We start from the raw sequence: 63,994 nt of genomic DNA, 5'->3' as shown, positions 1-63,994 counted from the left end.
GGACAGGTGGTGAGGACCCTTGTGTCCTCCTTAGGGCCAGACTGTGTACTTACTACAGTCCTGGTCTTCTTTCTTCTGTCCTTTTCTCTTCTTGATCTTCTTCCCCTGAGGGGAAAAAATTGTTAGCTCAGGGTATTCCTGTGCCTCCCTCAGCTCCTCCGCTTCACCTACCTGCGGCTCTGCAGTTTGCCGGCGCTTGCCAGAGCCGGTATGGCAAGTTTGCTGGAAACTGGGTGAAAAAAGGAACTCTTCTGAAAAATCCACGTGGATTGTTTTTACAAATTCATTCAACTTCATAAGCTTCAAGCTTGGTAAGATCTTTCCTATTTTTATGCTACATGTTTGGTTCTCCTTGATTGCTCCATCTCTGGTTTTACTACAGTGTGTCGGTATAATGTCGTCCTCCACTACGCCTCCTGGCGATCACAAGAGGAGAAAAGGTTTGTCAAAAAGAAAGCATTTGTCGTGTTTTGATTGTGACATCCTGCTCCCTGATGGTAGATTGTGGTCCCTTGGTGGGAGTCTATTGTTCCCTAAATGGTGGAAAGTTTAATAAAGATACTGTTTTTAGGCTACGAATGGTCTTGTTTCCGCAGTTGCAGTGGACCTCCTCCAGAGGAACCCTCTGTTAGAGAGATGGTAGCATGGGTCAAAGAGTATATGGTGAGTACGGATTTTTAGCAGTACTAAAGAGACATTTCCTCTGTGCTATGTATCCTTATCTTTATTTCAGGATGATTCCTTAAAAGACATCCGGACTACCTTGTCTCAGCTCGCTAAGAAGCCATGCCCTGAAAGGCGTTTCCTGTCGCTCCCCTCTATGGAGAGGCTCCAGGTGGGCGACGACTCAGAATCGTCTGATGATGAATCTATTCATTCCAGCAGACCTATCTTTCATTATGACCAGACAACCATGATGCTGAAGTCCATCCTGGCTACAGTTGACCAGGATGTTGATGGGGAAGCCTCCATGTTCATCACTGGGGGGCACATTACCTTCCATGCAGACACATCTCTGGCCAGCATCATGCTCCAGCAATGGAAACAACCTAAGAAGGGGCATTCTTCTACTAGAGTCTTCAGGTCCCTGTTCCCCATGGACCCATCACAATGGGACAAGTGGGGGTTTCCCCTGAAGGTGGACCTTGCAGTGGCTAAGCTGTCTCGGCGCACTGTAGTCCCCTTAGTAGATGGCTCAAATCTTCAGGACCTCCTGGATCGCAGAGCAGACTCCAACCTAAGGAAGGTGTATTCCGCCAGTTCAGCTCAGGCCTCAGTAGCGATAGCCTCAAGTGCTGTTGCAGATTATCTTCGGACCCGCCTTTCTCAGCTGGAACGCGACATCAACTCTGGTGTCGGTCGTGATGAGGTAATGATCACTCTAGAGCTGAAAGACGCGTATCTCCATGTCCCTATTTTGCGTCCTCACAGGAAAGGACCTCAGAATCGCCATTTATATGGCCGGCCGCAGAGAGCATTATTAAGTCGACACACTGCCATTCGGCATTGCCGTTTGGCCCATTCGTATTTACCAAGGTGGTCGCTCTGGTCGCCACCGCCCTCAGACTACAAGGCCTATTTATTGTTCCCTACCTGGACGACTGGCTCATAAAAGTCCAGTCTACTGCAATCCTCCAACAACATCTTCGGATAGCCATCAACGTTCTACAGAAGTTAGGTTGGATAATCAATTGGGAGAAATCAGAAATTATGCCATCCACCCAGAAGAAATTCCTGGGGTTTATTGTGGATTCAGAATCGATGCAGATCTTCCTCTCCAGCCCAAGGAGGTTGAGAATACAGGCCGCTGCCCACTTTCTCTTCTGGACTTGGCGAGTTACCATCTGCACCGCCATGAGAGTCCTCGGTCTGATGACATCCTCGGCCAGGGCAGTCCCTTGGGCTTTATGGCATTTGCGTCCCCTCCAGATGGAAGTGTTGAGAACCTGGAATGGCTCTCTACGGGGACTGCACAAGAAGGTCTGCCTTACTTCCAGTACCCGTCTTTCCCTCAGATGGTGGATACACCTAAAAGACGGAAGGTCCACGGTCCCGACAGTGTGGGGAGCCCATCTGGAAGACAAGACTGTGCAAGGTCATTGGAGGAGACCAGAGTTAGGAACTTCCAAACTCAAAGAGCTCAGAGCAGTCTATCTGGCACTTCATCACTTTGCTCCAGACCGCCAGGGCAAAGCAGTCAAGGTTCGTTCGGACAACATGACCACGGAGGCAAATCTAATTTTTTCCTGGGCAGAGAAGAATCTGACCCAGTTATCCACTTTTCACATCAAGGGCTCCCTGAACATAGTAGTGGATCGGTTAAGTCGGGGCATCACTGTATCAGGAGAATGATCATTCAGTCCAGACGTATTTCAACAGATCGTCCAGAGATGGGGTCCCTTGGAGGTTGATCTTATGGCAACCCGACTCAACGCCAAGGTGGGGACCTTCTGCTCTCGGTACCAGGAGGACAATCCCTTGGCAGTGGATGCCCTGTCCATTGCTTGGAGGTTCAGGCTGTTTTACATCTTCCCTTCAGTTCCCATCATACCAAACACTCAGACTATGCATGGAAAACAACAGGGGGGAGGGGGGGAACAAGACAAGCAGAGGACACATAAAGGACAGAAATGAAATCACTGGGGGGGGGAGGGGGGACAAGACAAGCAGAGGACACATAAAGGACAGAAATGAAATAACTGGGGGAGAAGAGCAGGTCAACCAAACAGTGAGAAGAATTCCGAAGTATCCTGGAACACCACCCACGGCCGCCAGAGAGTTTCAAACCTGGAAGAATCAGGCGAGTCCCTTGCAACCAGAGCTTCCCTGTCGTCCCTACCAGCGGCACAATGTGGGGTATTTCGTGCCCCTGTGTGCTGGTAGGACAGGCGGAATTTTAATTAGCCATGTATTAATTTCACATGGCTTGTTCCCTTTAAGAGGGCACAGATACCTCCCCCCTGTGCGTTTTTTTCTGTCCTGTGTAAAGGATCGGACAGGTGGGGAGGACTCTGTGTCCTCCTAAAGAGAAAGAGTAAGAAGAAGTTTCAGGTACTTACCTGCTCAGACCTGTTCAGGTGTCTTCAATGATGCACTCTGCCCCTTTGGACTTCTGTCGGTCCTGCAAAGAGAATAGGTAAGATTAAAGTTACCTATTTTGCCCACCTCCCTCACGCAATCCTACCTCCTGTTCCCCGGCATCCAGTCCTGCTGGGCTTCGGAGCCGCGCGCAGCCAGCCGGCGTGTTCGCGCGGCTCCATGAGGGGAACTTCCGGTTTTCGCGGAACCTTTCCTCTGTGTAGGAGGGTTCCGGCCGGTCGTTTAGAAGTGTAACACCGGCAACTTCCGGTTTTCGGCATTCGCCGCTCCGGGACCACGCGAACAGCAGCGTTGGACACTGGAGGTCCTCAGGAGATTAAGGTACGTGCCAATGTAGTTGGCTCAAAGGGGGAGCGTGACTTGAAGGGCTAGGAGTGTTATGAAGGGCAAAGGAACGGAGCTTTTGACTAAGGCCACGCCCCTTCCGGATATGGGGCTGTAAAAAAGGGGGCAGGTTGCATCCCTCATTGCCTGCTAGTCTAATCCCTAGCTGGTTTCTCCGCTGTGGCTTGTGGTTACCGCTTCAATCTGCATTTATTCTACTGCAAACTCTGCTGAAGGTTGGTAAGTGGCCTGCAGAAGCTGGGTGAGTCTCCTCATATGGTTCCTTGAATGTACTCCTCTGATGTTTCATATTCCATGCTTAGGTATCGCTGAAAGCTAGCTTCTATTTGTCATGTCTTCCTCTTCTACCCCTCCCGGGGATCAAGTAAGACGGAAGAAGTCTTCTAAAAGGAGACACCTGGCTTGCATTGATTGTGACGTTCCACTACCTGATGGTAGGTGCGGTTTTTTCGTCTGCTAATTCTCCCAATGGTGGGAGTATCCTGAATGTCATTGTTTTGCCTTTAGGCTATGACTGGTCACGCTGCCAGCAATGCAGGGGACCTCTGCGGGAGGAACCCGTTACCAGTGATATGGTAGCATGGGTCAAGGAGTACATGGTGAGTACGGTTGCCGCAAAGAGGGGAAGGGTCCCCTCCGGCTTCTAAGTATCCTTGTGTTTTTTGCAGGATGATTCTTTAAAGGATATCCGTACTTCACTGGCTCAGCTCACCAAGAAGCAGCGCGTGGAAAGGCGTTCTGCTTCACTGCCCTCCCTGGAGCGCCTCCAGGTGGAGGAGGTGTCCATATCATCGGACGATCAGTCCTCCTGTACCAGCAGACCAATTTTCCATCGGGAAAAGACTAATAAACTGCTGAAGGCCATCCGGTCGTGGGACCAGGTTGGCGAGGGGGAAGCCTCTGCGTCCACCTCTGGGAAGCGGAGGGTTTTCCAAGTGGACGCCTCCATGGCCAGCCTAATGGAACAAGAATGGAAGCAGCCGGAGAAGGCTTACGTCACCACCAGAGCTTTCAAAGCAGTGTATCCGATTGATCCCTCCCAGCTGGATCGCTGGGGTCCGCCACCCAAGGTGGATTTAGCCATCTCTAAGCTTTCCCGTCGCACTGTCGTGCCCATCGATGACGGGTCAAATCTTCAGGATTTGCTTGATAGAAGAGTGGATTCAACGCTCAAGAAGGCGTATTCGTCTGCTTCAGCCCAGGTGACGGTGGGCATCGCCTCAACGGAAGTAGCTGATAAGCTTCAAGCCCGGCTGGACCGCCTGGAACGGGATATCGACTCCGGGGTTAACAGGGACGACATCCTGGCATCCATGGGGGAGATCCGTCTCGCTACGGATTTCCTGAGAGAATCGGCAAGACAGCAGGTGAAGCTGGCTTCCAAGGCCATGGCCCTCAATACCGCCGCCAGGAGGCCCTTGTGGCTCAAACCTTGGCGGGCTGATGTCGCCTCCAAGTTTTCTTTGTGTTCCCTCCCCTTTCAACCTGGGAAGGTTTTCGGCCAAGGGCTGGACGATCTGATGGAGGGATTGGCTGATGGTAGAGGGAGATCACTACCACAAGCAACCAGAGAAAGAAGGCCTCCCCCTTCTAGGGGTCGAGGCTCCAGGTCTCAATACAGGCCTCAACAAGGAAGCCAGAGACGCCCCAGATACCGTCCGAAAGGGGCGGGTCGCGGGATCCCCAAGGAGGACCCTAAGAAGAAGGGGTTTTGAGGAGACGCCGCTCTCTGTGACCAGCTCTCCCGTAGGAGGGCGCCTTTCGAATTTCCTTGTGGCATGGCATCTTCACATTCTGGACCCATGGGTCTTTCAAGTTGTTCAGCGAGGATACGCAATAGAGTTCTCCCATCCTCCGGTGGATCGTTTCATCACTACGCGGGTCTTACCAGCCCTACAACAAGACTGCCTGGAGGCTTCCGTCGCAGAATATCTCTTAAAGGGGGCCCTGGAAAGGGTCCCTCCTCCCGAAGTGGGTCAAGGAGTTTATTCACCCGTGTTCTTGGTTCCAAAGTCCACAGGAGGGTGGCGGATGATTATAGATCTTCGGTTCCTCAACCTCTTCATAAAGAAAAAACCTTTCAGGATGGAGTCCATAGACTCAGTAACCAATTTCCTATTGCGCAACGAGGTCATGGTCACCCTGGACCTGAAGGATGCCTACTTACATATCCCCATCTTCCCGCCACACAGGAAATATCTACGTATAGCCGTTCTTATGGCTGGTCACAGAGAGCACCTACAGTTCACTGCTCTGCCATTCGGCATATCGTCAGCTCCGTATGTATTCACCAAGATGGTCGCACCAGTTGCCGCCGCTCTCAGACTTCAAGGCCTCTTCGTGGTTCCCTACCTCGACGACTGGCTTATAAAAGCTCAGTCTACTTCAATTCTCCATCACCACCTCCAGATAGCCATCGCCTTCCTCCAGGAGTTAGGTTGGCTGATCAATTGGGAGACGTCAGAAATAGTGCCATCCACCCGGAAGAAATTCCTAGGGTTTGTTCTGGATTCCCAGAGCATGCAGATTTTCCTATCTCGTCCAAGGCGAGCAAAAATAGAAGCTTCGGTTCGGGGCCTCCTCAGGTCCCGATGGATCACCATTCGCACCGCCATGCGGGTCCTAGGCCTGATGTCTTCTTCAGCCAAGGCGGTCCCTTGGGCTTTATGGCACTTGCGTCCCCTTCAGATGGAAGTGTTGAGAGCCTGGAACGGATCTCCACGGGGACTGCACAGGAAGATCTGCCTTTCTCCCGGTACCCGTCTTTCCCTCAGATGGTGGAGACACCTGAAAGACGGAAGGTCCTCGGTTCAACCTCGTTGGACCCTGTTGACAACAGATGCGTCCCATTCGGGATGGGGAGCCCACCTGGACGGCAGGACTGTCCAGGGTCTGTGGAGGAATCCAGAGGTAGGAACCTCCAACCTGAAGGAGCTAAAAGCAGTGTATCTGGCGCTGAAGTACTTCGCCCCCTTTCTCGAAGGGAAGGCAGTCAAGGTCCGGTCAGACAATATGACGACGGTAATATACTTGAGCAAACAGGGCGGCACCAGGGTTCCAGCCCTACTGAGAGAGGCGAACTTGATCTTCACGTGGGCAGAGAAGAATCTGACCCACCTATCCGCTGTTCACATCAAGGGCTCCCTGAACATAGTAGCGGATCAGTTGAGTCGGGGTATCCCTGTATCAGGAGAATGGTCTCTCAATCAAGACATATTCCATCAGATTGTCCAAACATGGGGCCTTCCGGATGTCGACCTCATGGCAACCCGACTCAACGCCAAGGTGGAAACCTTCTGCTCTCTGTACCAGGAGGACAATGCCTTGGCAGTGGATGCCCTGTCCATCCCATGGAGGTTCAGGCTGATATACATTTTCCCTCCAGTTTCCATCATACCCAAGGTATTGATGAAAATCAGACAGGACCAAGTCTCGGGAATTGCCATAATCCCGTTCTGGCCGAAAAGGACTTGGTTTGCCCAGCTCATGTGGATGAGTCAAGGCAGGTATTGGAGGCTTCCCCCCCTCCCAGATCTGGTGACACAAGGAGAGCTGAGACACCACGATCTGAGGAGATTCAATCTGACAGCCTGGAGGTTGACCAGTCCCTATTAAGGAATAGAGGACTGTCTCAAGGCGTCCTAAGGACTTTAGCCAGCGCCAGAGCCACCTCGACCAATAAGAATTACCGTAGGATCGGTAATATTTTCCAGGCCTGGTGCACGGAACACGAAGTGGACTCCTCCGATCCCCCTGTGAGGGCGATCCTGGATTTCCTGCAGGACGGCCTAGACAGAGGGCTTGCAGCTTCTACCCTGAAGGTACATGTAGCCGCTTTGTCCGCCTATCTGGGGAGGCGGTTGTCTCAGGATCCTTTAGTGAGCACCTTTATCAAAGGGGCAACTAGGCTGAGACCAGCAGTTTCTGCTCCTGTCCACCAATGGGACCTCAGCAAGGTCCTAACGGCACTTTGTGTTGCTCCATTCGAACCTCTGGAGGAGGTGGATCTAAAGTGGCTGACCTATAAGGTATCTTTTCTCCTCGCTATCACCTCGGCAAAAAGAGTAGGGGAGCTTCAAGCACTCTCATCGGAAGCTCCTTACATTGCCTTCTTTGAAGACCGTGTTCAGTTGAGATTTCTGCCAGGATTCAGGCCGAAAGTTTCTTCTAGGGCGAATGTGAGTCAGCTCATTTGCTTGCCAACCTTTTTTCCCGTGCCCACTTCCCCTGAGGAGGAGAAGTGGCATACCCTAGATTTAGTCCGGAACCTGCAGATTTACCTTCAGCGCACACGCGCTTTCAGGAGATCTGAGAACTTGTTAATAAATTATGTAGGGGGCCATAAAGGCCGCAAGGCTTCTAAGGTCACCATCTCTCGCTGGGTGAAGGAAGCAATCAAGTTGGCGTTTGTGAGTCAGAACTTACCTCCGCCGACCGTCCTAAGGGCCCATTCGACGCGGGCAGTATCGACCTCTTGGGCAGAGGTCAAGGCTCTCACCTTGGACCAGATTTGTGCAGCAGCATCCTGGTCTTCAGAATTGACCTTTGTGAAGCACTACCGACTTGATCGGTATGGCTCAGAAGCTACTGCCTTCGGGCGTACTGTATTACATTCTGCTTGTGTTTAATCTCCCACCCTTATGGGGATTACTTGCTATTTCCCCACATTGTGCCGCTGGTAGGGACGACAGGGAACAAAGGATTATGTAGATAATCTTGTTTCCCTTAGTCCTAACAGCGGCACAAGGATTCCCCCCCTATTGTTGTTTATTTTGGAATGTATGTATTATTACTTGTTATTTACGCACAGGGGGGAGGTATCTGTGCCCTCTTAAAGGGAACAAGCCATGTGAAATTAATACATGGCTAATTAAAATTCCGCCTGTCCTACCAGCACACAGGGGCACGAAATACCCCACATTGTGCCGCTGTTAGGACTAAGGGAAACAAGATTATCTACATAATCCTTTGTTCCATTCTACGAATAAAGAGGAACTCTTGGAGCCATTCTACAAGAGAGGGAGGTGTGGGGCTGCGCCTGTGACGTGGGATAACTGATCTGGCGACCGTGAGAAAGTGACGCAGGAGACCTCCTTTCACCTTCGACAATTTACCCGAGATGATGGAGAGGAGTACCAACCGGGGGGATGGGGTCAGGGAACGGCCGGAGACCTTCCCATACAGAATGAATACCGAGGTCCAGAAGGGTTGGATCACACCACAATCTCACCAAACATGGAAGAAGGTGTCTTCCGTGGCCCCACAGCGGCAACAGAGGTCTGAAACTGTAGGATAGAATTTGTGGAGAGGGTCGGGCATCGATACTATCGGGAAAGGATCTTAAAATTCTTCTCTTGTGCACTACAAGGCAAGGACAATTTGTGCGACAGGAGGACGCATCTGTCCCAATCAGCAGCAGGAAGGCGGGCGCCCAAATTAGCCTCCCACAATCTAATGTAGGGAGGGGGTCCAGGGGTTGCGGATTCCAAGAGGATGTCATATAGGAAAGAGAGGGCATGGGGGGGGGGGCGCCCATCCTGTGCCTATAACTTTTTATATTTGAGGTGCACCCTCTGCCGGCTCAGGGACTATGAAGGCTAACATTATTAATGCAAATCTTTATAAATCTGCCTCAATATTTAAAGTGTCCACTTTAAAAAAACAAACACACAAAAAAACTGTAATTTATCCTGGCATACTCAATTACTCAATATCAGCTTCTGGTCCAAATTCTGATGGCTACCAATTTTTGTCTGAGTGCTTGGAGTTTATCACAAATTATGTGTTATTTATTTACTCGCTTTCTGAGGATTGGCCACAAGTCACTTAGTTATCCTTCTTTATTCCTGGCAGCATGCTTAGGCAAAATTGTCAGTCTCATGGTAGTGCTTTCCTTCATGTCCAACCAGTAGCACAAAGCGGGGTATTTCTGCCCCTGTGTGCTGGTGGGGCAGGCAGAATTTTTAATTAACATAACTTATGCATAACACAACTCTATAAAAGGGCACCAAGGCCTCCCCTCCTGTTTTTTCTGTCCTGTATGGTGGGACAGGTGGAGGGACTCAGTAAGGTGAGGAAACCCTGCCTAAGGGGATTACTTGCTACATCCCCGCATTGTGCTGCTGGTAAGACGTAAGGGAATCGTTGATTATGATGTTAATCTATTTTCCCTTAGTTCTAACAGCAGCACTGCTTCCCTCCCCAAGTCATGATTTTTATTAACTTTTGTACTAACATATGGGGGAGGTCTCGGTGCCCTCTTATAGGGTTGTGTCATGCATAATTTATGTTAATTTAAAAATTCCACCTGTCCTCCCAGCACACAAGGGAAGAAATACCCAACATTGTGCTGCTGTTAGGACTAAGGGAAAACAGATTAACAGCATAATCAACAATTCTACTCCAGACAATCCCAGTCCAAAGGGAGCTTCATCACAGAAAATAACTTTAACCCAGCCCTCTGCTGTCCAATCCCTATACGCCCTGCAGAATTTCATTTTGTCCTTGATGATGTTCTTGGAGAGAGTTTGGAGGCTTGCCTTCTGTCAAGAGGGACAACAAAGAGTGCTACGGTGAGTCCTCTGTCACCCCAACAGTAAAGCATCCTGAGAACATTCATGTGTGGGGTTCATTTTCACCCATGGAAGTGGGCTCGCAGACAATTTTGCCAAAGAACACTGCAATGAATAAACAATGGTATCGAAACATCCTCCATGAACAACTTTCCCCAATGATCTGGAAGCAATATCGTGATGAATACTCCTACTTTCCAGCATGATGGAGCATCATGTCAGAAGGTAAAAATAACTAAGTGGCTTGCTAAACAAAACATTGAAATTTGGGTTCATGGCCAGGAAACTTCTCAGATCTTGATCCTATTCTGTGGTTTTATCTGAGAATCTGTGGTCAAGCCTTGAAAAGGAATAAAAAAAAAAAATAGTGATAAACATCAAGCACTTATTAGACAAGAATAGGTTGCCATTAGTCAGTATGTAGCCCAGAAGCTGATATTCAGAATGTAAGGGTGAATTGCTGAAGCCTTGAAAAATCAACTCTGTAAATATTGAGTCTTTGCATAAGCTTGATATATTTGTGTATAAAAGTTTTTTTTTAACTTACAAAATGCTTTGTAGAATCTACCAAGTTTTGAGTGCCAGCTAATATTACATCAACAAAAGTCATTAGATCTTTAATAAATAAAAGAGGATTTATTAATAGTACATGGATATATAAATAAAAGGTTACCAAACTATCTAAGGGGAAACATACAGTTATGGAGTGGGGAAGGAAGTGCCGAACTAACTCTATGTGCAGTCTTATATACCAGCCACACTCAGTCCACACATTGTCTATCACTGCAACACCTCCAAAATGCTAAGCAGCCATTTACTGTGCAGACAATGACGCAGAGGTTAACACCTTCCAATAGGAGGCAGCTTTTAGTCTAGGGCTATTCATCTTGTATAGTTCAGACTTGCACAAGTCCTTGAAGGGGTTGTCCCATAGCAAGGATCCTATCTATACTGCTAGTTTATGTGGATTTAAGACTTTTTCTAAATACATTGCTTTATCAAAACTGCTTTGTTTGGCCGCTATCTATTAATAGAGGATACTTTCTTCATATAAAGTAGCTTGGGACAGTGAGAGGAAAGTGGCTCTGTAAAAGAGAAAAGGAAAGACAGCAGCACTTTGTGAGCGGATCAGCAATGACACCAACTAAGGCTAAGTTCACAATACGTTTGGGGTTTCCATCTGCGAACCCACTTAACAATACAAACCCAGTGAACCTCATTATAGTCTATGGGGTCCGTTGGTAACTGCTTTTTAAGCGGATTAGCTTTGTTTCTTGGGTCCCCAAGCGGACCCGAAAAACAGACAGCCGAACGCTAGTGTGATCCTAGCATTAAGTTAACTGCTTTACAGTCTCTCTGTGTCTTTATATTTTAGACTAGCTGGTACCCGCGACTTCGTCTGCGGTGATTGTAGAAGTGGGTAAATACAGGCGCGGGTAAGGTTTTCGTACTGTGTATAAGGTATGGGATATGAAATGTAACTTTGTATCTTGTTTTTGCTGTAATTCTGAGAATACATGCGACTTTTGTGTTGAATGTAATTTGTATTTCAGCTGCTATACAGTGTTCTAAGAAACTGTACATAGTGTCTTTGGGACAGAGGTATTACAAGTTAATATACTTCGATATATGACATTGTATGATGTAATTTTCCGCTAGTACATGTAACGCTAGGTTCACACCTGCGTTCGGGTCTCCGTTCTGTGGTTTCCGTCTTCTGCATGCAAGGAGACGGAAACCACAGACCGGGTCCAGCCGTGAGCGTTTTATGCTCTCCGCCGTGAAACCGTTATTTTTAATCCGGACACAGGGTACTGCATGTCCGACTGTGTCCGGATTAAAAAACCCGATTTCGCGGCGGAGAGCATAAAACGCTCACCACCGCTCACGGCCGGACAGCTTTCTCACCCATTCAAATGAATGGATGAGAGACTCCTGCAGGTTTCCGTATCCTGCTGTTTTATGCAGGAAACGGAAACCTGCAGAACGGAGACCTGGGTGCAGATGTGAACGAGCCCTAAGTTTTGGGCACAGGATACTCTTGAGCAAGCAACATAAAATCTGGCCCTGTGCATGACAGTTTAGTAACTCCATGTGCTTCTTATTAATAGCAATTAACCCCATCATGTCCCTCACATTAACCCTTGTGTAAGAGTTACTGATATGTGAGAGACTAATAAGGTAAGAATTAAGTATCTTCATTATTGAGGTCTTTTAGTAGTACCTCCATATGTCTCCCATACTAGTAACCTTTATATGAGGCAAACAGGGGTTAATATGAGGGACATGATGGGGTTTATTCCTATTAATGTGAGGCACATAGAGTTACTAACACTAAACTAATAACCCCAAATGCCTGACATTAATGAGAATAGGAACTAAAGGAAGGGACCTGTGTGATTTTCACTTTCACTTTGCTAGCAGCTTCCTCTCCTCCTCCTCGGGGAACCTTTGCAGGATGCAGACGGCAGGAGCTATCACTATAGCAGGCAGAGACCTGAGCGATTAAGCTCCACCCGCTGGGTTTTCTGCACCCCTCTCATTGGAGGGCAGTGAGAGAAGGGGAGTGTCCTTATGCCTCAGCTCTAGCAGAGCACTGAAGGGATGCTCCGACTTCATTTAACTCTTGCAGGTCCTGTGCTGCTGGTGTGGCAGTGAAATATGGCAGGAGTGCCACTTATGGCACGTGTGCCAGGGGTTTCCGACCTCTGCTGTAGAGGGTAATATGAATTTTGTGGCTTGCTATGGTCCAAAGTGTGTGAGATTGCAGAGATAGTGATGTGAGTTTTGTGGGGTCCTGGGAAAAACGTATGTGCGCTATTGTGACGAAAAGTAGCCTATTGCGCGAACCTGTGTAGTAACTATGTTTGTGGAAAATTTCAGCCAAATCGGTGGAGCGGGTTTTGCGTGATTGAGGAACAAACCTCCAAACTCACAAACTTTCACCTTTATAATATTAATAGGATATATTCCTTTGTGTGTACCGCTCTCAATAATAAGGGCCCTATTGTCTTCTAAAGAATCAAATGAATAGTATGTCCATATATCAGAAGTCACTTGAAAGCTTTGACATGATTGAAACCCAATGTGGTAGCTTTAGGAAAAAAAAAACACCACAAAACAGACTGCCAAAAATTTTAATATTAAATAATTTTCATTTACAAATATATTATAGATGTTACAGTTATTTTCAGTGCATTTTAGTTAAATATTCTACTCATAGTGAGACTGTACACATCAACTCTTAGGACTCATTCTTCACAGTGTAAAAACTTATGAACAAGGTGCTAAGAGGAGAAAGTATTGAAAAACAGCCATTACATTTGTGGCTCTATTCTCTGTCTGGATTGTTGGGGAGCAAGAGATGAAAACTAAAATGAAAATAGAAGATATCTTTCTTCTAAACTGCCATCTATAAGTGAATTCAGAATTGGGCCTAATACCACACTATATAGTCAAGGGGAGGATTATATATCAGATAATAAAGAAGCATAAATTAGCACTATATTCCAATCAATGATATTGACAGTGTAAATGCGTTCTAGAAATGCAATCTAAGCAATGGGCTAGTGGGGGTTAAATGATCATTTTGTAATACATAACCACACAAGGATGGAAATTTTGTATCAAGAAGTTATCAGTTTTTAGCATAAATTATATATATTATAGGAGATCTGGTTTTCTGTGTAATATATATGTGTGTATTTTTTTTTTTTTTTTAATCAAAATTAGTAATGATCCTTGTACAAGGTAGGAGAGAACCATTATTTAGAGGGAACTTGACACTTTGAAAACGTGGTCCAAACTACAGAGCAGGAGGGAATAGCCACATACATTGATACATAGCTTTGCAGAGAAAGGCATGGTACCATTTGTCCTAAACCTCTTCTCATTCCAGCCTTCCGAGTCCAGTGGGTGCTGAGACAGTGTTTTGTATGAGCATGCAGATAGATAGCTGTAAATCACTGAGTAGGAGCGCCCACGCTGAAGGCCACAATAAGCAGAGACTTTCATAATCTTTTACTGAATTGTTCCCACCATGTTTCCATTTGCTCAAACTGCATTTTCAATGCCACTGGTTCCCTTTCAATAAATGTTTTTTCCCTTCTTATGTGAAGATGTATTCTGGCATGTGCTAATTTTACAAACCTAGTGAGACTGCTGTGTCTGTAGGTACCCACCAGTAACTACATTAGGCTTAGTATGAGATTATGTTCACGTGGTAAGTGAATATGGTTTTACACTGTAATAATTTTTTATTTTTTTTTATAAGTCAGTATCAATAGACAAACATCAAACACCAGATTTTTCATCAATGTGCACAAGAACACACAAATTAGAAAATACTACTAAATAAAAACAGGCTAAATAAAGTAACAATACTTCAGATCACCAATGAGAAAATTATATTTTTCATTTGCCAAGGAGCTTTTATGACGTTAAATTATTATATTTCATGGAAAAGCATTTCATTAGAAAGGGAGATCAATGAATACTAAGCATAACAGGATAATGGGACTTTATTGGACAACCCTTCCAGAGAGAGAAGAGACCAGGGATCTGAGAAGGTTTCATTATAAATCAGTGTAATATTCTCCTGTTCTAACTAATTATTTTGGCTGAGAGGTATAAAAGGAAAAGAATTTGTAATACAATCTAAACATGTATAGTGATAGGCAATAGTAAAAAAAAAAATGTAATAGGATAGTAACCAGCTACAGCCATTTGCATTGTATAACTTGTGCAATATTGTGATATTATGTAGATCGGACAATTTCCTAAAACTGCTTTGTAAGTTTACCTCACGTTACTAGAAAACCTAATATCTGAGAAAAATCATGTTCTCTATATAAAATATTATTATAGGATTGTTATAGGAGCCTTCACATTGGGATTGAAATTGTGCAAGAATGCTAGAATGACCCATTAAAGATAAGGACATATCCATGTGGTGCGTATCTTGTGACACGGTATTGTGGCTTTTAGTGAACTGTATATTCTCTGAAAGAATATCACATACTGCTACAGATGTGTGAATGAGGCCTAAAGGCTCTAGTTATTAGACACTTGCTTCTTTATAGAGGACCTTCCATCAGATTGGGCACATGCAGTGTTATATACTGCTGGAAAGCTGACAGTGCGCTGAATTCAGCGCACTGTTGGCTTTCCCGATCCGTGCCCGGTGTAAAGCGCTATTGGTACCGGGACCGTAGTGCTTTAGTGTCAGAAGGGCGTTTCTGACAGTTAGCCAGAAACGTCCTTCTGCCTCACGGCGCCTATTGCGCTGTACAGTGTGAGCGGGGAGGAACGTCCCCTCCCTCTGCTCACAGTGCTCGTCCATAGACGAGTATTATCAGGAGCGGGAGGGGGAAGTTCCTCCCCGCTCCACAGCACAGCGTGATAGGCGCCGCGAGGCAGAAGAACGTTCCTGGCTAACAGTCAGAAACGCCCTTCTGACACTAAAGCGCTACGGTCCCGGGACCGATAGCGTTTTACACCGGGCACTGATCGGGAAAGCCGACAGTGCGCTGAATTCAGCGCACTGTCAGCTTTCCAGCAGTATATAAAACTGCATGGGCCCGATTTGATGAAAGGTCCTCTTTAAGTTGTAGTAACAGTTCATTTGTCATGCTCAAGGAATAGTCTATAATGGAGCAGGTCACAACACCAAGATGGTGGACATAAGCTTTCGCCACATACTGAGCATAGGCATTACTAGGTATCTGCGCACTGCTCTGTAGTCAGCTTTACCTCACATAAACTAGGCAAAATTGTGTACAAGGCACCAAGGTTTTAATATTCATCACATCAGACATACTCATTTATACTATGAGGCAGGCACACACATTCATACATACATATATTCTTTCCATGAAACCTCAGCATTATACAAATCATAACACTACATGTAGAAAAATATATTAAGTCAATGTTCCTCTGTATGAATCCCTCTTCCAGTTGCAAGGCCCGATCTCCTGGCAGTACATAAAGTCCACTATTTCTCCCGTATATTCCATTCCCAGGTTACATGAATGATGTATATTAAAGGTCTCTTCTGCAGGCAAAACGTAGACAGATGTATGTTCATTAAAGTAATGGTCAATGCCTTGAAGGTAAACTGGGAGGGCAATGCTTCATGGTTTTTGAAAGGTCTCATGACAGAAAAGGCATTGACATTGGATAATCTCAGAGAACTAAAAATCACAACGAACAAAACTGTGAAAACTAGCCAGAACAAATCCTAGAAGCCAGGTAGCCAATCAAACTAGAATTTAGTTACTGGCAAACATTTTAGGTTAGCGCTTATTGATTTTTAGGGCAGTCAGTTGTCCCTGCTTTTTCCAGCTAAAGCAACCTTTAACAATGTCAAGTATAACCTACTTAAAGCGGTGTCAAAAACATTTGAAGGCATGAATTGGACACCTTTGCCGATGGTTTAAATGATATTGTGAAGCCAAGTTAAGAGATCTGCTTTGTGATGGTTGTATGCAGTGTTTTGATGTATCCCCCTAATAGGACAGAAATTTAACCCCAATGCTCATCCAGGAACAGCAGTATGTTCACACACATGAAGTTGGTGTTCCAGCGGTCACACATTTTAAGGATAGACATCAAATGAGTTTGAGGAAAAATTATTTAAAGCTGCAGCCCCACGTTGCAGAAACGCAGCTTTTTTTTGTTGCAGATTTTGCTGGGGTTTTTTGAGACAAAGCCAAGAGTGGATTAAGCAGAAGGTAGAAGTATAACATATTCCTATATATTTCCCATTCCTTTTGTAGCCATTCTTGGCTTTGGCTCAAAAAAACGCAACGCATCTCCACGATGTGGGGCCATAGCCTAAAAGAGAACTTTGGTTCTAAGTGAAATCTTAAGCCAACAGAACCAACAGCCAAGAGATTTACTTAGAAACAAAGATACTCTCTGTAAATGCTAGCTTTCTATACCATTAGGGGGAATCCTTTGGAATAATAAGTACAGTTTGCAATAATCATATCTGCACATGTTTACACTAGGTTCACACCAGCGTTCGTCTTTCTGTTTTTTGGATCTGCTTGGCAATCTGAAAAATGGAAAGCTAATCTGCTTAAACAGTGGTCAAGCAGGTATCCACCTGAAAAACACGGAGAGAAAAATCCTGCTTGCAGGACCTTTTTCTCCGCATCTTTTAAGCTGACTCAGGGATGGAGCGCAGTGTTTGAACCTAGCCTTAATTTGTGACAGGTAACCCATATTTACACTGCGTTGGCCTGCTAGGGTGCTTCAAGTACCAATAGTAATAGACTGAAGGCTGTTGCTTAAAGAATTTTCTAAACAATTAGCGTTTTCCCAACTCCTGAGTGTCCTCCCTTTCAAGATCTGCCCCCCATATCTCTGCTAAAATTCTTGTCTGTTAGAACGGCCAATGCATGCTTCAGTAGCGCAGGGACCCAGGGGAGAAACAAGGAGATCGGTGAATAGGCATGACCATAAATTTTACAGCCGCTATTGGTCAATTCTATGAAGACCAGACAGGCATAAGACATGAAACTATGGGGAAATGATTGAGCAGCTCTCTTTACTCTGCAGTATTTTTAATAACATCAGCTGCATACTTAGAACTTTTTATCTTCCATAATTCTCAGCATATTTCTTTTCATGGGAAAAAAACCCTTTAGGCTAAGGCAGGACATAGCAAAATGTAGCCAAAAAACACCATGGAATAAATGCAGCAAAAACAATCCCAAAAAAGCTTGCGCCTTTCACTACTTTTCTGCTGTGTTTTGCATTTGTGCCTACCCTCATAGGTCTAGGGGAAAACGCAACGTTTTATTTCAGTAAAGTGGGGATGAGATTAAATAAAATCTCGCTCACTTTGTTGGGACTGTAAAATACAGCATTTTTTCCCCATTATGTGTCCACAATGAAAAAGAAAACTGCATTTCCACAATGTCTGGCCTGAGCCTTTATGTACCTAGAACTTTCTACTTAAGTCTATGACAGCCTAGACTGGTGTAGGTGACTCCTCCACACTGAAGTCATTTGTCTACTCGAGTTCAGATATTAATGTCTGCCCTATAAAGATGTTAACTATTTACATTTGTGCAAATGCTTAAATAAGCTAGTGTAGTAGAAATACTTGCTAAGACATTTCTGCTTCCTTCAAGTCAAGTGATAACTTAGATTCGGATACTCCTTTCCCCACCATTCACATATATACTAAGCAGTTCAATTTTTTTTTCTTGTTTTTTCATTAAGGGTCCTTGGATTTGAATTGACCTGACTTTTAGCTGAAATAGGTTAATACGATCATCTGAATTGGCTGCCTGCAAACAGGGCAAGGTTTGTTTCTCTTCTTAAGTTTTTTTGCACACGGAAAACATGCCATGAGATGCCCAGTTGTGCCATGTACAATACATCCATTCTTCGGCCTCGTCTGGCAGATTACACAAGGTTCAATGCTAGAAAGTGGTGGACTCTGTTGTGAACTTTCGTCGTGAGCTGGTTCAACTTCTTTGTATTCCTCCTGACTACAAGATGCGATGCTTCCAGATGTGGAAGGCTGAGAGAAGTCCTCAGTTTCCTGGGATTCAGAGCTTTGTATTCCCTCATCCTGTTTTTTAGTGACAACAGAATCTTGCAGCTCTTGTGTTAGTTTTATTTTTTTGCCATCTGGGACATCAATGCCTTCATCTTGTGAATCCTCCATCTCTTTTCTTTTTAAAGCGTTAGTTCTCTCCGTTTCGTCTGGAAGCCAATCTTTACGAAGAGACCAACATCTTTTACAATATCTTGGGATAGGAGGATTCATCTCATCACATTGTGAACATTTCCAGTAATCCTGCAATGACATTTAGAACAACATATTGAAGTTACGATGTTCCTGCAGAACAGGAATTGATTTTAAATTGGACATTGGTGTAATTCTACTAACCCACAGAATAAATATTGTGTTGTAAAACAAAACACAAAAAACAATGACAGAATTGCGTATTTTCCCCCCATCCTCTCCTTAACAAACAAATTTAAAGGGGGTATCCATGAGTTTCTATTGATGGCCTAACCTTAGGATGGCTCATCGGTATCAGATAGATAGGGTTCCCAACATCCAGCACGCACACTGATAGTGTTTGGAGCTAGAAGCAGATGGTGCTATACACTGTGCAGTGGTTATGCATTTTCAGCTCAACTCCCAGTATGGAAAAGAGAGCTTTTTAATCTACTGTATGTATCCCAAAATGATAGCAATTAAATACAACTTTTCCAAACAAGCTGCCTACACAGACACAAAAAATTAAAAGTTATGGTTGTTAGAACAAAATAGCTGCATCATAAAAAAGAGTTAAGATTCAATTTCATTCTTTTTCTGAGTGAGCTCAGCATAGTCATACTTACAGCGTCAGAAATTTCAGTATCCTCATCAAAAGAGTCTCCTGATTCTTCAGCTTGGTATATAGTCACCTGATAAACCTAAAACCGGAGAAGAAAATATCTGTTTTACCAATGGTAACAGTATTTCTAGAATGTCAGTTGTAAAACATGACTTAGCTGTACTGCCCTATGTAAATATTGTGGCATAAAATACAGCAAAAATAATAAATATCTACCCAATAGTAAATCCATATCAATATATGGGCTAATAAAACTCGCTTTTCCTTTATGCAGATAACCAGATTGTCACCTTCATGTTTTTCCCTCCTCTGCATGAAATACTCAATACACATACATAGCTATTCCACAATTGTGGCCATGAAAAGTTAAGTCTGCCATACGAGTATCAGCAAGAACGACCAACTATCTAATGTGTATAGAGGTGTCCCAGCTCTCCCCCCACAGCAAATATTGGGGTGAAAAAAAAAATTGGCAGGCAAGTGGCCCAATCTGTTTTTCTAAAGGGAGATGAGCCAGGAATGTCTACTTGTCTCTTGCAGTTTACCACTATTTACTTTGGTAATTAATGCAAATAAACAAATAGTGGCACAATATCTAGTTATTATGTTAACTGTGCACAAATTCGGTAATGTAGAGGTGTAATGTGTGACCATAATAAAGTCCATGGAGGGTTATTTTGCCCGAGATCATCATAAAGAATTATTTCGTCATAATACCACCAACTTTATCTTCTTTAAGAGATTCCAGAACCTTTTTTTTTTTTTTTTTTTTTTTTAATACATGCCCTTTAAATAAAAGTCTATGAAAGCATTACCAAGTGTTCTTGGTGTGCAATAGTCATACTCATAGGTAAGCAATATAATGGGAGTGATGTACCCCACGTGGGCTCTTGTAACCACATCTCTGCTTGCTCATCTGGTGTGGGCCTAAGGAAAATGTGATCATTTCAGATTGAATTAATCTGTCTCCAAAGCCACATTACTTGAATATAGTGTCGCTTTTTTTTTTTTTTTTTACAAAAGGCACCTTGGGTAAAATCTTTCAATTTTAAATTGATAAAAATGCATAATTTAATACACTTAGGTTCCAGTATTTCTACAGGGGATGAGAAACAAACAGCACCATATCCATTCATGCTTTGTGTCCGGTATTCTAACTCACTGAAGTTAATGTAGTGGGCTGTAACCACACAAAACGTCAGGACACGCATGACATTATTTTTGGAAAACATCAGCAATGATTTCAAGTCTTGAAAAAAAAGACATTTATAGTGACAGACCAGCTCTCTTTTAAGCTAAGCAAGTAGTCATTAAAGTAGATTCATAATATGCTATTGCTGATGCGGTCACTCATGTAGAATTCCAGCTTTTCTGTTTGTGCAAAACAGTTAAACACCAAAATGGACTTTACAGTTTGAGGATTGTATCAGCAAAAGTCCTAGAAGGTTCTTATAACACTATACCAACTGCTGCTTATAACAGTGGGGAAGGTAATAGGAGCATGGAAAGAGAAAGGTGAACTGTGAACAAGATGTTGGAAAGGGAAAGGATTATTGGAGAGTCTGAGCAACAGGGAGATAGTTGGACAGAAAAAGTGAAACAGAAAAGCAGGGGGCTGGACTCTAATGACTGAGGTCACATGGTAGCTATCAATATTATCTGCAGACCAAAGAGAGACCACTTGTTTGTACAGCAACCCATGCTAGGAAAAAAAAATAAATCCAGAACACAGGTCACACCGATCATGTAACTTGTTGAAGAAAACAGGTAACATGATATGAAACTGAATAGCTAATTATTGAGGGTATTTTCCTATCCTATAGATAATATAAAATTTACAAAAAAAAAAAAAAAAAAACACAACACACACATACACTAGAGTATCCCTCCAAGCCTAGTGTTGTGCTTCCATTACTGATGATTGAGAAATGTCCCAGTTTCATACCTTGCAGGCAATGTTTAGTCTTCTACAATGGAAGCTATTGCTGGCAGTCTGTGCGCTCAGTGTGTGTGTGGGAAGAGACAGGCCTCACTGCTTTCCCACTCACATCTGATCAGTGGGCAATGATAATAAACACTGAAGAGTGACGGCTGCTCACTGAAATGCACTGCTCAACTGCATTTTAGTGAGGTCAGAAGTTTCTGATCATCTTCAAAACCCAAAAACCAACTACAGACCAGGCTTACAGCAGCCTAAAGAAGCAAAAGAGGGAAATACTGTAATGAAGGCATGTAGATTTAGAGAAGTCATGTACAAAAAGTAACCATATAAAAACAGTGAAAAAAAAACCCAAAAAAACAAAACAACCCCATGATACTCCAAATCACAATGCCTTCACACACATTACATTGAAATATCTCAGACACTCCTTTGACAAATGTTTTCAATAGAAACTCTTGAAGAACTCATGTCTGTGGCTCAGCGGGACGTTTTAGCCTAAAATGCTTGGTATAGTGAAAGTATATGTACTGTGCAAGATCAAATACTTCAACAGTCTGCCTAACTATAGTATACCCTATGTCATTAAACACAAGCACAGCATTATCTTCTACAAATAGGAATTACAGTTAGTTTTTTTGAATGCTGGTGAACAAAGTTAGACTGCTTTCACGGTGCACTTTACTGTGTCTGTCATGTGGACCTTTGCCAGTGCACATGTGAAATATACCCTTAGGGCTCGTTCACACGGGGCCAGTGGGGCGGAATTTGGGCACAGAATCTGCCTCCAAACAATAGTGGTCTATGTAGAACGCTAGGCGTTCGTTTTTCCGCTAGCGGAAAAAAAGAAGCAGCATGACCTTTCATGAGACGGATTCCACCTCAGGAAATCCATACAAGTGAATGGGAGGTGGAAACTGCATAGTTTGTTTTTTTATTTCAAAAACCGCCTCAAAAAACCACCAGGCGTTTTATCAAGGTCCAGCTCCAGTGCTGGAGAGAAAAATCGCCTAGCGTTTTTTGAGGCGGTTTTTACACACACACACAAAAAAAAACTCTCCAAAAAAACGCCTCAGTGTCCAAAAACCATTTCCTAATTGTTGAAGCGTTTTTTTTTTTTGTTTTTTTTTTCCAGGGCCAAAGCCCGCCACCCACTTGTCACGTGTGAACTAAGCCTTACAGCCTCTTGCATACGACTGTGGCTGAGATAAGTGTATTTTCCGTGTTTTTCCCGGATAGCACACTGACTCATTCATTTCTATGGGCCTGTATATATGACCGTGAATTACCCTGCAACTACTGCAAATACAAGACTAGTGACATCCATGAAAGAAACAGCTACATGGTACAACTATAAACATCCTCAACATAAGCAAAATGTCAGTCTTACCTCGTCATCAATCTCACCATCTGAGAGAATTTCTTCACCTCCACTAGAGCTATAATCCTCTGAATATACAGACTCAACCTCAAACTCAACACTAAACTGGTCAGAGTCGGAGTCTGGATCCAGCCAGTCTGAGTTGTCACTTACTGAGTGAGACTCATGGTCCTAAAGGAAAAAGAAAAAAAATACAGCATGAGTATGACTTACAACGTCTTCACAAAAAATTATGCTTTACATTGCAAGTTTTAAGAGCTGGGTACAGGAAGAAGTGTCATCTGGGTGCCTTTCTGATAGATATCTCCCTATAAGCAAATAAACATTTTCCAGAGCCTCAGGCACAGATGTGAACAAAGCCTTACAAATAATGTTACAGTCTATTGACATCAACTTTAGACACCCAACACAGCCTTCCCTGCAGATTCTGGTGCTGCATGTATTGTCATTTTCCCAGTCAAAGTGATGCATTACTATAGGTCCCCGGCTAGTGTCCACTTTGCGATAGTTGCTGCACATTGATGATGCTATCAGAGCCTGCCACAGATCATACAGGTTAACTGACTGGATTAATGCTCATGACTTACATACCCACTGTATTATAACTTAGGGGAATGCTCCAAGATGGAACTTCATACTAACAAACTTTGCATTTATTTCCACTCCCTACCAGTCATCCGGCTTAGGAATATATAGCTTAGAAATTGTATAATGCAAAGTTATCCAAACAGCATATGTGAATGTATTACTATTCCAAGCTACTATAGCTTTCAGAGAATGAAAATATTCTAGTGTACCCCAATAGGATAAAAGGCACTAAACTAGTCCTGCATTCAGCTGAGAAGTGGCTGCAAACAGGAGGTCATAAAAACCCATCAGCAGTGCTGCGATATTCTGGAGGGTAAATTGATGCATAGCAGTATTCAACATTCTCGGTTTTCTTACGACACAGATAAGTTAAATACAGTGGTGATCAGGAAGCCTTTAGCTTCTTGCTCCACTATTCAGACATCTGTCATTTATATCTGCAGCTCAGTGCAGACCTGCTGCATTCAGCCAGAGGTTTGAGGAGACAAAAAAAAAGCAGGGAGAACTCAGGGGGGACGAGAATGGGTAACGGTTGCAGTTTCTTATTTTTATGGCAAAACTAGCCACTGGAGAGCATGGTTATTATGTGCCTGGGGGCCACTGGAAAGCATTATTATTAAGTGTCTGGGGACCCCTGGGGAGCCATATACTGTGTTTTGGACCAATAGGGAGCATAATATAAGGGGTCAATTAGGGGTCATGGCGATGTACGTGCAGGTGGTGTGGTGGAGAGTTTGGGAGAGTGTAGCTTTGAGGGTGCGTGGAAATCACAAGGTACAATTAAAACTGCATCTGAAAAATGCACACGTTTGATGTAGGTTTGATAAGATCTTCTATTTTTACAATTGAAAAAGATTTATTTAATAAGGTTTATCTGTCAATTCAAAAACTGCCATTTTTAATTTTAAAAAAAATATATTTTGGTAGGGGTGCCTCAAAGATTTATTTTTTTTTCCGGAGAATGTTGGGAAACATTGATTTAATACAATTCATATACTCCTCTACACACTCCACATCCAGGAGTGCTGGATGACACAAGCAAACACTGTATATAGACTAAGACAGTAACAAAATACGAGAACATTAAAGAGATCTGTAACGCTGCTGACATTTTCCTACACACGATAGCCTAAACCTGACAGAGCTATATCCACCACCGCGCTGTGAGCAAGATTCGTACCCATTTATTATTATCCACTAACAGAAACCTTCAAAATGATGAAAAATGGAACATAATGTATAATGTAAGGTTATGCATCTGTCTACAATGATGAACAGAATTGTCAGACATAAAAATAGCATTCCATACCTAGAAATGTACATTAATATACATACCTTACCATCTCTCCCCTTTTCCTGCACTACAGGTCCGCTCACACAAACAACCCCCCTACTGGTCTTTGTTTACAATGCAGTATCACAACAAGTTGTTTATAGTGACGGCATATAAGAGGTCTATGGAAGCAGCAAATGAACGACGCGGTTATATGTCATGTGGTGGCTGCATCATAAACAAAGACTGACACTTCATAACAATGCTTTGCCACAAAGAATCAGTGGGGGGAGGAGAAGACTAGCGGAATGGAAACTTGAGGGAATCAGTGAAGTATAACCAGGAGGAAACATTTTTAATGAAAATAGTATTAGCGCATTCTTACAATGAGAAATGCCTTACGTCCAGCATTACTTATATGCAGTAGCATTCTAATTTGCTAGATGCTAGCTCCATAGCATTTATACCTGGCAGTCAAGGAATCGGAAAAAAACATTCACACACGGCCATCATTATATACAATCTCAGGAACTGGAATTATTATTACTCCCGTAATAGCACATACTAAATTGCAGAATAAACAGCTATAGTATTATCCTCCAGCAGCCCTGACTGAACATTATCACACAATATCATCATCATCTATTCGCCTTACTTACTGCATCAGAAGAGGAGTCTGTTGAATCACAGCTATTTCTATCACAGCGTAAGCCACTTATCACCCACCACGAAAGGCTCTCATCAAAGGTTAATGAAAAACTGTCTGACTTATGTCTCTTTCTTTGTTGCTCTGATGGTTGATCATTTGAAGAATTTTCTTCTACGCAAATTTAAAAAAAAAAAAAAAAAAAAGTATAAAAAGAAAGTATACACCTTAAGTGACTGTGCAAATAACACACTTATGCGGTGTACTGCCATTTATGCCATATTTGTAATACAAAGCAAATTACCAGAATCACTGTGGGCTTTCTTAGGCGATGATACGGAGGGAGTTATCTTCTCTTGTACTTCCTCAGCTGAAACCTTTAATAAAAAAGAAACATATTATGACACCACCAGTATAGAAGAGCACTATTTTACTGAAACCAAAGAAATAATCATTTTAGTAGTAGACTTACCTGTGCAGTGCTTTCTGCTTGTGAAAAGTTACTTGCGTCTTTCTCAAACGTTTCTACAAAGCAATCAGCAAAAATACATGTTTTTAAGATACAAAAAATAAATAAAAACCTAAAAATTATACACACTAAAATAAATGTATGTATGTATTATATATTATATATATGAATGAAACTGGATAAGGTTCAAAGCCCATGAATTGGAAGAGGAGGGCTACAGAAACTGTCTCCAAATCGATCACACATAAATCACAAAGGACTACAACATGACTCTCCATTTTGGGGTTAAAGATTGTGGGGACTTTTTTTTTTGGTCATTTGCTTCCTCAATGCTAAATTAGGCAACGTTATAAATGGAGTACGGTACATTAAATGTTTCTTCCCATTTTGCTGCTGCAAAGTCAGCTTAACTCTCTCACCCTCCCTCCTGATGGTGCACGGAGGGGGAGAAGGTTGTAAAAGGCATTGTTGTAAAGGAGAAAAGCATTCAAGTTATCAGGGATAGTTGATACTTGCGTAGAACAGGAATAAAAGCACACAAGGGAAACTGCAAGGGGAAAGACAAAGCAGAGCCACAGCAAACTCTGCAGGGGGAGGAGGGAATCGCACACTCCTCAGCAGCTGATCAGCTAAGTAATTTATTCCCATCACAATTTCTCCCAAATTATCTCCTTCCCACCACAGGCATTTTCCAATTTTCGGTTTTGGCTCCCTGCCTTCCAAACCCCATAACTTTGTTATTTTTGAGTTCACAGAGCCATATGATAGGTTAATGTTTGCAGGACAAATTGTACTTTGTTATGGTGCCATTTAATATTTTGTATGACTTACTGGGAAACTGGAAAAAAAATTCTGAATGTGGTGGGGAAATTGGTGGAAAACTGCGTTTGTGCGACTTTAAGGGCTTTGTTTTTACAGCGTTCACTGTGCAGCAAAAATGAAATGTTAGCTGTATGGTTCTGGGGATACCAAATTTCTATATGTTTTTTTAAAAAAGGTTTTAGCCCCTCAAAAAAAAAACAAAAAAAAACAAACTTTGCCAAGTTTTTTTTTTTTGTTTGCATATTCTGATACCCCTAACTTTTCATGTAAGGGGATGCAAATTTTTTGTTTTTTTTTTGTGTGGTGAAATGGCGGTTTGGCTTACTTTGGAGGGGAGCTTATATATGAGAGATGAGAGTTTATCTGCAGTATCTCAGCACAGCCACTACACAGAGGACAGAAATATCACTTCCAGCTCTGTTCTCTGAATGGCTGCTGTTGAGAACAGCTATTCAGCATTGGTCCTGGGTGTCGACCCCCACCAGTCTCATCTTAATGACCAAGCTTAGATAGGGTCAGTGCACACGGAGAACTCTATTGGTAAGCGTTTTTTTTTTGGAAGCTGATTTTAAGGCGGATTCAGCGTCAAAATCAGCACCAAACACTCTATGTGCAGTGACCCATAGAGATCATAAATATCATTTTCCAGGAAACCAGGACTGTAGGGTCAGTGTCAGGACCAATATTGGGTGAAGGTGGGAAAAAGCTACCAACTTCAAAATACATTTATTATCTTTACTTATTAACATTGTATAATTAGATTCATATTTTCTATCAGGTTTACTTTAATAGGAATTCAATCACTGGCTTTTTAAACAATTACAGGAGCAGGAGTTGACGAATGTTTGGCTTAGTGACTCCACCACTCTGCAGGTAGGGTAACCGCTTAAAGGTGTAAGGGAAGAAGAAAAGGTATGGAAAAAGCATATTCTGTTCCAGTCTGTTGAGCCAAGCATATAAAAACAAAAAACAAAACCATAAATTTACATCAGAACCCTAATGTGACATCCAAATTAATTTAAGTGATTGGAGGGGGGGAGGAGTCAAGGTTGCAGTGCGATCTTGTGTAGGGGCCAAGATAACTAGGATGCACTATTCTATATGTAAATGTATCAGGTGGGAAAATCCCTTTCACACTGTATTTTTCGGACTATAAGACGCACCAGACCATAAGACGCACTATGGTTTTAGAGGAGGAAAATAGGAAAAAAACTTTTTCATTTGATTGCAAGTCCCATAGACTGCAATACAACTGTATTGCAGTCTATGGGAGATGCTCTATATTACTATTGGGGCTGGTCATAGACCAGCCTCAATACTAATATTCCTATGATGACAAGCCAAGGCTCCCGCGTGGCACAGGAACAGGTTGGCTCCCGCAAGCTCGACCTGCGGGAGCTGGCCTTCTGCAGTACAGGTATCAGGGGCGGCTTATTAACTTTCTGGGGGAAGGGAGGGGGTTAACAAAGGTAGTAATGAGTGATGGAGGGCATTAGCTGTTAAGGCTTGTGGCCGCTCTTGCAGAGTGATTGCAATAGCTATTGGGTCTCCTGTACAGTGGAGACACGATAGCTATGGCAACCGCTCTGCAGGAGCGGCCGCCATCTTTAAGACCCGGCATCTACCGTATTGAAACGGCAGATGTCAGGAAGGGTCTGGAGTGTAGGGACATGAGAATTAAGTAGAGGCGCTGCGGGCTTTCATCTAACTTGCTTGCCCCGCCTGTACCACTCCATCTCACCGTCTCTCCTTTGTCTGCTATTACCGTACCTCCTTTGCTTCGCACCGACGGGACAAACTAGGAAGCAGACAGGTACAGGCGCGCTGCAGGCTTATGCGCTTGCACCGCCTATACCCTACTTCCTACACTACATACAGACTATAAGACACACCCCCATTTTCCTCCCATATTTTTTTGGGGAAAAAGTGCGTCTTATAGTCCGAAAAATACAGTATATAGCATATACCCATCAGCAATGCCTGCACTGATTGTAGGCATTAACCCCCCCCCCCCCTCATGGCTCTCATCCCTTGGTATCTCAGCCCTGGCCCTTTCCTGAATCTCCATATACCTCACCGAACGCACATTCAGCGTCTCCCACTCACACACCACCTCCTCACCACGCCCTCTCTCTGTAGGTGTCCCTCAAGGCTCCGTCCTAGGACCCCTCCTATTTTCCATCTACACCCTTGGCCTGGGCCAACTCATAGTACCATTGCTATGCTGATGACACCCAAATATACATCTCTGGACCAGACATTACCTCCCTGCTGGCCAGAGTTCCAGGTTGTTTAGCAGCTGTAGCCTCCTTCCTCTCCTCCCGCTTTCTCAAACTTCATCATCTTCGCCCCACCCCGTATGGCCCCTCCACCTGACCCATCTATCAAAGTCAACGAAATCACACTTACCCCTGTCCCATGGGCCTGATTCCTTGGGGTAACCCTGGACGCCGACCTATCCTTCAAGTCACATGTTCACACCCTTAACACTTCCTGCCGCCTCCAACTCAAGAACATCCACCGAATCCGCTCCTTCCTCACCCCTGAAACTACTAAAACGCTCGTCCAGGCCCTCATAATCTCCCGTTTAGACTACTGCAACACCCTTCTCCATATACTCCCAGCTAACACCCTTGTCCCCCTCCAGTACACCTTAAACTGCGCTGCTCGCTTCATCAGCTGCTCCCCTCTGCCAGTCCCTCCACTGGCTACCCATAGCCCAGCGAATTGATTTCAAGCTACTAACGTTAACATACAAAGAGATCCACAACCTGTCCCCTCCATATATCTCTGATCTAATCCCCCGCTACCTGCCCACACGTAACCTCAGATCCTCCAATGACCTCCTATTCCGCTCTGCTCTCACCCGCTCCTCACACAACCATCTCCAAGATTTCTCCCGTGCATCCCCCATACTCTGGAACTCCTTACCAAGACACATAAGACTGACCCGCACATTCACAGGCTTTAAGAAGGCCCTGCAGACTCACCTATTCAGGAAGGCCTACAACCTCCAGTAATACTACTGTCACCACACCACCATCTGAACTATCTCCCCCTCTCCATCTCTTTTTCCCTCATATATTGTAAGCCCTTGCAGGCAGGGCCCTCTACCCCACTGTGCCAGTCGGTCATTGTTAGTATATCTACCTGTATATTTTTGTACTGTATGTAAACCCTCAAATGTAACCAGGGAATTAATGGTGCAATATAAACAATAATAATAATAAATAATAATAATAATAATAATAGCTCGCTAAAACATGACTGAGGTGCCATTTTCCCAGCAACGCTTGGGCGCAGTCATTTTGGGGCAGAATGCTGGCCCCTGTAAGGGTCCATTCACACGGCATAAACGCACGCTCATTTTGGCAAATACACGTGCAAAGGATACATTTGTAAAAATAAGACTCCCATTGACTTCAATTACATATTTTACACGTGTAAAAAAAAAGCAAAAAAAAAAAAACAAACTCGTGTTTTCTGGCACGTTTTTACATGTGTAAAAAATGTCATTGAACTCAATGGGAGTCTTATTTTTACACGTGTATTCTTTATGCGTGTATTTTGCCAAAATGAGCGTGCGTTTACTCCGTGTGAATGGACCTTAACAGTGCATTACCATGACAGATGGGAGCCCAGGCTTGTCTAATATAGACTTTTATTACAGGGTGTGCTAGGCAGTCTGTAATAGAAGCACCGCAATTTTACAATGTAATACATTGAATTCCATTACTGATCTGATCACCTGGTGTTTAACATGCATAGGGGGTCTAAAAGTAAAAGTATAAACAAAAAAAACCCTTTTTATATAGATTTATATATTAGCAGAATATGACGACAACTTCAAGAAAAAAAAAATGTTGTAAAGGGTATAAAAGTTAAAGCCCCCCAAAACTTTACGAGTTTGGAATTGCTGTAAAAATACAAGTACAATTTGTTCGTCAATCAAACCTTCTATTCTGTGAATGGGGAAAAAAAATAAAAAAAAAAAAGTTGTGAGCTTTGGAAGGTGAGGCGTAAAGATAACCAGAATCAAAATAACTGTATCAGGAAGGAGTTATATAGACTATCAAATGGAAAAATAATAATAATTGGGAATCCATTAAATGTGCTAACTAGAGATGAGCGAGTGCTATTCAAAACAGCCGTTTCGAATGGCACGCACCCATAAGAATGAATGGAAGTGGCCGGCACGAAGACTTTGCCGCTGGCCGCTTAACCCCCTGCGTGCCGGCTACATCCATTTATTCCTATGGGTGTGTGCTATTCGAAACTGGAGTTTCAAATAGTACTCGCTCATCTCTATTGCTAACATTTCACTAAACAGTGGTACTCCTCATGGTAGGCATTATTTCAAGAATCTCCTTTCAATAAACCGATTTCAACCCATTGGAATTTTACCTTCAGTATCTGCAGTTACCAGATTTTTGGAAATCATTGCATACAGCCTCCTGAAACAAAGAGATCATGGTTTACATATAGATGAAGTTCATAACAATGTTCATTGTAGAGCGGATGATCTAACACCAAAACAATGTCAATTGCAAATCGTCAGTAAATGACAACCTAAATACATGATAATATTGTCATGTGCCCAAAAGTCAATAGGTTTTGTTTTACTTAATTTAAAAAAAAAAAACTCAAAACTTCCCCTATTAGATGTTATTAGGCCTTGATCAGACATTCCCGATATATCGTGGAACTCTGTTGTAAATCTGCAATAATCATATAGATTTTACCCTTTGCAAGACATACAGGGGGATTCCAAGCTTTCTGCATACAGACTTAATTGCCATGGCTGAATTACTGCTATGTGTAGGAGCCATATGTTTAGACCAAATTACAATGTATACAAACAATAGACAAAAAAAAGCCCATGAACTTTTATTAGTCAAATGTATGATAAGAGTGCAACAGGGAAAAATGCAAAAACTAAAAACCAGGTGGTTTACATAAAAAACAAAAATCCGTCCTGAAAAAAATACTGGGAAAGGTTTTTCTGCCTTAATAGTACCAGATGGATGTTATTATAGCTAGGCCGCTAGCACATAATTCTGAGGTTTTTGTATTACAAGTCCTGTTACCTGGCTGTTCCAAAAAAAAAAACAACCCAATAATGCACATAAATATGCACACACACACACTTCACACTATGGTGTGTGTCAAAAAAAAACAACAAAAACACTTTTTATTTTATAACAATTAGAGCCCAATTTAAAGGCATCTAGAGAAGGCAGTAAGGTAATGAGAAGTTAATAAGATTTTCTCTTGAATAATAAAACTGGTCTCCTGCCATAACGGGCAAAATTAATTCTATAGACTGAAAAAAATCCTTTCTAGAAAATGACAAAAATACTGTTACAAACGTGTCAGTTACCTGGGTTCTTTTACAGAGAAGTTCTGTACCCCAAATATTTCTCCAAGAGGATCATTAGAGCAGTGGACAATATGCTGTTGCTTCTCGTCATACAACTGCTTGGCCATAATGTACTGACCAAGATGGTAAATAACCTATAGCGCAAGTACGAAGATATTGTAATAAACTATACATTATAAAAAGAGATCACGGAACAATCATATTACATCTCTAATCAGGAAATTCTAACACCCACCTCTTTCATTGTGAAGGTTTCCTTCTGGGCACCAGCAGATTTCAACAGATTTAACAGAAGAGGATTTGGTTTTACCTTAAAAATGAAGAAATATGTTACAAGGCATATAACGCTCAAATTGAAGTGTAGGTTACCTTTGGTTATATCACTATAGATACTCTGAGGTAGCAGCACAGTGTTGCAACACCAGGTCAATTCTCTTACCCTGTCAGGGCATGTTCAGAGATAACAAGTTTGCCTATGACATGTTTGAAGTAAATTTTCAAGAGGATCAGTAGCAGAAATCCAAACACTTCTGAAGGGATGTGCAACCTGGCAAATACTAGCCCCAGTCAATGGAGCAAATCGGTCAGGTTTTATAAGTGGAATCCATATTTTCACTTCTCTTCTGTGCCACAACATGGACAATAATCCTTGGAGATTACTTTCTGTAGCACTTCAACAGGGTTTAGAAAAACCCAATGTTATGAAAGAACCCTATTGGTGCATAGCTATAGTGAATATATTGTTTATGTATGCATCATCAGTGTATTATATCATCCGTCTGTGTATAAATGTAGTGTCTGGGACCTGTCACGAGTTAGGCTGTGTTCACACCAGCGTTGGCTCTCTGTCCAGGGATTCTGTTCCACTCTCCGTTTGAAAAATGCGGAGAAAAAAAACGCTGCAAGCAACGGTTTTCTTTCCTCGTTTTCTTTACCTTTTTGTGCAGAAACTGGGCGGAACCCATTATAGTCTGGGGTCCGCAGGTTTGTGCAAATTCAGAGTTCTACTGTGCCCATTAAAGTTAGTAGTGGTGGTACCGTGTTTACTGGAGCAATTTATGCTCTATTTGCAGCCCGAGTGAAGGGTGAGTGCAAGATTGATTGAGTGAGTGAATTGATCCCTGACAGCCGCACCCATGGTCTGTATGAGTAATCTCATTCTCATATATTAGAGACAAAATGTTAATGATTTGATGAGAATTTTAGTGTGTGGACTTGGATTTACAGTGCAATACAAAGGATGAAATCTGAATCAAATGTGGATTTTGCAGCAAGTTCACATTAAAATCCACAGCAGAAAAATATGGCAAGGGACAGTTACCTTTTAGATTCGCACTTAGAGGACCTTTTATGTCCTCAGGCACATGCAGTTTTATATACAGTTAGAAAGCCGACAGTGCGCCGAATTCAGCGCACTGTCGCCTTTCCTATTATGTGCTCCGGGTGAAGAGCGATTGGTGCCATTACTGATAGCTCTTCAGTATCAGAATGGCGTTCCTGACAGTCTAACTGGGAACTCCCCTCCTGACAGTACTGTGTACAGCGCTAGACTGTGAGGGGGCGTTCCTTAACGCCCAGCCATGACGCTGAGTGGTGAGAAACGCTCCCCCTCCTCCTGACAGTATTTGAATCTAGAAAATCATATAGGCACATACAGGCACATCATTTACGCCCACAGTGCCTAAGGGATCCCACTGACTATATGGAGGTCTTTTGGGTTTTTGTCATGAGGCTTAGCATTTTACTGGATAAAATAACGATAGACACATAACACATAGCTTTCTCCAACACTTTAAGATATCCTTTTTCCGATTTCTGTTGCTAAAATCAATGATTTGATAAGTAACTCACCAGTTTCTCTCTATCTGTTGTCATCATGGCAGAATGCTCTAAACTATCTGTATGTGTTGAGGATATGTTCATATTGCACGCTTGCCTGTAAAGCCAAAAACAGATATAACCAATGCTACAGTAATACCGTACACTATACATAATGCACGTAATGTTAATCCCTGGTCAGTGACAGGAGAAGATACCAATACATAGGTTTACAGATTACACTGCAGTGGTGTATAGATGTAATCCCTGATGGAATATACAATACAATAATACTGTATACTATACTTATATGAAACGTTAATACCTGTTCCGTGAACGGAGAACATATCAATACATAGGATTATAGATTACAATGCAGTACTGTATAGATGTAACCCCTGATGGAAAACACACTATAATTATAAGAAATGTTAATCCCTGGTTTGTGAGCAGAGAAGATACCAATACATAGGTTTACAAATACAGCAATAATACCGCACACTATAATGATAGTCAACCATAAGAGTTATCCCCAATAACTACTACAGATGATATAAACATTCAGAAGGCATACAGCACATTGAGGTACGATTAATAGGAATATACTAGTGCATAACATAGTGAAGCATAAAGCAGAGCAGGACACAAGAACTCAGCTCTTACCTGGCACAAATAGGGCATATAAAGTGCTTGGGTCCGGGAGCGGAGCCCCAGTGTAAAGTGCAGGCTGCCTCAGCAGACACGTCCCTATAACAGGCAGGCGGCGGACAAGTCGGGGCTAGCTCGGCGGCGCACACATGTCTGAGCATGACCCGGACACAGCGCTGACTCACCAGCTGTGCCAGTCATCAAGCAGTCACACCGGCCCCACCAGCCGGGGATGTAGTCACAGCAGCCGGGGCAGCGACCACCACACGTGTGCGACCACCGGGACAACACTATGTATCCGGGCTAATCCCCACCAGCCGGCTTATAGCTGTATCTGCGCACTTCATGTACAGGACAAGGCGGTCTATTGTGTCCCCCGTCACCTGTATGGAGAGGTCTGAGGACATTAGCCTGGTGCAATCCTCACTAGCTCTGCCACGTGAACTGTGGCGCCCCCAATAGGAAGGGAATTACACAGGATTTTTTTTTACCCCTTCCTTTTTGTCTGCCAAGGCACAGCCATTGTACAGAGTCACATAGTATACACAGGCCTGGAGCTTCCGCTGTGTACACACTAACCGGCTACAACTCATGCGGCACAAATTCCACAGTTACCGCCGCCGCCAGTACTACTGCTAGAGCCGCAGTCACACGGGCCGCATAGGCCTTCTCGTCAGCTGCTCCCCTACCACACTGCCCACTGTTCCCTTCACCCACCTCAGCTCTGTGCAGTCCTCGCCTCCGTCCATCTCCTCGGTGTTTCCAGAACCTTCTACTTTACCTTAAAATGATGTAATTTCAATAACTATACACGTCCGCCATTTCCCAGCATGCGCCCTACGCCATCTAGCGAGCTCCCCCTGCCGGCAGACAAGGAGTATAACCAGCTACGTGTGAACTACAGTATGGCCGCTGTGTTGTCTGGCGCAGAGAGTGACTAGCCGGCACTTGTATGGAGAGAATCGTGTGCACTCAGTGCGGCTACATAATGACGGTGCCAGCAAAAAAATAGTACCTTGCTGTGGCAGTGTGGTGGCAAATACACAATAGATGATCCGAGTCTAAACATTGACCGGGCATGTGTAGTGTCATATGTTCAGTGTTCACAACACATTGGTCGTATATTAGAGGATGGCCTGGTGTACATGTATTCATGTATGATGGAGACTTTCACTCAGCAATTAGAGGGCCAGCGCCTTGCCCTATGTAAAGCTATGGCGAGCCACTAAAAAAAAAACCCGCTGTGGAAAAGACCAGATTGTTATCAGTTGTGTCCCACTGAGGCATACAGCGCCATGCACACAACAGTGAACAACAGTTTTTTTTTTTTTGTTTTTTTTTTTAAATTTTTAATGTCTTTTAGGCTAAGGCCCCACGAGCCGTATCCGCAGCACTAAAGCGCTGTGGGAGGAACCACTACGGGAACGCCTTGGCGTTTTTTTCCGCAGCACTTTTAAGAGAAAGTTCACAGTTTTCCTCTGCCGACTTTCTCTTAACATTATAAATACGGGAAAGCCGCCAGCGTTTCCGTAGATAAAATTGACATGCTGCAATTTGCAAAGCCGCAACGGCTTTGCAAATCGCAGCGTGTCCGCGCTGCGATCTTTTCTGCAAAGTGGGGATGGGATTCGCATGAATCCCATCCACTTTGCCTGCATTGTACAACGCTGCGATTTTTCCCGCAGCGTCTCCACTGCGGGCAAATTGTGGCGTTTTGGGTCCGTGGGGCCCCGGCCTTACAGATGTTTTTAGAACAAGTCAATGGCTACATACTCAGTTTCTTTTGTTTTTATTTTAGTTTTACACTCACGTTAAAAAAGGGTGAGTGGGTTGGTTGGAAAAAAAAAAACAACAGTTTTTTCACTGAGAGTTAAAAACTAATGCATATCTGATGTAAATGGGGGTCTAACACGTTCCCCAAGTATATTCAACTTTTAGGGAGCCTTCACACGGAGTAAACACACATGTATTTTTGCAAAATACACGTGTAAAAATACGACTCCCATTGACTTCAATGACATTTTACAGTCGTATTTTTACACGAGTAAAAAATATCATTGAAGTCAATGGGAGTCTTATTTTTACACATGTATTTAGCAAAAATACACGTGCGTTTACTCCGTGTGAAGGCTCCCCATATGCTAGGTTCACACTATTGTTACCATGATATGCTTAAAATCGGCTAAAGAAAAGTCCTGCGAGGAAGACTTTTCTCTTCCCCATGTTCAATAAGGTTGGAGGGATCAGTGGGTTTCCACGTGAAAGAGCATGTGTAATGCGAGAGAATTTTAGCATAATACACGAGTATATAATACACATGTAAAAATAACACTCCCATTGACTTCAATGACATTTTTTACACGTATGCAAAAAAACGCACATTTTTTGGCATGTTTTTTACACGTATAAAAAAATGTCATTGAAGTCAATGGGAGTCTGATTTTTACATGTGTATTCTTTACACGTGTATTATGTAAAAATGAGTGCGCATTTACGTGTGCACAGGCCCTAATACAGTCCATTTCATACAAGTCGATAGAACCTGTTCAGACATCAGAAAGTAAAGAGGAATTTTAGGCAGACATCTATCTCGGATTCCTGTTTATTTTCTGTCTCCTGGCTTACCATAGTGGATATAAAGCATCAGCAGGTCCTTGCGGTTTTCCACCACTGATTAGGTCTAGAGATGAGCGAGTACTCTTCGGATCAGCCGATCTGAACAGCACGCTCCATAGAAATGAATGGATGCATCTGGTACTTCCGCTTTGACGGCAGCCGGCCGCTTAACCCCCCGCGTTCCGGCTACGTCCATTCATTTCTATGCGAGCGTGCTGTTCGGATTGGCTGATCCAAACAGTACTCGCTCATCTCTAATTAGGTCCAAAAAAATGGGTCTAACCAGTGGGGACTCTCAAGCTACGGCCTCTGAATCAGCTGTAGAATCCACGGCAAGATCCAGCAGGACTTTTTTTTTTCCAGCATCCAGCACTAATTGTTTTCAATGGGAGGCAGAATGAGGGAAGAATCTGCCGCTGATTTGAGGGTGAAATCCGCTGCAAAATCAGCACCAGATTCCACCATGTGAACAGGGCCTGATTCTGTTAACAGTGCAATGAACGCTTTTATCTGTATTAATGGAAGTGCTCAATGCAAAGACTGAGTGGGCCCCACAGCTACATATAAAAATATATACACAGACAGGGTATAATAAATATATGTAGGGACATAAATAGATAAGATTCGGTCCCATAGCATATTTTTGAATTGGGTTCCCCCCCCCTTCATGGCATAGCGCCCCCTTTCCTGTCCACCACACAGTATAATGCCCCATTTAAACACACTAAAATGTCACACAGTGGCTCCTTCCAACAGTATAATCTCCCACAGCAGCCCCTTCACAAGGTATAATGTCCCATAGTGGCTTAACTTAAGTATACCGATATTATCACTATATGGTCACTATATAGTGCTATATATCAGCTCTACACAGGGCTCTACAGACAATTTAGGTGAATACAGTACAGTATCATTTAGTGACTTAGGGTGCATTCACACTACTGATACGCTGCCTGATTCTAAACGTTAAAACACGTTCAGAATCAGTGCATATAAAGCAGTTCCCATTCATTTCAATGGGAGCCGGCATACAAGCGCTCCTCATTAAAATGAATGGGCTGCTTTTTTCACTACGAGCGCTCCCATTGAAGTGAATGGGAAGTGCTTGCGTGTACGGCTAGCTCTGCTCATGCCGAGCCGTACACGTGGGCACTTTACATTCACTTCAATGGGAGCGCTCGTAGTGAAAAAAGCAGCCCATTCATTTCAATGAGGAGCGCTCGTATGCCGGCTCCCATTGAAATGAATGGGAACTGCTTTATACGCACTGATTCTGAACGTGTTTTAACGTTCAGAATCAGGCAGCATATCAGTAGTGTGAATGCACCCTTACAGGTGATGTCTCTTTCATCTGGACCACCATGGCCACTTCTTCCAGTCTCTGTAAAGTTTGCAGCATAGACATCTTTGGCTCCTCAATTTTCCAGGCACTTGACCCACATTGTCCTCATCTGCACACCCATAATGCTGCCACCCCCAGTTATAAAATATATAGCCCCCCATAATGCAGAATACCCCCAAGTACATCTTTAAATTAATAACTCCCCTGAAGACACCAATCTAGTTAAAAGTAAAAGATGTATTAATGGCGGCGCCAGGTTGGGGTGCTATTTTTTTTTTTATTTAACTGTAATGTTTATTGAAATTTTGTTTTATAACAGTGTAGAAAACAGAACAATCATAAGCACAGAGTGAATGGAAGGGGGTAATATCCCCAAACAAGAAGGTGCAGAACACACAGAGGGAGAGACAGACAAACAGAAACGAGAGGGGAAGAAAGGAAGATCTAGAGTCAGAGACCATTTAAAATGCAGTACATGTACCAAGGGGACCAGATGGAGTTGAAGGCATCTAGGGTATTGTTCAGATTGGCAGTCGGTGGGGTGCTATTTAAAAAAAAAAACAAAAAAACCTCAGCACCTGGCAGCCCAGTGGGCCCCCTCAGGAGCTTGGGGCCCTGGCACTTGCTTGGTTTTGCTGGAATGTGACGCCGACCCTGCCTAGTCCCACCCCTTCCTGCTTTTGGAAGAAACTGAGAGTTTACTCTGCAAGAGATGAGTAATGCCTCTTCTCCTCCAGCTGTAATGTATTCAAAGTGCACAACTGAAGCTAAAGCTGAAGGGAATACACGCAGTCCTACATGCAGGACTTTTGTGCCCATCTGTTATTTTTTAACATTAAAGTCTATGGGTAACAGACAGGTGTCCGTTAGTGTTTGTTTTTTTACTGTCCATTGTTTTTCTGCTCATGCTCAGAAAGCAGAAAAAAAATGGACATTAAAGAACCAGAAACTAACTGATAGTAATAGACACTAACTGATGCTAATGTGTCCTTTTTTTTAATTGATCTATTAAATGGAACAGTTAAAAAAAAAAAAAAAAAGACATTAGCATCAGTTAGTATCTGTTATTGTCTGGTTTTTTTTAAATGGACACAATCATAACAAATGTCCAACAGTAGTGTGAACCCAGCCTTAGAACTCATTTCCATCTGTCAGAGTACAGGTTAAAGGCATGATTTCTGAGAACACATCTCCATTGCAGGGTCCAGTGGTGGTATGCTTCACAGTACTAAATACATACCATGGTCATAATAATGAAAAGGATGGCTTTCCGGTTACACAGAGACAACTTCACTCATGGCAGTGAGCGTGTTTTTTGTTTTTTTCTTTTTTTAAATATTGCTCTATGGATATTGCCATCAATATGTGAGAGTAGGAGATGTTGAGGGTATTACCTGACTGGCAGCACTGCCAATCTTCTTCATGGTTTACCAGACACAGATCCGTACAATTTTATAGTGGCTAGTACTGCAGCTCAGTCTCACTTGTATTGGGGTGATGCCTTGACTTGGACCCCCACTTATCCTTAGGATAGTCCTCAAATATCAGAAAACCCCTAAAATGGAAATTCTGAAGCATTAGCGTAGTTGTATTTTTTCAATCAAATCTGACAATCTTAGGGAGCCTTCACACAGAGTATACGCTCCGCTCATTCTGAACGTAAAAGTCGTTCAGAATGAGCGGCGTAAAAACCAGCTCCCATTGATTTCTATGGGTGCTGGCACACGAGCGCTCCCCATTGAAATCAATGGGAGGTTTTTTCCCCTATTGCTTTCAATGTGATACGCGCATATCACATTGAAAGCAATAGGGAAAAAAAAGCCTCCCACTGATTTCAATGGGGAGCGCTCATATGCCGGAACCCATAGAAATCAATGGGAGCTGGATTTTACGCCGCTCATTCTGAACGACTTTTAAAGTTCAGAATGAGCAGAGCGTAACTCCGTGTGAAGGCTCCCTTACAGTAAAACAAAATATTCTGAGACGGGTTTATGAAAAGCCTTCACATTTATTCAATATGAATACTGAATATTTGGGGGTCCTTCCAAATACACTTTGAATATGCACTCATAGAGGTTTCAAAGGTTTTTTTTCCAGGGAGTCCAATATGTTTTTGCTGTCTGGAACTGAATCTACTGTTACCAGGTAGAAACATTTCATCTTAATGCACACAACATTTCCATTTTAAAAAATGTACTTAAAAATCCTTCATTGACATCAGTAAACTGTTAATTGTTGGCATTACCATTTATAAGAAAAATGAGATGCTTACAAGTGCAATGTACACAACTCAAAAACAGTGTATAGTGACACGTGCATTGTGTCAATGGGTCATATACATCTTCTGGCACGCCGAGTATGCACTTTATGCTGAAGCGGTGTATATGCTCCTTTTGTCCTTTTATTCTTATAGGGTTGGCTTCAATAACTGCTGACTTAAGAGGCAAGAATTAGGGTCTCTGAACCAATTTACTTTTGTTAACTTCTTGTTCATTGAGTTTGAAGTGAGTATAAGCCAAGATACCAAGCATTGTGCAAACTATCCCAAAGCCTTGATTTAGAGAAAGAGGGTCCTGGAACAGGATGTATCCTCCTAGAAGAGTGATGCAGAACTTGAAGTGCCCAAACATATTGTAGCTAAGCTAAAGTTAAGGATAATCATCAGAAAAGCAATAAAGGTTAACATAAGAAAACAGACATTAGAGCAGGTATACTTCAAGAGATGCGGAAGAGATTTACAAAAGGATAAGGGCCTATATTGCTGAAACACTGATTTTTTTTTTTTTTTTTATTGAAGACTTGCAGTTTTTTTTTAAAATTTTTTTAAGCTAAAGTCAAATGTGGCATGAAAAGAAATCGGAAATATTTGCTTTACTGAAGCCGCTGATTTGCCTCATCGGTCATGTGAGGCCAGGACTTCCACCAGAAGAAGCCCCGGTTTTAGCAGCAGAGGACACGGACCACTGGGGACAGGACAGTATATATTTCCCACCCCCACCTCCTTGCAGAAAACTGTATATCCTGTACAACACCTGTCTCCTTTCCAGGCTTTGGCTCAAAAACCACAGCAAAATTAGCAGCAAAAAAAAAAAAGAAGCAACTTTTCCAACACACAGGGTCTTAGCCTAAAAAAAAAAAAAATTCTTTTAGATCGTTTTGTAATTCTCTCTTATGCTTATATGCAGTGGATGTCCTGCAGATTTTCAGTGCAGAATCCACACATAAGGTACAATGTCGTGAATTCACTGGCTAAATCTGCACATAAAATGTGGTTTTAAAACTTCCGATTTCAGACCCACTATGCAGAGTATAATATCTACTGAGTGTAAATACAGTCATAATCTCTAGTACCCAACAAGGCATGTTTAGACCTTTTTAAGTGTTTCCAGTTTATACACGGATGACTGATAGCACCTATCTCCAGACCTGGGGTCCCAAGAAGAGAATGAGTAGAGAGGTGGCTGCACATACACATGGCTCTCAATAATCACTTCTATGGGAGTTACAAAAGAAAAAAAAAAAAAAAGCACATGCTCAATGTCTGTCCAGCAGTTTCTTATGCTTTAGTCTACAAGGATCTTTTTTGCTGATAGCCATCTAGGTGCATCTATCTGTAACACTCTGAGCACAAATGAGCCATGTGGTTAATGGATATGGGTACAATAATTTCTTTTCCACAGACCCATTTGCCTCATTGGGTGAATCAGGTCTGTGAAAACAGACCCAGAAGCTTAATCCATGACAAAATAAAGCATGTTCTATTCTTTCACAGATCATGGACAGTGCATGGCTGAGGAAGTCTGTTGTCTGAATAGGCTCTTAGAAAGGTTTGAGACATTTGTTTCAATTTGTGTCATTTCATCTAAGGCAACATTTTCCTTTAGGTAGCAGTTTGCCATCTTGTCCAAGGAGCATATGATTCAGAAAATGTTAAGAACCAGCAGCATTATAATTGGAAGGGTTAGGAAAGTTACATACAGCTACGTTCCAGTCGGAAAAAAAGTTCTGTGTATCAGCCGAGTTTACCAGGTCAAATACAACTATATTTATGATACATGCACACGACCAGTTGTGCACACCAAGGGGAGACTGATTTCATAGTGGAATTCACTTGTATGACATCCAAGTGACATCTGTCCCATGTTGAATTCAATGGGGGTTTCTTTTCCGCTCCAATGCCACAGAACAGGATAGGACTTGATCTATAATCATTGGAATGGAGTATCAATCCCCCCCCCCCTCCATTGGAAGAGTCTTGATCTGCATACTTAGTTGTGTGCATATGGTCTTAGGCTGGTAAATCTGCCCATTACACAGACCATCTTTACAAGACCAAAAGCTTTTTGGCTCTGTTCCCAGTAAGGTCATTGTTCATAATGGAGCCATTGTAGCAGAGCACGGATCAAATATATATTATTCTTTATATTTTCCAACTCCTATAATTACAAGGTGTATAAGCTACAGCTCTTCATATCCCTTTCCTGAGCTACTTAACAATGTTAGCGATTGCAAAGAAAAATAGTGTGAAAAGGATACGTGACAGGGGAAGTATTGCCAATGATCCAGTAGATGGACAGGTTTACAGTGAACGCAATGACTCCAGACAAAATCACCATCACCTTAAAAAAAAAAAAAAAAAAAAAAAAAAAAAGAGAGAAGAACATGTGACTAGTTCCAATAGCTACTGTAATATTTATGCATCTGAACAGAGATAAAACTTACCACGGCTGTAAGTGACCATGGTCCAAATATTCCTCCTTCACCAACCATAGGTTCAAAGAAAGGTATGACGGACAGCAGCATACCCGAAGATAAAGGTGCTTGGTAGTACAGCAGCTGCATAGAGTTTACCTGTAACTCGTGTTGCTTGGCTCCAACCCACTACAAATAAAAGCAAAATCCAAAGAGTAGATGAAACCAAATAAAGATACAGGGGTAAAGGGTAAATTATGTAAACCACTACACTTTTGCATTGTGGAGAGCATATACTGTATGTATAGATGGAAGGAAAACACAACATCTTTTTAGTTTCACCCTAAAATACATGATCTTAGCAGACTAAGAAACAAACAGTACTTCTGATTTCTGTAGAAAGATACTTGGGTGGCAGCAAGGCAGACCATAGGGCACACAATGCCACTATCAAGCATGATTGAGAAGTGGTAAGAACTGGTCCAGGACCCTTGTGGGGCCTTGTAGTTTGAGAAATAAGGGGGTATCAGAAATTCATCAGCATTGAATCCAACATTAGAATGAACATCATTACATGTAAACTAAAGAAAGCATTTACACTGGACTGTGGACTGACTTACCGGGGAAAGTGTATATGCCAGACTGTCGATCGCGGCCTTTTATATTAGACTATGCACAGGCCAATGACATCTTTTATGCTAGGCCGACTAACCAGTGGACGAAGTTACATTGGACTGTAAATATAAGGGTTGACAATAGCACACATGAAGCGCCTCACTCTGACACGTAACACTTGTCAGAATGAGCGGTGTGTTACTCTGTGGGAACGGAGCCTTACTAAAGAAGAAAATGAATATGTGTGTTGTCTCTAATGCTGGAATTACTATATACTAGGAGGCTGTTCACTTTGCTGGTGATATTTTTATATTTATGCCCTGATGTGCCAAAGTTTTCCAGGACTTACTGTATATAAGTCACAACTACATGATCGGTGGGGATCTGACACTTAGGACCCACACTGATCAACTTGGTTGAAGAGAGCACAGCGGCCTCATCACTGAAGGTCAGCATAATACAGCGTGTCAGATATCATAGGGAGAGTGCTGTGGCCACTTCAACCAGCTGATCAGCAGGGGTCGCAAGTGTCGGAATATAAATCCTAAAAAAAAAAAAACTCCTTTCAAATTTACCACTAAATTATGGTAGTTTCAAACAGTCTAAAAATATTGCTATATAACATAACTAGCTTTTACCCGCGACTTCGTCTGCGGTGATTGGAGAATTGGGCGGACACAGACGTGTGAAACTGTAAAAGTGCTTTAAAAAGTTTGGGGGGCTAGCAAATGTGATGTGATGTGTTGTATTGTGTATGTCGTGATACAGACAATGTGATGTGTTGTATTGTGTATGTCGTGATACAGACAATGTGATGTGTTGTATTGTGTATGTCGTGATACAGACAATGTGATGTGTTGTATTGTGTATGTCGTGATACAGACAATGTGATGTGTTGTATTGTGTATGTCGTGATACAGACAATGGGATGTGTTGTATTGTGTATGTCGTGATACAGACAATGGGATGTGTTGTATTGTGTATGTCGTGATACAGACAATGGGATGTGTTGTATTGTGTCAGACAATGTGATGTGTTGTATTGTGTATGTAGTGATACAGACAATGTGATGTGTTGTGTATGTAGTGATACAGACAATGTGAATGTGATGTGTTATATTGTGTATGTAGTGATACAGACAATGTGAATGTGTTATATTGTGTATGTAGTAATACAGACAATGTGATCTGTTATAGTGGAAAGCTATATGTAAATGTGAGTGAGTAGAGTGAGGGCTACTCCTGAGGTGACAGTAAGGAGTGTGCAGGCAGGTTGAGGCAGGAAATGCCAGGCAGTGTGTGTGAGTCTATAGCTGGGGCTAGGAGTCCTGCTTTTGTGAGTCTCCTGCTAGGAAGCCATGTTTAGTGGCACCAAAAATAGCCTGTGACTCAATCCTAAGGGAAAACTATGTTTGTGGAAAATTGCACGCAAATCCGTCCAGGCGTTTTAGCGTGATTGAGGAACAAACATCCAAACTCACAAACATCCAAACACACAAACTTTCACACTTATAATATTAGTACGATTTATTACACATAAAAGAAACAACTAGAGAGCTACAAACCACTTGGTAAAGGGATGTGACCAGAACACCCAAGGCAGCAAACACCATTCCCAAGATGTTAAACTTCACATCGTAGTAAGAGTTCAGAAACACACCCAACGTAATAGGGACCTGCAAGAAAAATATTATATGTATATCATTAAAATATCATTTATATACTGTAACTGATCAAAGGGTTTAGATCTGTTTTGATGGGGCAACCAGATGTGCCAGTGTTGAGAACAGGACTTCAATCCTGTTCATACATTGCAGAAGAAAATTACTGACAGTGTAGGAGCACCTTTACAGGAATCTGGCAAAGGAGGACCTCTCATAGGCCCTTTAGACACAAGAAAAAGAAATAAATTAGGTCTACCTATCTGAATGCAACATTATCTTTTTCCAGCACATAGGTAAATACCATAACAGAATATGATAGATTCCTTTATAAGTAGTTCTGCAAGATCTTAAGTTTTTTTCCTCCTATGTGAATAACGGAATATACAATGTACAAAGACTTCTGTGTTTTCATCGCAAGATGGAATTTGAAATATACGTTCACATGAATTTCCATATACACAAATCTACATGAAAAAAAGTGTGCAACTTGGCAAAGTTATAGTTTTATATTGTACTACTATGTTACTATCGTAGGACTTAGGGGATAAATGTCACCTATAGTGACATCCTCTCTTACCTATAGTGGGTTGTTCCACTGCTAGAACCTTCACCTTATCACCAGATAGGGGTCCCCCAATTCCTCCTAACTGCACAACAATGGTAAGGGGAGATTTTGAATAAAATAGTGATCATGCATGTGTCTTGCTGCTCCATTGAATACCTGCGGGGCTGATGGAATAGTAGTTCTTGGAAATGTTAGCTAATTGTTAACCCTTTCCCAACATCCGCCGTACTAGTACAGCGCATCCCGGGTGTGTAACTATGGCGGCTGCCCGGGAGCGGAACGGCCGCCATAGCCGCCGTTTGTCTACTGCTTTACGCAGTAGATCGGAGGCATTAACTCTTCCGGCACCTAGGTCAAAGCTGACTGGGGCGCCATTTTCCCGGCAGCGCGTGGGCGCCGCCATTTTCCTGGTGATCGCCGGCACCCGGAGTAAGCTCCAGGGTCAGCGTCACGTTACTATGACAGCCGGGAGCCTTGTGAAGGCTCCCCGGCTTGTCATTACATTGCTCCTATAGCAGGCTATGATACATAGCCTGCAATAGAAGTGACGGTACTTTGCAATGCATCGCAAATGCAAAAAAATATATATATTTTTTAAAAGTAAAAAAAAAATACAAATTTTTTTAAAAAGTATTAAAAATTCAAATCACTCCCCTTTCCCTAGAACACATATAAAAGTAGTTAAATACTGTGAAACACATACATGTTAGGCATCCCTGTGTCCGAAATCGCCCGCTCTACAAATCTATAAAAATATTTTTCCTGTACGGTAAACGCCGTAGCGGGAAAAATAGTCAAAAGGGCCAAACTGCCGTTTTTTCACTGTTTTTCACTGGAGAGAGGCTTCTATATATCTGGTATACAGTGGGCAAAACTTTGCTAAGTCATGAGCACACCTTTTTAGGTGCTGCCTTCTGGAAGAAGGCCCATACACCTTGCAGTTCGTTGGATAAAGGTTTTAATTCAATGAAGAATGAGCGGTGGGAGATTTAATAAGCCCTTTATGCCAGTTTTCAGATGCGTCTACAATACATCGTTCCTTGCCATTTTTTATGAAGGTTGGTAAAGGTGTCATGTCCCTACAAACCTGATATAACTCACGAGAAAGCTCATTGTGAGTTATAACTAAAATTCACAACAGTTCCAGACTCTAGATTTCAATTCTGATGACAGGGAGAACCAAAGCTTCCTAATAACTCAGGTATAGATAGCACTGGCATGCAGAACGCCAGGCAAAATATATTTCCACCAATTTGTTTTTTCCCCGCCTTGGGTGCTTTTTCAGGTCAACTGAGGCTGATGGAAGCAACCTATGATGTATGATGTGTATAGGCCATCATTGTTAAACATCACTATAGCCACTACCTCCCATTCGCTTGTATATCTGCAGTCAAATTCCCATAGACTGTTGAGATTCAATCTCCCAGCATGTCCAGCTGGCTTAGTGTCTGTACTAAACTTGGCCTGATGTTTTGCATATCTGCCAACAAAGTTTTTACAAAACTGTACCACGCAGTCTTATGTTGAAAAAAATAACATGCCCCATATTGCAACATGGTGTAGTCAGTGCATAGGTCAGCAACCTTCGGCACTACAGCTGCTGTGAAACTACAACTCCCAGCATGCTCCATTCACTTCCATGGGAGCTTCAAGAACAGCAGAGCAAATATGCATGCTGGGAGTTGTAGTTTTATACAGCTGGAGTATAAGAGCCCAGCTGAGCTGTTATTGGAAACAGATGACGGACATATCTTTATCCACATATGACTATATACCAGTTGGAATGTGTGCATCATTTTGGTGTGGAAACATCCATGTGACAGGACTTTGCCAACAGTATTTCAGATTGGAATCAATACAAAATAACACAAAGTCATTTCATATGACAATTCAATATACAAAATAGGAGGCTGCACTCACCAAGGTGAGCTTGATCCTGAGGGAGAACGTCTTTCCGTACCAAATGGTCTGGATGAGGATGATGACAGGAGTGGTCATAACTTTGGCCAGCTGATAGGTCCCTATGGTGTTGTTCTGAAGGGACAGGTTGGTGAAGACCACAAATCCACAAAAACTAAGGGCTAGAAGCAACACCTTAGAGGCAGGAAGGCTCTTGGGGCAAAAGACCCCAAATCTCTGGCACAGATACAATCCCAGCCAGGTGACCACAAAGTGCACCAGTGTAAGGCTCATGTTGGGGAAGCCATGATGGACATAGATCCACTTATTGATGAACACGATACAGATTGATGCCAGCAGGTTTGCCAGAAGGCCAGCAGCTATTCTCCAGGGACTAGATGCAGGCATGCTGAGACCAGAGTTCCTGCACTATGGTAATAAGAGCTAGTAGTGATGGCACTTCACCCAGGCTGCAGGGTACAAAGGTAAGAAAGCTGGGCAGCATAGACTAAGAGCAGGGCACAGGAGGCTGCCAGAGACAAGAGGGTGTCACATTGCGGAGCACTAACTGCAGCCGGCGTACAGGGAGCACTACTGAACCCTCCTACCCACCACACACAGCCCCTGGACTCCAGCGCATGCGCAGCGGTGCCACAACTGGACACGTCACAGCGGTTCATTCACTGGAAGCTACAAGGCGAGGCTGTGCCCAAACCAAAGATGGCTCCTCTATAGCACCGAGGACATGATCTATGACGGCTTCTCCTCACTGCTGCAAGTGCACTCTGATTGGCTGGCATAACTGCTCTGTGATTGGCTGGTGTCAGTGCTCTGTGATTGTGCCTTGAAGAAGGAAGGTGTTTGTGCTTGTGCATGTGGCGTTCTAATCCTTATCACTATAGCAAGTGAAGAAGTAAGTGTGCAGATGCCCACAGTGTGCATGTACTAGATGCATGTATCTAATCCTCTGTAATCCTCTGGCATGTTATACTGTGTGCAGATGCCCACCACATTGTGCATGTACTAGATGCATGTATCTAATCCTCTATGTAATCCTCTGGCATGTTATACTGTGTGCAGATGCCCACAGTGTGCATGTACTAGATGCATGTATCTAATCCTCTATGTAATCCTCTGGCATGTTATACTGTGTGCAGATGCCCACCACAGTGTGCATGTATTAGATGCATGTATCTAATCCTCTATGTAATCCACAGGCATGTTATATTGTGTGCAGATGCCCACAGTGTGCATGTACTAGATGCATGTATCTAATCCTCTATGTAATCCTCTGGCATGTTATACTGTGTGCAGATGCCCACCACAGTGTGCATGTATTAGATGCATGTATCTAATCCTCTATGTAATCCACAGGCATGTTATATTGTGTGCAGATGCCCACAGTGTGCATGTACTAGATGCATGTATCTAATCCTCTATGTAATCCTCTGGCATGTTATACTGTGTGCAGATGCCCACAGAGTGCATGTAGCTAATCCTCTATGTAATCCTCTGGCATGTCATACTGTGTACAGATGCCCACACTGTGCATTTATTAGATGCATGAATCTAATCCTCTGGCACGTGCGATACTGTGTGCATGTTCTGGTGCGTGTATCTCAGCTTGCATATCAGTGTTAGATCGTACATGTGGAGTACATGTGAAAGCCTTGCAGGTTTGTATTGGCTAATGGGGGGGTTCATTGTTTTGGGAAAGCTGTATCTCAGCAACGGTATGTTCGAGCGAGTTGGGACTTGGTCTTAAACCTTCTCGGATCTGTGTGCCAAATTTAGTGAAGATCGGTCCAGTCCTTTGGTCGCGCATAAAGCACAAACAGAAAATACTTTTTATATTGGGAGAAATTTGACTTTCATTTATAATATTTCATGCATTTTATTGTTTTTTTCACAGATTTTTTTGGGCTGGAAACAGAAGGAGAAAAAAATCTGCTAAGCAAGTGTTTCTGCAAATCACTGGAGCAAAGCACGTTAACGATCCTGGATGCTCAGACTGCCTACGTTATTACTATGCGTGCAAGAGAAGTGAAATGTAATGCTAAGTTCACACGGAGGGCGGTGGGGCAGATTTTTGCACAGCCGCATCACTCTTAGGTCAAAACCCGACTTTCACGCCTGAAGGGCAGCCTGCCTCTTCTTTCCGTGAGTGGCATGCTGCAGCTTGGCGGTCTCCATACACCACCATTGTGAGGGGGACTGATTATGACATGTATTACGTGCCATAATCCACCCCTCTGTGCCCGTGTGAACGGGCCCTTAAAGCTCCATTACAAGCATTCCTACCTGTTAGGTCTCTTAGGCTGAGGCCCCACATTGCAGAAATGCAGCTTCATTTGTTGCAGATTTTGCTGCGTTTTTTTGAGCCAAAGCCAGGACTGGATTGAGCAAAGGTAGTAGTATAAGAAGCTTCCTATATATTTCCCATTCCTTTTGTAGCCTTTCTTAGGTTTGGCTCAAAAAAAACGCAGCAAAATCTGCAACAAAAGAAGCTGCGCTTCTGCAAAGTGAGGCCATAGCCTAAGGCTTTTATTGATTTTTGACATGTTGAAGCCCTCATTTCTTGCTGGCTTTTTTTCAGGTCAAAGCCCGCCTGCCATGACTGTCGCGGCTTTTTCCCCCCCGGATTGATTTGGTTACCTACTTCAATTTCACTTTTGCACTTGTTGCTACCTTCATCTTCATGTCCTTGCATATATATGTATTTTAATCAATTTTGTATGATCTAATAAAAATATTTTTTTGTAAATTCTTCATAATTGTACGTGGTTATTATGTTGAGTGTCATACTTACCTCCTTCCTTTTTATGGTGCTATTATTTATGAATCATTAGACCCACTAGGCAAGGAGAAATTTTATATACCATATAAGCCGAGTTTTTCAGCACAGTTTTTTTTCTTTTTTTTTTGGGGGGGGGGACATATCTCCAGAGGCCATCTCCGCTGTAACTCTTAAGGCCAGTTCACACGGAGTTAACGGGGGCGCATTCTGGCACTTATACACTTGTCAGAATGTGAGCGCTCAAAACAGATCACATTCATTTCAATGGGTCGTTACGGGCGTTTAACACTGCAGGAAACCAGCAGCGGCAGGAGCTTGGTGATGCTGTTCATTTCAGACTGCAGAAGTACATACGGTACTTCTGCTAGCAGGTCAGGAAGCAGACACACGCCAGTGCGGGCCTGAGCTTTACGCGCGAAAGTCGGGTTTTGACCCGAGAGTGACCCCACGTCACTCTCTGTGCCAAAATCCGCCCCCCGTGTGAACTTAGCCTTACATTTCACTTCTCTTGCACGCATAGTAATAACGTAGGCAGTCTGAGGATTCAGGAACTTTAAGGGAGCCTTCACACAGAGTAAACGCGTGTGTATTTTTGCAAAATACACATGTAAAAATAAGACTCCCATTGACTTCAATGACATTTTACAGGTGTATTTTTACACGTGTAAAAAATATCATTGAAGTCAATGGGAGTCTTATTTTTACATGTGTATTTTGCAAAAATACACGCGCATTTACTCTGTGTGAAGGCTCCCTAACGTGCTTTGCTCCAGTGGTTTGCAGAAACACTTGCTTAGCAAATTTTTTTCTCCTTCTGTTTCCAGCCCAAAAAAATCTGTGAAAAAACAATAAAATTCATGAAATAGGATAACTGAAAGTCAAATCTCTCCCTATATAAAAAGTATTGCTGAGATACAGCTTTCCCAAAACAATGACCCCCCCCCATTAGCCAATACAAACCTGCAAGGCTTTCACTCATATTCCAACTGCCAGACACACAGTCACTCCACATGTACAATCCAACACTGATATCCAAGCTGAGATACACGCACCAGCACATGCACACAGTATCACACAGCAGAGGATTAGATACGGGCATCTGCACCCAGTATAACATGCCAGAGGATTACATAGAGCAGTGATGGAAAACCTTTTTGAAACTGCAACCCAAAACTCAATAAATTATCGCGGAGTGCCAACACGGCAATTTAACCTTAAAACTCTGTGTATCCATAATTGTGGACCCACAAATTACAGTCGTGTGAATGGGGCTTTACAGAGATTGTACTGAAAGGTAAAGGTCTCTGCATTTTTTTATTTTGAACAATTAATGTTCACTATTTACATTGCACAGGATCCGTTTTACGGGGTCCGTGGGTTGGGGGGTTTGAGTGTCCTTAGGGTCTCGTCTTTCTTGTTTTGTCTCGTCGTTCTTGTTTGGGGTGTGTGGGTATGGGGTAGACAGTTGATGGGGGGGGCTTAGTGGTGTTTGGGTGATAGGGGGTGGTTTAATAGTCCATGTGTCTCATCTTCCTCTTGTTTGGCTTCCCTCGCCTCCTTGTTGTTGGGGTCTCTGTGTTTTTGGTTGGAGGCTGTTTTTAGGGAACGTCGTAATGCTTGCAGTCGCTGTCGAACCATTTGTGGGACTGTTTATTGGTTTGTCTTATGGGTTTTGTTAGTTTTAGGCCTGCTAGTTCTGCTGTGGTCTGTAGGAAGTATTTGAGATCCTTCACAGCTCTAGTGACTCCCTGTTGGTCTGGCTGATAGGTGTTTGTACACAGCATCAAATGGTCCACAGTAGCCCCCTCCCCAGACAGTACACAAACATAAATATACTTACCTGAAGAGCTGCCGGGCATCCTCTCTTCTGTTCACTGTGCGCGCTGATGACTTACGTCATCACACCCGCGCTGATGCAGAGGTCACATCTGTAGTGAGGCTAATGCTTTGTCCGAGGACCCGTAGCAATCAAAAAGAGTTCAGTGAAATTATAAATGCTCAAAAGTAACATGACTACCAAATAAAACAAAATCCGCATGGTTGTAGACATGGAGTAATGGCAATTCTAGGAGGTCGTGTTTTGTGAAATTTGTGGGCGTGGTCATTTTGGATAAAACTTATTTGTGTTTATGTCATTGTGTTCTAATCATAAGACTTGATACTGCAGCCTTCATTGCCGAATACAATAGGCTAATCTTCCCCCTGCTAGACTCTCTGGCATCACTGACCTGGTCAGGGTCATCTTGATTCCCTAACCTCCCTTTATACTTCCTACACCTACAGCCCCAACACCCTTAACCCATGCTGGGGACACCTCTGCCTCCTCCTTGCAAATTAATCTACTTGCTCATGCAACTGCCATGTGTTTGTCCAGCAACAACTTTTCACGTTTTTGGGCTTACACTTAGTACATAAAAATCTCCCAACATGTATTTTGAATGTGAACCCTCAACCTGTACAACTCTATACCATACAATAGATCAATGAGAAAAGAGCATTCTCAGCCCAAACAACAAACATGAGCTAAAAGCTTGGGGAACACAGCCAAAATATAGTATGAATAAAAAAGTCATGGTGGAGGGGGCATTCACCAAACTGACCTGAATGTCCTGAAACCTAGTTTTATTGATATTAATATATAGTAAAAAATGCTGCACGCAAACTACATAAAGGTTGCTTGACAGTTACAAATGAAGAAATAGTATACTTGCAATCGTATGACTCTGTGGTGTTACAACAGTCTGTAGATAGCGTCAGCCTTATCACTGACCACACTCTACACTGAACTGTTGAAAAACAGGCAGCCAAAAGAATATATATATATATATATATATATATATATATATATATATATATATATGCCTCTGCCGTTCTGTTGGCGTCAATGATTCGCCTATATTCAGCAAATTGCTGCCGCCGATGGTTTGCCTGCTCCGGCATTTTTGCAGCTCTAAAGCTGTCCTGCGGCTGAACTTGTTCCTTACACCGTGGATGTGATTGTTCCAGCATTTCAGCAGCTCACTTGGATGCCATATAATGAGCGCATTGTTGGTGTTGATGATCCTCTTGCTCCGGCGTTTCGGCAGCTGTCAAACTGGCCTGCTGCTGAACTCATTCCTCGCGTTGTGTCTGTGATTGTTCCGACATCTCAGCAGCTCGCTGGGACGCCATATAATGAGTGTATTGTTAGCGAACTCTGTTAACTTCTGGCTACCTTCATAGCTCTTGTTTTAGAATTTTGTGACAAATTAGATTTTCTTTTTCCTGGCATGTTTAAAATTGGCAAACTGCCAATTTGCATTAAAGGTGTTTTCCCATCCAGCGTGTCAGCACTCTGCTTGGAGCATATCAGATAATACGCAAATGCATGCACACAATGGACTAAGGGTTAGCTGTGTGTTTACATAGAGAGATAACAGACCTGGCTTTATCAGCCTGCTTCCAAGAGCAGTTAATATAGTATGTGAACATAAATTCATAATAGTTGTGAAGCTATGTTAGTGATAAAAAGTAGCCTATGTGTTAGTCGAGGTTACAAACTATCTATGTGCCAAATTTCATCCAAATCTGTTCAGCCTTTTTTGCATGATTGAGTAACAAACATCCAAACACACAAACTTTCACATTTATAATATTAGTAGGATAGTAATCCCAGTTCTACTTGTATGAATGGCAATACATTGTCACAAAATGCATGGCATATGAAAGAAGACATAAGTATATAATCATGGGAGTTACAATTCAATAATAATAAGAAAAGTCTCATTTTAATGATGTAATTACACAGTGTTCCCAGCTGCAGCAAGCCAAACTCCGGGCTTGAATAAGTAAGGCTACATTCCCACCTGTGTCAGACTCTCCATTTGGAACCTCTGGCACAAGGTCCAACAGGAATCCTATGTGAAAAAAAATTATGTAAGCCCAACTTTTTTTCATCCAGCAATATGTGTAAAAAAAATTAAGGGACAACTAACAGACCCCTGATACTTAAAGGGATCCTAACATTAAAACTCAAACTAGAAGTTTGAAGCCACCGCCAGAAGAAGACGCGAAGAAGACCCGTTCCCGAAGAAGATGGAGACGGCGCTGGAGAGTTCTCTCGCAGCATTGGGGACGCGCCCCAGTGCTGTTTGAGCGCTGGGGACCACCTCCAGTACTACGAGAGAACTCATTTGCATACTGACGAAAACCGGATTATATACCGAACAGCAGCGCAGAGAAGACATCTAAAGGTAGGAGAAGAATAGCCTTTCTTAAGGCTATTACTACATGGTAGGCAGAAAAAAATTGAGTTTTAATTATAGGATACCTTTAATGTAGCCCTTTGGGATCTGCTAGTGTGCGCCGTTAGATGGACCATTTTTCCATTCTTCTGGTCTGTCATCAGAGACAATACCGTAGCCTAAGTCAAACACATTCATTTGGGCTATTTTATCACTGTATGGTTTTGTTGTTACCAGTAACGATATAAATAAAAGCATTGGGGGCTCCAACTTCTATGCTGCTGTTAAGAGCGCCATGTGACTGGACCATGACTTGAAGTTATACATTATCGATAGAGGATATCTTCCTGATTGGTGGGTATCCAATAAATAGAGCGGCAGTACACATGCTTGGCCTGCTACTCCATCAAGATAGGAGAAAGGAACCCTCCGTTCGTGGGATTGGTGGGGGTTCCTGAAGTTGATGATCAAAAGATGGAAACCAAATATTCAAAAGATCTTAATTTATTCAGTTTTGAATATGAAGGCCATGAGCAGAAAAACACTTAGCCTGGACATGCTGTCAATTAAATGATTATATTGAGCAAGGGGCAATTCATGCTCCATGACGAATATATTTGTGATGGTGATCGCAAGGGCACACACAGCAGGGTCCCTGCAGCAACAACTGGGGATGGATAACTAAGATCCATGGCACGTTTTACATGCCATGGGCAATAATGACCACGGCATGTAAAGTGACTAGAAAGAGGGAAAGGGTTCCCTCTGCCAGTATCTACACTCATTGCTATAGTTTGCAAAAGCAGCGCTGCTTCATTACCAGAGATCTGCAAGGGTCCCATTTGTCAGACCCCATAGATCTAATATTGATGGGCAATAGAATGAAGAATAGAAACTTGTCTGACTACATGAAGGAGGCTAAATGATCTCAAAAAGCAACACATTATGGCAAGCAAAAAAAAAGCGACACATTATGCCGCAATCTTAAGAAATTCAAGAACATAGAAGAAACAAAGTCACTGGCATCTATCTGCCTGGAAAACATTACAAATCCAATTGAGATGATGTGGCATGATGTTAAACAAATCAGTCATGCTCGAAGATCGTCCAATATGGCTGAATTAAAGGAATTCTGCTAAACAGAGAGAACCAAAATTCCTCCCCAGAGATGTGAAAGACCCATTGCTAGTTATCACAACCACTTGAATGCAGTTGTTACCACCAAAGGTGGTACAGCCAGTTAGTTATTAGATTTCGGGGGCAATTATTTTTTCACATAGGGCCAGGAGGGTTTGGATAGCTTTTTTCCCTTAATAAATGAAATAATTGTGGAAAAACTGCATTTTTTATTCACTTATGTTATCTTTGTTTGAATTCCTTTGATGATCTGAAAAATGAAACTATGACAAAGGGAAAAACAAAAGAAATCTGTAAAGGGTATGTTTTCACAACACTGTATCTTGGATTTCATATGCCCTGTTATTTGTTCTCAGAGATGTCTGACAACTTTTTTCTACTTTACCTTCTAATATCATATATATGTGCTTGGCTGAGACCAGTGTGCATGCCTATATGTGGTCAAGTTGTCAGTTGAAAGAGCATTCAGCCTGCACCTGAGTACTACAGCCACCTAAACTGATTTTGCCTACCAGTAACAAGTAATAAAAACAGTACTTACTTAATAAATCCCACACCAGTACAGTGCTGTTACTCCGCTGGTCCTGCAGTGGTGGCATCACATACAAAGTGACACAACTACTATCCTCTGACCTCATATATGGCATGTGACTGCTGAGGACAGTGATTGATTGCACAAATGGCAAGAATTGTAGGACTCATTTGCTGGTAGCAAGGTTATTTTTATGTATTTAAATTGTAACACTAGAGGGCGTCATAGTATGACTAACTTTTTTCCCTTCACCAGTTGAATCCATTTTCAACAATGAAAAACTCCAGCAGGGGGACAACTTTTCTTCTAACAATCCACCCCTCACTTCCATATCAAAAACAGATAAAATGTGGTAAAAGTGTTTGAGGTACAGTTTCAATCAGAAACCCATTGGAACATGGAGATTCATTACTGCTAACACTAGAAGTTGAATGAATTAATCATATTTGGAGGATTCCTATTTTTTATTAATTCAATAAAAGTGACAAATGATATGTTTCAATGCAAATAAAAAGGGGTTTTCCGAGTTCACTGCTTATTTTCATACTAGTGACCTATCCAGTGTCTAACACCTATTCACTTCAATAGAAGTAAAGCACTATGGCACAGCTGCTATACAGCAGTCAGTGCTGCCTGCTCTGCCCCCTGATCTGTGCAGGGTCTTGGTGTCGGAGCCCCACCAATCAAATATCGATGGCCTATCCTAAGGAGTCATGTCCATTATTTTTGATACAATCTGCGGCAAAAGCTCCTAAAGGAACCTCCAACACACATGTGAACATAGTTGGTGGAATGTGCTATGTTAGGTAAGTTCACACGCCGTATCCGCCTCAAAACCCTGAGCAAAAAGACGGCTCCCATTGAAATCAAAGGGAGCCGCTGAGGTTTTTTTTCCAGGAGCCATTTCTTCCGGCTCCCGGAGAAAAAGAAGCGAGATGTTGATTCTTCAGGCCGAGTCGCCTCGCAGTTCAGCCTGAAGAAACTCCCTCCCCCCAACTAGGCCCATTCATTGGGCCTAATCCGGAGCAGAGTGCACAGCTGGATGCCTGTGCAGTGCAACGGCTTTCAGGTTCCGATCCTAAAAACCCTGTGTGAACTTACCCTTAGGCTGAGACAAGTTAGCAGAAAGTAATAGAGTATGTATTTGTAAGCTTTCTTCTGTACGTGGGTTATAGTTGAGTACATACACAAAGGTTCTCTGTCATTAGTAAGTGCTGAGCTGCGCAGACACCTTCTTGGAAGTTACCCAGGTGCTCAGGCCTAACACAATGACTGCATACAGTATATGTATAAAAGTGCTGTATAACAATGTATTCTGGACCAGATCCCTTTTAGCAGGTTTATATGAACTGCCATATTAAGGAGCATTCACACTACCACCGCTGTCAACCCAGGGGTTTTCATCCTACACCCCAGGAAAACTGGACAGGGGACAGCTTGCCAGCAGTCAGCTTTAAAACCCATTCATTTGAATGGGTTTTTAAAGCTCTCCGCCAGTGTCCATATGCAGCCTCTCCGCCTGGAAAGTGTTTTTTTTTTTTTTTTTCACGGACACAAAGACGTACATGCAGGACTTTGTGTCCGTGCAAAAAAAAAACAAAAAAAAAAACGGTTTCCAGGCAGAGAGGCTGCATACGGACAACGCCCTTGAGGTTTAGGACGGAGACCCCTGAGCAGACAGTGGTGGTAGTGTGAACGACCCATTAGTGATTATGTATCAGTTTGTGCTATTAATACTTTAGTGGGGTTATCCCTTTAAGAAATATTAATTTACTCTACTGGGTCACATAAGGCTCTACAAGGTTTCAGTTACTACAAGCAATATCTAGACAGGAGAACACATTGCTGATCTTCCATGAAAGAGATTGAGGAGTGAGTTATTACTTTGCTTCCCTAGTCTTAAATAAACATCTGAATAAGTGAACAGAGATTCATATATAGCATTTGCTCCTAAACTACAAAACACTAGTAGGAAATAAAAAGCCTTGAGTCTTCCTTTCATGTAAAGTCACTGTTTCAGTCATCTTCACACAGTCAAGATGTCCTCCATGTACTCACAAATGTAAAATCAGTGAAATTGTTACAAATTACAACTTAAAATTGATATTTACACAATTAGAAGTATCATATGTGCTATAAATTACTTTTCATGTATATTTGACAATAACAGTAAATGTATAGTTATGTAGTTCATAGGATCCATCAAGACATCATACAGTATTGATCCAGAGGAAGGCAAAAACTCACATCACATTATTGCTATTATTTTAGTGTGTAACAGATATCGCTAAAGAGGTGGTCACGTATTTTACTCTATAAAGATCAGCTATGGACAGGTCAGAGACAGAGTTAAATGTAAACTTTATTGATGACTCTGTGAAATGTGTTGTGTGTTTGGTGCAGTTCTCTTGGTGCTGTGATCTCAACAATGGTAAATATGTGTGCCACAGCGCCAATAACTTCCTAGTTATGTTCAGAGGAGTATTACAGAAGACTACCCTTGTGATTAACCTCAGATGGGAATTACATTATACCTCTATGTGACAATCAGAGATCAAAGGTATAGTATGCTCTCTGATTGATACGACAGGGGATAACATGGACAGAACTCCTCACTACCCCCCCAACCCCATCACATAGAAGTTATACACAGAAAATGATGATTTATCATTGTCTGTGCAGTCTTTACATCTGCTCCTTATCCCCTCCATTCTTGCGGTCTAGGTTCACCACTGGTCCCACTGTTCCAGTGAGGCCACGATACCATAGGGTGCAAGTACACTGTTTGACCCTATGGTTAAAACAGCCATGCAATAGATTATGTCAGTTTGCTTGTTGTCCACGGAAAGTAAGAATTCTGTTTTAGCAGTGTGATCACATTTTCAAAGAGTGAAATTCAAGCCTATGAATGCTTTTAGGCCAGATAATAATCCAAATAGCAGCCTGTTTTTTTTTTTTTTTAAATCTAAGCCCCTCTAAATACAGTAATTTAGGGACATCATGATCATATTCAATGTGCTTTGGTTATTTCAGTCATCATATGTGATCAGAGTCCAATGGTTAATTTACATCATGAATCATTTATGATACACAGAGGCTTTACAAAAGTTTATAGTTTGATGATGTTCACACATGTCCACAGCAAATGCGAACTGTGGATTTTAAAATCTGCAGCATATTTATTATTAATGTGAATTTTCTTTGCCTTAGTCATTTGCTTTAACTGTGGAAAGTCAGCAGATTACATCATACCTAGAATCTGTACATGTGAACATGGGCTTTCGGTTTATGATGTCGGCTTTTTACTACTATATGATATTATATGTTGCCAGTAATAAGATAAACTACTTTATATTTAGAAGAGATGGCTATCCTCTTCAAGAAGCAGTCATGAGTTTCCAGAGAGACTCCTGTGTGAGTCCAGTTTCTTACGAAGAGCCTTTTGATGCCAACATCTTTACACATAGAGAGGGAATGTATGCAGAGGCGGTGACTGTAATCTACTGCGTGGCCTCAGGCAAAGATTAAATGCTAGCTGTTCCCTAGATCCCAGAAAAGTGTAGGTGTAAAAGAAACTGGCACCAAAACCATGAGAAGGAGAAGCAAAATGCTCAGCAGTTTCTTCCCAGCCTCCTGATGGTTAAACAAGAATGAAAGGTATTATAGGTATTGTATCGTACAGTAGAACTGCAGGAACGTGGGAGAGAATATTTCCCCCTAAAACGTAAAAACAATAAATTAATTCATAAAGTGACAGGGTCATCTCAAGGACTTTAAGGGGATAGAAAATATATCTTTAGCAGATATACAGATGAGATTCTGTAAAGATTAGCCCTTTATAAAAGGCTTTTCACAGTGATAAGTTACCCCCTATAAAGGTGTTTATCCAATCTCTGAAAGTATATAATCACTTTATCATGGGATCCACCACTGATACTTAAAGAGGGATACCACTAACAAAACATTACTATTGTCTATCCACAAGATAGGGGATAAGTGTTTGATCATTGCAGGGTCCCAATAGGGTCACAAGTTCCATGTCTGAATGAAATGGTAGTATGCATGCATTGTAACCAGCTCATTTTTTTTTCTCCCATAAATGCCAACACTGTACTTTTACCAGGTGACAACATGAACTTTCATGGCACGCCTGGGAATCTGTTCACAGTAATGTAACTTGGGGCAATAGGATTACAGAAACTTTGCTTACCAACCTGTATTACCAGTTCTTTTGTGCATCTGAAACAGACCAGTATTTTATCACAATGGTTTAGAAAAACTGCCGTACACTTTATTTACTCAATAGAATTATTTTGTATCCACAGACTATAATGCAATAAACATCAGATATACTGTACCGTACAAATGATCAATCATGCCGTGCATTTCATCATTTCATGCCTGTAGGCAACTTAGCAAAAACTATTTGCCAACAAGTGTAAACAGAACTCAGAGACGGCAGAGTGGTAAAAACCTGCCAAGACACACATATTCCTGACAAGATCAGACCATAAAAGGTGCATCCTATTGCACTAGGAATTGCTCCAGCAGTCCCAGACAGAGACAGCATCATTTTGCAAATTAATGATACCATACAGCCTGTCTGCAGAATATGTACACCCCCTCAACCATACACACAGCTGAGAGAATACTCCTGTCAACTGGAGTGTACAGTACTTCTGCCCACAATATCCCCCCTTCATGTTCACATTTTCTAATGTTCTCTCGGATAACATATATTGTTTAGGCCTCATTCACTTATATGTGATTTTGGCAAGGCCTGAAACGGTGTGATTATGTTTTTAGCCGTCATGCCACAGCAGTTCTTGCCTAATTTCTATAACTCACATACGGGATTCATATAGGGCAATACTGTTGACCCCTCAATGCTGAATAAGTAACATATTCCACTGTAACCTAGCACTGGAAGTTGTTATCATTGGTGGGGATATATCTGTGAAAAAAATAAAGTACACCTTCTTTCAATTCTATGCTTTTACATTTTAGGATGTAAAAAAATCACTAATAGCTTCATATTGCAATAATACAACATAAGATGAACAACAATAAATGATAAATGACACTGGCATTGTTTATTCTACAAACACTGGGCTGAAATACTGTCATCACTGATGAAAGCAACATTTATATAAACTTTAGTGACTGCCAGAGCAGCCAGGAGGAGGTGGGAGAATGTCCTGATCACCAGACAAGCCAGCACATGGCTCAAACATATGATCATAGCAATGAGCAGAAGCATGAGGCATAGCATGAATGGCAGGCAAACAGAGCATATATATGTAACTATATAATTTTTGTATATTATATATAAGTATACTGGGCGTGAATGAAAGACTGCTAGGAAGTGGGAGGGTCTGCCTGGAAAAGCAGTGACAGTCCTACAACCTGAAAGTATTGCATAAGCCTGAAAATATGAGGAATGGTAAAAATGGTCCAAACAAACTTAAAGGGATCCTATCATTAAAATTAATTTTTTTATAAAATTAATTTTTTTTCTGCCTACCACGTAGGAATAGCCTTAAGAAAGGCTATTCTTCTCCTACCTTTAGATGTCTTCTCCGCGCCGCCATTCGGTATATAATCCGGTTTTCATCGGTATGCAAATGAGTTCTGTCGCAGCACTGGGGGCATCCCCAATGCTGCGAGAGAACTCTCCAGTGCCACCTCCATCTTATTCAGGAACGGGTCTTCTTCGTGTCTTCAAACTTCTAGGCCTCGGGCATAGGGCAAAGCTGACTGCACATGCCTGCCAGCCACAACAAATGGCCACTTACACAGTATTGTAAGCAGTCATTTTCCTGTGGCCAGCAGGCATGCGCAGTCGGCTGCCCGAAGCCTAGAAGTTTGAAGCCAGCGCCGGAAGAAGACCTGTTCCTAAAGATGGAGGCAGCACTGGAGAGTGTCATGACCTTATTTTTGTATATGTTGGTGTAGGTGTCAGCTGGGGATTTGATCTGGGCTCATGTGTTCTGCTGGGGATTTCTTTGCCACTGGACCATCGGTTTTGTATGTAGTGTCAGTCCTCTGAGCATACTTGAGGTTCCAGGAATCGAACCTCAGGTGTTAAGGATTGCCATCAACCTATGGGAGGATTCTGGGGCCTTTATCAGGAAGAGGGCAGCTCCAATAGTTGCTGGTTTTTGTGGTCCCAACCTAAAATTCGTGGCCCAGGGAGGAGGGGTGTTTTGCTTGTGCTGCTACTGTATAGGAAGGAGTTTGAGTGATTGTTTGTGTGTGAGTTTGGTTCTCCCCTCCACACTTCTACTCCGCCCTGTCCTTCACTTCGGTTTGCTTGGCACTATCTGGTTGTTTGAGGTGGGTTCCAGTTTATTTTGCCCCAGTCCTGTCTTAACCCTTTCCTCACCTCTCCGCATTCCCTTGTTTTGTATTGTGTTGTGCTGCGTGTCCGTTGTCCAGCACCTTCCATCCCGTTTGTTTGTCTGCAGCTGCACCTTGATTTCTGTAGGGGTCACCACCTTAGAAACCCCAGTCCCTAGCTCTCCTATAGCTCTTGCCCTATCTGTCGGCTAGGTCTTCGTGCTAGAGAGCCAGGAGTTGTCGGGGCCAAGACTAGCTTGGGGGCAGCTGACCACCACCCGTAGGCAGGGCCTAGTTAGCCACCGTAGTGCCAGGGATAGTCTCCTTCCCCTGTTTCCTTAGCGGTGCAACCTGCAGTCAGGAATCTGGGTCTGGACTCAGACACGAACGTGACAGAGAGTTGTCTTGCAGCCTTGGGGACGCCCCCAGTGCTGTTTGAGCACTGGGGACTGCCTCCAGTGCTGCGAGAGAACTCATTTGCATACCGACGAAAACCAGATTATATACCGAATGGCGGTGTGGAGAAGACATCTAAAGGTAGGAGAAGAATAGCCTTTCTTAAGGCCATTCCTACGTGGTAGGCAGAAAAAAATTGAGTTTTAATGATAGGATCCCTTTAAAGATACTCAGGTTTATTAATTCATATACCCAGCCTTTCCAACCATTTGTCTCATTCTCCCCAAATGTAAAGCACCATGGAATTAATGGTGCTATATAAATAAATAAATAATAATAATTCATAGTCCTGTGAAAACCCTTTAAGTACACTCTTACGGCTTCCCAGGAATTATGAGGCAGCTAGGTACTACTAATGAAATGTCCTTGATTAATCGATCACTGGTAAGTGTGACCAACTGTGTGGAAGCAGAAGTTCTGGCAGTTTCATGATTGTGTAGTGTATTTTTACAATGTCAAGGAGGACAGGCATAAGCAATGATTTTAGAGAAGAAACTGTTGCTCTCCATTAATTATGGAAGGGTTATAATGCCTTTCCAAGCAATTTGATGTCCATCATCCTACAGTGAGAGAGAATAAATCAGTTGGAAAACATTAAAGACAGTTGACAATCTTCATGAATTGAAAAAATCCAGCATCTATTCCTTTATATAAAACGTAACTTTTATTATGAAAAAGTTTTCCGGAGCCGCTCCATAAAATCAAATACAAGTATGCATGATGGCAGAGATGAAATGACGTCTGACTGACGCGTTTCGGGGCATTATTGT

At 42.6% G+C, this 63,994-nt stretch overlaps 2 protein-coding genes across 2 annotated transcripts; both read right to left on the bottom strand.

Moving 5' to 3' along the window:
* Positions 1-15,528: 15,528 nt before the first annotated feature.
* MDM2 (MDM2 proto-oncogene) lies at positions 15,529-35,200 on the bottom strand. The gene is made up of 11 exons (XM_075274430.1): positions 35,066-35,200; positions 33,734-33,818; positions 32,118-32,192; positions 31,883-32,016; positions 30,907-30,956; positions 25,684-25,736; positions 25,516-25,588; positions 25,225-25,385; positions 22,714-22,875; positions 19,389-19,463; positions 15,529-18,834 (listed from the first exon to the last, which is right to left on the bottom strand). Exons 1-11 carry the CDS (start codon positions 35,095-35,097, stop codon positions 18,280-18,282), a joined length of 1,455 nt encoding a protein of 484 aa, XP_075130531.1. The 5' UTR covers positions 35,098-35,200; the 3' UTR covers positions 15,529-18,279.
* Positions 35,201-40,313: 5,113 nt separating this feature from the next.
* SLC35E3 (solute carrier family 35 member E3) lies at positions 40,314-48,360 on the bottom strand. Its single transcript, XM_075276314.1, has 5 exons — positions 47,762-48,360; positions 45,178-45,288; positions 43,029-43,187; positions 42,843-42,925; positions 40,314-40,943 (listed from the first exon to the last, which is right to left on the bottom strand). Exons 1-5 carry the CDS (start codon positions 48,146-48,148, stop codon positions 40,757-40,759), a joined length of 927 nt encoding a protein of 308 aa, XP_075132415.1. The 5' UTR covers positions 48,149-48,360; the 3' UTR covers positions 40,314-40,756.
* Positions 48,361-63,994: the final 15,634 nt, after the last annotated feature.

The sequence above is a fragment of the Leptodactylus fuscus genome, chromosome 5 (assembly GCF_031893055.1).
Source record: "Leptodactylus fuscus isolate aLepFus1 chromosome 5, aLepFus1.hap2, whole genome shotgun sequence".
NCBI lineage: Eukaryota > Metazoa > Chordata > Amphibia > Anura > Leptodactylidae > Leptodactylus > Leptodactylus fuscus.
This window is presented reverse-complemented; position numbering and strand designations above follow the sequence as displayed.

What these genes read in the sequence shown, in the direction of transcription:
- MDM2 (XM_075274430.1), bottom strand. Translation starts at nt 35,097, where the DNA reads ATGGACGGAGGCGAGGACTGCACAGAGCTGAG. An exon ending in GAGGACTGCACAGAGCTGAG is followed by an intron (nt 33,819 to 35,065) that starts GTGGGTGAAGGG and finishes TTGGCTTTACAG; the next exon opens with GCAAGCGTGCAATATGAACA. An exon ending in AAGCAGAAAGCACTGCACAG is followed by an intron (nt 25,589 to 25,683) that starts GTAAGTCTACTA and finishes TTTTTATTAAAG; the next exon opens with GTTTCAGCTGAGGAAGTACA.
- SLC35E3 (XM_075276314.1), bottom strand. Translation starts at nt 48,148, where the DNA reads ATGCCTGCATCTAGTCCCTGGAGAATAGCTGCTGGCCTTCTGGCAAAC. An exon ending in TCACATCCCTTTACCAAGTG is followed by an intron (nt 43,188 to 45,177) that starts GTTTGTAGCTCT and finishes TTTTATTTGTAG; the next exon opens with TGGGTTGGAGCCAAGCAACA. An exon ending in GGCAATACTTCCCCTGTCAC is followed by an intron (nt 40,944 to 42,842) that starts GTATCCTTTTCA and finishes ACTTTAGCTTAG; the next exon opens with CTACAATATGTTTGGGCACT.